The sequence below is a fragment of the Podarcis tiliguerta genome, assembly GCF_965153285.1.
Source record: "Podarcis tiliguerta genome assembly, chromosome: 17".
Taxonomy (NCBI): Eukaryota; Metazoa; Chordata; class Lepidosauria; order Squamata; family Lacertidae; genus Podarcis; species Podarcis tiliguerta.
In genome coordinates, this window is record NC_139550.1 from 2,552,694 (window position 1) to 2,624,782 (window position 72,089).

The 72,089-nt window shown below is 43.5% G+C and overlaps 1 protein-coding gene across 2 annotated transcripts; it reads right to left on the reverse strand.

Annotated features, from left to right (window-relative positions):
• Positions 1–248: 248 nt before the first annotated feature.
• On the reverse strand, positions 249–26,357 carry WARS2 (tryptophanyl tRNA synthetase 2, mitochondrial). 2 transcript variants are annotated; one of them, XM_083420516.1, is made up of 7 exons: positions 26,288–26,357; positions 11,329–11,586; positions 5,273–5,353; positions 4,991–5,076; positions 4,136–4,254; positions 2,131–3,283; positions 249–1,828 (listed from the first exon to the last, which is right to left on the reverse strand). In XM_083420516.1, the coding sequence occupies exons 1-6, from the start codon at positions 26,330–26,332 to the stop codon at positions 2,835–2,837; spliced, it is 1,038 nt and encodes a 345-aa protein (XP_083276642.1). In that variant the 5' UTR covers positions 26,333–26,357; the 3' UTR covers positions 249–1,828; positions 2,131–2,834. The 2 variants fall into 2 exon arrangements, with proteins under 2 accessions (XP_083276642.1, XP_083276643.1); XM_083420517.1 differs by lacking the exons at positions 249–1,828; positions 26,288–26,357 and adding an exon at positions 18,909–18,969 and having other exon boundaries at positions 2,580–3,283.
• Positions 26,358–72,089: the final 45,732 nt, after the last annotated feature.

Sequence of the window (72,089 nt, forward strand, 5' to 3'; positions counted from 1 at the left end):
CCCCCGCTCTTTTGGCACTGCAACGTACTCTGTGCCAATGTGGTGGGATGGCACTATGGTGGGCAAGGGGAGGCTATGGTGACAGCACACTGCAGTGTGTGTTCAGCAGCTGTCAAGTTTTGCAGGAAAGCCAGGAGAGGCGAATTGAGCAATTCAGACAAGTGGGAGTCCTGCTACCCTGGAGTTTGTGCTGTGGATTACTACACGCTATTTTTTAAAAAAATCAACAATAAATGTTTATTTCAGTCTTGCGTACAATTCATTATTTCTTTCAATAGTTTTACTCTACCCTCTTCTAAAGTTTTAAAGAGAATGCAGCATTTGCTCTTCCTGATTCTAAATAAATTCATTCTACATCAATGCGTTATTCTCCCACCAAGCTAGCTTGGCTTGTCCATCTTTCTTATTGCTTCAAAGAGAGCCAGGCAGATGCTTCCACAACCCCCACAGTGATTTTATGTGTACAGAAGAGCCTTTGGTTGCAATCTGGCATCTGGCACGAGCAGAGTAGAGCACCCTCTCAAAAGCCACCACTTTTATCCTCCTCTTGCCCAGTGGGGAAGCATCACATTGTGCGTTGCTCACGAGGCATTAGGCCTATTCCTTCCGCAACCTGCGTACAATAACCATCGTCCTTCAACACTGGCCTTGTTGTCTGGAACTCATGAGATTGATTCACCCAAATATTTAGAGGGCACCAGGTTGAGAAAAGGGGCCTTAAGGCACCTAGCGGCCCAATCTTCCTACAGGCTCCTAGCATGTAGCAGCTCATAAGGTAAAGGTAAAGGTACCCCTGACCATTAGGTCCAGTCGTGGACAACTCTGGGGTTGCGCGCTCATCTCGCTTTATTGGCAGAGGGAGCCGGCGTACAGCTTCCAGGTTATGCAGCCAGCATGACTGAGCCGCTTCTGGAGAACCAGAGCAGCGCACGGAAACGCCGTTTACCTTCCCGCTGGAGCGGTACCTATTTATCTACTTGCACTTTGACATGCTTTCGAAATGCTAGGTTGGCAGGAGCTGGGACAGAGCAACAGGAGCTCACTGCATTGAGGGGATTCGAACCGCCGACCTTCTGATCGGCAAAGCCCTAGGCTCTGTGGTTTAGACCACAGCGGTAGCAGCTCATAGGAGAAGCAAAACCACATCTCAAGGCTGCACAAAAAACAGGCTGCTGGAGACTGTGGAGCAAGGCTTGAAGGTGCCTCCATTTAGAGGGGTGAGATGCATCCTGCTCAGGCCAGAACCTGAGTGAGGAGGTGCCTCTGGTGGAGAAAGGGTGGCTGCTGCTTTGGGTTCTTCTGAGAGGCCACAGCTTCTCCTACCTGTCCCTTCCCCTACTGCTTCCATTTGTCCTACAGTCATGAGCAGGACTCTACATTTTACCCACCTACATTAGAGTAGGATGGGAGCAGACAGCTAGACGAACCAACAGAGGGAGAAGCTGTGGCAACTTCATTTCTCATTTTCTCTGGGTCTTCGAGGGCGCTCACACATCCTCCAGATTGTCACCCGGCACTGCTAAATGAGAGGATCTGAGTGCAAAGGGTAGAGAAGGTTGATGGTGCCACATGTGAACTCAGTAAACACTACACTTTTCTGGGACCGTGGTCTTTTGTCCACATGTTCTGTCCTGCTTGGGAACAACTTTGTTACGTGTGAAAACACAGCAACAAGCCAGTGACTCTGCTGCCAGGCTAGATCATCTCTCCCTTGCACTGGATAAACTGCTTTTCAACTAAAGTCGCAAACACAACCTGGAAAGATGCAGGAATTCAGTTGGTGAGCAGTTTACGGAGTGCAAAAATCCATTCTTATGTACAGTGGTACCTCGCAAGACGAATGCCTCGCAAGACGAAAAACTCGGAAGACGAAAGAGTTTTTTGTTTTTTGAGTTGCTTCGCAAGACGAATTTCCCTATGGGCTCGCTTCGCAAGACAAAAACGTCTTGCGCCTTTTTCTTAAAACTGTCAATGCATTCCTATGGGAAACCGTCAATGCATTTCCTATGGGAAACCGTCAATGCATTTCCTATGGGAAACCGTGCTTCGCAAGACGAAAAATTCACAAGACGAAAAAACTCGCAGAACGAATTAATTTCGTCTTGCGAGGCACCACTGTACTTTTGGTACTGATACAGAAGTACAAAAAATGTGCCCGCTATTTCCGTTGAGGGCACACACGTGAAACCTCAACCTTCCCTTATCAAACATGCCAAAGCCTGGAGCCGATCCTTTCCTAGTGTATTTTGGGATGGGAGGAGTGTATTTTGTGTACATAGGGATGAACGGCATTTCTTCCATTGATGCATCTTGTAATACAGAGATGGAATGCATTTTGTGCCCACCTATCTATACTTAAGTACAAAATGCAATGTGAGAAAACATCTCAAGACTGCCAGAGGGACCAGCCAGAGCCCGTGGTAGGGATGACACTTGTCCCACGGACACTCTGATCAACAGTGTTCAGGTTCACAGAGAAATTACTGAGGAGTCAATACAGGCTTTGGCTGGGCATGTACCAAGGGCTGAAATTTGCACAGGTCCCTTCCAGAAAACAAACAGGTCACAGAAAAGCTGCATTTCTCATGCAGAAAGGATTCGGGGTTTTTTCATCAGCTCAAATCTTATTTTTGGGCAGAGGCAGGGAGAAAAGCGCTCTTTAGCTCAGATGTCTGCTTATTTGGCTCTTTGCAATTTCCAAGCCTGGTCCATTTAATGTCCCTGAGGTAATTATTTGGTTACTCATGGATCCAAAAACACAGAGGACCTCTAGTAAGACAGAGGAGTCTTGCTGAACTCAGATTATGAAAGGCACGAGCTGTTTTTCCTTGAGGTTAATGCAATCCCACCAGTCTTTTAATTTCTGAGTATACGGGGGCTGCAAGCTCTTTGGCTTTCTCTGCTCCGGTCCATAAAACCTTCTCCAGGTAAGACCTGTCTTCTTTTAGCCTGACAAATTCACTCCTAATTGGTGCAAGTTTCTCAGTGACTGCCTCTGCTACCACTGCCTTGTAGTGAGCAGTATCAAGGCCAGTACTCTGACGTACCACCTCCTCCGTGCCGAGTCCTGTTATAGCAGAGTGAATAGCGACCAGGTTGGAGACGCCAGGGCGGTGAGCAGGGTCGTAGGTCACCTCAGAGGTGCAGTCTGTGACAGCCTTACGAAATTTCAGCATTATCTCCTCGGGGCTGTCTGTTATGTTCACCGTGGCTAACTTCTGAGGGTCTGATTTCGACATCTTGGATGTGGGATCTCTGAGTGACTTGATCTTCTTTGAGTCCGCTAAAATCAAGAGAAAATGCAATTACAGAAGAGAGCTCCGCGATAGAGTGACTACGAGGCTAGGCGACATATCGGGAAGTCCCGGGTTCTAATCTCAACTCTGCTATGGTTCGCTAGGTGGCCTCAGACAAGCCGCTCTCTCTAAGCCTCAGCCTTTCACCTCCAATCTGCCTTATAGGGATAATACTATGATACAAACAGCTCAGGTTTGTGGGTTCGAGCCCCACAGAAGTGAGCCTTCCCTAGAACAAAGTATCAAGCCAACCAGCCTCCTCCTTCCCTACAGAAAACCGTCTTATTAGGCATCCCTGTTTTTACATATGAAAGCCCATTTTCTTAAGAGTGTCTGGAAGATGCTACGGGCACAGTGAAATGCATAATACAGTCGTACCTTGGTGGACGGACGCCTTGTGAGTCGAATGTTTTGGCTCCCAAACGCCGCAAGCCCAGCAGTGAGTGTTCCGGTTTGTGAACATTCTTTGAAACCTAAACGTCCGACACGGCTTCCGATTGGCTGCAGGAGCTTCCTGAAGCCAATCGGAAGCCGCACCTTGGTTTCCAAACATTTTGGAAGTCGAACAGTTTCCGTTTGACTTCCGAGGTACGACTGTATTCTAGAGGACTGCTGGAAAGGATAGGAAAAAAGGTCGGGGCAACACCTAGTACTGGAACAGCAAAGATGAATCACAGGCCACACTTTTTCAAAAGCTGCATTTGACAGCCCCTGTTGCCCTTTGTGTTCCTCTACCTTGGCACCTGGCTATCCCCGCTCTTCTCTTTCTTCTGCAAAAGCTCCCCAAGCCGATTTACTCAACAGGCAGTCATTTGTGATAGGTTTTGTACAGTACTCACTTAGAATGGCTGTGGGCACTGGAAAGAATTCTCCGTATTTTTTGTTGAAGCGTCGGGCCGTATCCTGGGTCAGTTCCAAGTGCAGGATTTGATCTTCTCCAACAGGAACATGGGTTGACCTTCCGTTTTTTTTTTAATAATATTTTATTAAGATTTTCACATAAAAAGAAGAAAAATAAAAAACAAATAAACAAATAAAAACAGTTCAGTTTTCATAGTATTTCTTACATTTGCTTGTTTCCCAGACTTCCCCACACCTCCCCTCTCTGTATTCCAATTCAATTATTTAGTCAGCAAATCCCTTTCCTCTATCTTATCTTTACCTTTATCTTGGTATATTATACCTTTAATTCTTCATCTTTTTAACCTTCCATTTTTCCATACTCCTTCACCACATTATTACTAATAACCCTTTAACCTCAATCCAACATCATTCTAACATTCATTAATTTTATAATATTTCTGTAAATAGTCTTTAAATTTCTTCCAATCTTCCTCCACATGGGTTGACCTTCCAACAGAAACAGAAAAATAGAAATGTTGTGTGGGAGAGAGAGAAGGTTCACATCTGCTCACTCAAACTGAGTCAGAAAAAAACACAATACCAAAGTTGAAGTAAACCGCTATATTTAGCAGGTTATTCATGGATTGTCAATGACAGGTTAGCTACAATCACAATGTCCACCAGAGAACCTGTCAGTGAGAAAGGGCCACTGATTCACTACAGAATGAAGGGACAATCTCACCACAACTAGGTTGCTCAAAAACCAACCACTCCTGAACTATTCAGTCCCCTTGGTTATATCACAGTGGCCTTCATTTACAAGTTATGGAGCTGTGCATTCTGACGCTTACTTGTAGAGGAGAATATCTGCGGCTTGAAGAACAGGATAGGTGAACAGACCAACTGTTCCTTCATTCATTTGGCTGGCATTCTTCACCTATTTATGTGAAGAAAAAGAAGACACATAAAGGCTTAATACCTTTATTTTTTATTTGAGGACAGCTACAATGAGCACAAAAGATGGCAGAAGCCAGGCAATGACAAGGGCAGGCCTAAAGGCTTCACCTATGTAACAGCTGAAGAGGGATAGCCCACCTGCCAACTAAGCTAAGAGAGGCTCACAGAAACCTCACCTTCCATTGTGGAAAGTGCTGCAGGCGTGGCATGCTTGTGAGACATCCCAGAATCCAGGCGAGCTCTGCATGCTCAGGCACCTGAAAACAAATCAGAAAGGCAATTAATTAGCTGCAAAGGGTTTTCACAAAAGCACAGCCCCAGTAGCAGTCCCCACTTTCAAACGAAGACAGCATGTTTATGAACATATAGAGCTGTCTTTTTATGATAATGTCATGGACTGGTTGGGTGAGGAATGATGGGAGGAACCAGCAGGTGAACGAGGAAGGGAAGAAGGCTTAGACCTTGGGGAGTGGTGGTGGGGAACAATGAGTGGTCACAGGGAAAAGACTGGGAATAGGTGTCAGAAGTTGAACAGGTAATAGGGCTTAGTGAGCGGAGAGAGTCTGTGGCAGAGAGCGGTCCAGAATCAGAGGCAGAAGCTGAAGCAGTAGAATGGAATGAGGGAGGCCAAGAGGCAGAGATGAGACAGGCTGGCAAAGAGTCATGGGTGTCTCCCCCTCCAGCTGCAACAAGCTGCCCTCCCCACATCTCCCAGAACCAGAAGAGGCAAGAAATGGATGGAGGAGAGGTTGGCTTTATGCAGGCGCAGTCTCTGATTGCTTGGAAAGGTTGCACAGGATTTCACAAAAGAGTGAGGAAGAGCTGCTGAGCTGGAAGTTGAGGCATAAAGCTATGGCTGTTCAAACGCCAAAAGAAGAAGAAGAAGAAGAGGAGGAGGAGGAGTTTGGATTTGATATCCCGCTTTATCACTATCCGAAGGAGTCTCAAAGCGGCTAACATTCTCCTTTCCCTTCCTCCCCCACAACAAACACTCTGTGAGGGGAGTGGGGCTGAGAGACTTCAGAGAAGTGTGACTAGCCCAAGGTCACCCAGCAGCTGCATGTGGAAGAGCGGGGAAGCGAACCCGGTTCACCAGATTACGAGTCCACCGCTCTTAACCACTACACCACACTAGCTCTCTAAAATTAACACTCAAAATGTCCAGAACTGACTGATAGCACCTTCTGAAAATGACCATCTTAGAGAAGGCAAATACTGTGCAAGTTTATAATACAAACACAACACGCATGCTATCACCACCAAAGAAAACTAAGTGAACGAGAGAAAATCTCTACCTCTGTCAAGAACAATTTTCTGTATACAATCTCAAAATGTTCTATGTTTTTCTTCGCTCCAGAAGAAAAAGTTTTTTTAAAATTGAAATTCTTCACTGAAAGATAAAGTATTGCGGAGTTATTTTTAATGGGACCAGAAATCAACATGGTTGACAAAGACTTACTTTTAGGGAACCCTACAAACCAGACATTCCTTCCCACCTCCCTTTTCCCTTGCTAGCATAGCCAGAGTTTGCAGTTAATCATGACATGGTGAATTATATGCCCCCAAACCAGAATCAGAAACCCGTTTGAAAGCATGGTTTCCGATTCTGGTTTGGAGGGCAAGAATTAATCATCTCATTTGCTGATTTGAACACCAGAACAAAATGCAGCTAGTATAAGGCCCAGAAACAGAGGGGCTGGTTATAAAAGAGAGAAGAGGGGGGTCGTTTGCATTGTGCTATTGGCATGTGATGGTGATGGAAGCAGCAAAGGCATATCTTTCAGGGGAAACCTTTTTACTTCTACATGACAGGGCAAGTACTTAATGCACATTAACCCATGACTCTTGTAGATTAGTGGTCTAATGGGCTTTCCTGAAACTAGGACTCTATTTCCAACTTGGCAACTGTTCACTGCACGTTGCAATCAGCACTAATGATTTCCACTTTCCTCTGCCTAGAGGATCTTCCTTTCTTTAGCCCATCCTTTACCATACCGTAGAAGATATCTACAGCCAAGAATTCACTAATCCTCAACCAGCAACAGCCAGATGTTTTCATAGTGGTCAGAAGCATGGCAAAACCAACGCCCCTAAGAATTAAATGCTAAAGTATTGTCCAGGTTGCATATGGAATGAAAAGTGGTTGATTTTCTTCTGTCCGAATCACACACTTTGCCAGTTTCCACAACGACAAATCCTAGACAATGACTGCAATTCTATGCACAGAGACTAAATCCCATTATACTCAGCAGGACTTACTTCTGAGTAGACTTGCCCGGGACTGCACTGCAAAAGGTGCTGCTAGCGGAATACCAACTAAATGAAACCTTTGCTAGAAACTTAGGCCATGGCAGTGGCAGTGACGTTATATGCAGCAGCTCAGAACCTTTCGTGTCTCCTGATGGAAAAGCCTGTTTTCCGTATAGATATTATCTTTCTCAGAAATTGTTTCCTGCAGCATAGCTAAAAATACTTGGAAGAACATCAGCATTACAAATCCCTCTATTTATTGTTTCCCATAGGAAGCAAGCTATGTCCATTAGCTGATTTCCCCAAAGATGTGATCATCCAATATGTTGCATCCCTAGAGCTCTTACTGGGCAAAGTTTCAATATTTTTTGCTGGGATTCAGGTGTTCCCTTCTACTCAAGGCAGTCGCAGTTGCTCTCCTCCTCTGCAGCCCTCCATCCAGCTATTCCAGAAGTCCTCAATTTTAATCTGTCAACATATTGGGGAGGAGTCTCTTGAAAGAACTCTCTGTCTCCCTTTCCATTTACATCCAACACTATTACATGAAGCTGCCATTGTTTTATTTCTCGATGAAACAAAAGTTTACTCATTTGTGAAAAAATATTTATACAGCACACTGCTGTTCATTAAAAAAATATCAGAGCAGTTCATAACAATTACACATAGCACCATACACTAAAAACCATATTAAGAAGTTAAAATCAGAAATCAGCTAACTATTGTGGAAAGAGAATTGCCTGCAAAAGCCTGACAGAAGAGAAAAGGTGATGGTGATTTGCCATGGCATATAACCAAAGGTATATACAGTCGTACCTTGGTTTTCGAACAGCTTAGTTCTCAAACGTTTTGGCTCCCGTTCGACTTTCAAGGTACGACTGTATAACCAAAACTTCTCCCCTGACAGGGTGTCTCGTATTTTAATCAATATCTTCAAGTCAGTCTTAGATTCAGAGGTTTGAGAGTAATGCTTCCTGTCCTCTGCTGCCTCTTTCTGTTCGGTTGCTGTATTTTCTTGTTTATTGTAATCCACCCTTGTGGTTTTTTTCCTGGCCTCATTTCTAAATAAGCAAATCAATGCACTGTGCCTTGAATGATTTTAACATGTGTGTCTCGCCCTTCCTCCAAGATGCTCAGGGCAGTATACATTTTACCTCCCAACAACTCTGGCCTGAGGTCAGTCACCAAGCTTCATGTGAGTTCTCAGTCTAGACTGAAGCTCAACATTCGGCCCACAGCTCTGTGTGTCAGGGATGGGCAACACTTATCCAGCCTGAGAGACACATGCCCTTGTGCCTACTTCTCGGGGGGTGGGGTGGTCTGTGCTAGTGATGGGCGGGACAAATGCAAAAGTGGGCAGGGCCACTCCCACCATGTTATTGTTGGGATACTGCCAGGGAGACAAAGGCCATCATGACCCCACGTCGATTCCGGACGATCCATCGATCTCCCGTAGATTCAATATCAGTCAATTAGCGACACGAGCTTCAGAAATAGGTTGCCACATTCCAGGGCTCGTGCACGCTCTATCAGCAGAGTTCGTACAGCGAAAGATGCACGCAGGAGAGCATCTTTACAAATTTATTCAGCGTTGGTCAGAACAAAGAGAAAACATGACTGCCTGCTTCGATGTCTCAGGCACAGAGAGGAAAACGAAAGCAATGTACAAAACATAAACTTCCTGTGAACAGGAAATACGCAGACTCCGTGACTCACAAAGCCTGCTCCCTTTTAAGGTGGAACGGAAATATCCTAACAGTTATCTCGCATACTCTCACATGCATTCTCCCACCTAACACACACAACGGAGACCATTCATTCCCTTACTCACAAGCATCCTTACATTCCCCACACAACACACATACATGCAGATTCTCACTCCCCACGCCTGCAAGAACAATTGCTGTGTGAGGGAGATTTCTGTGGAGAATGCAGCTCGCGAGGGTTAACGCTACCACAGTAGTGGAAAGCACAGTGATGCTCACCTGACCTCCCAACAGCTGAGTCGCTGCTGCTTATTGGGAAGGAGTGTGGGAGGGGCAATTTGGCAGGGAGGTCAGCATGGTGCAAACACATCAGCAGTAGCAGCAGGTTGTTTCTGCTGCAGCTGTTGCACCACTCCCCGCTGCCTTGCCCCTTTCCTTACTGGTAAGCAGCAGTGACTCAGCTGCTGGAAGGCCACCACACTGTTTATCTGCTATAGTCCTCCCTCCCCAGATAATCTCCACAAAGATCGTCCTTGCCCCATGCAGCAATTACATTTGAAAACAGCCTTCTATTAGAACGAATTGCTATGGGGGGGGGGGGGGAGAGCTGCAGTCCCGATCGGGAGGCCCCCAGGGCCAGCAATTCCCTGCCTCTGAAAAACAATGTAGATGGGAGATGACAGTAATAGTTAAATAGAAGGTCTTATTGCAGCTGCTGAGTGATCTCATTTATCAAGCCAATTGACTGATGGTTGATGTTCGCCAACAGGAGCAAACAAGACGACTAACATTTTCCTGATGCCTGGAATCTCTCTCTAGATTTTGGAAGGTGACACCCTTTACCTAGAAAGTGTGCCAATTTTGCAATTTTAATTTGGACTCAGAAAGAGGGAAACTTTGCTGCTGAGTGCCAATGCAGTGGCTCCCAAAGGACTCTCCTTATACATTTGTAAACAGGTAAATATTATGAATACATTGTTAAGTTCAAAAATAAAATAAAAGTTTTGAAACATTATGGCAATACAGTACAGCTTGGCTGATCTGTTTATTCTCTAGTGTATAACATCTTTTGGCTGAATTAGGCTAGATGTTCTCCATTTAGTAGAGTCCTTTGTGTCCCATATAAGTTAACTTTCCTTCCCTCTCTTATAACGCAATACATTTAATATGAAATCAAATGTTGCAGGGTTTTTGTTCTGATGTATTTTAGTTGTATCCTTTATTGGTTTTATTCAGGGGTGTTGGGTCAGTTCTTTAAACCATGATTATTATTTATTGCATTTATTACATTTGTACCCTATTCTTCCTCCCAAAGGAGTCCAGGGCAGTAAACATTAAAAGGTTAGAAGAGTTAAAGTTTTAAAAACGCATATTTAAAACATTTAAAAACAGTTCAAACCCATTCAAAACATTTAGAACACCTAAAACCCTTTAAAAGCAATCACATACCATTCAGTTATTAATTTTGCAGCTCTTAGTAATTGTTTTGGTTGTTGTAAATCCATACTAAGAACTAAGAGTGTTCAAGGACTTAAATAAACAAAAACTAGCAAATGGAGAGTTATGCACATTTGCCAATGTGCTTTCTTGTGTTTAATAACCTCTCTTCATTCGTACCCTCTCCCCTCGCTCTCTCACTTTTTCATTCACATGCTACTCATGCAGACAAACTCACATACTGTTCAGACATCTGATCAACACTCAACGGTACTGCTGACTTTGTTCCACTCTTTCCATTAACATCTGTCCCTAAGCTCTGGATGCCGACTTTTCAACGAAATGAAACAAAACATTCTGAGCAGTCAGAACGCCCTTACACATCCTGTTAATTCATCAGTAACTGAGCCAATGGAGTTATCTCACAGAAGGTCTCATTTCAAAATATAGCTGGCAGACTCCTCTCACCAGTTAAGGCAGTGTGGTTTTCAAAATTCTAACCTGCATATACCCAAGATCAGAGCAGATCAGATCAGATCAGAAGAATCTTTATTTGCATCAACCACTAGCCATAGCAATAAAATAAAATAAAATATACTGAGGACAAGGTTAACTAAACAAAATACATTTTGGAGGTTTACATCAATAATCAAATAATATACCCCAGGTTTTGTACAATCTGTTGGGCACAAGATGGGTGGGTGGTGGTGGAGGAAATTCTGCAAAAGTATTAAGTTCTGTGATTTAACCTTACATCTATCTATTGACCGCAGTAGCTGTCCTCAAAAATTATCCAAGCCTGGCTTTGACTTCTAAAGCACATACCAGAGGGAGATACTGACCTGGGATTGTTGGAAAATGAAACACTTCTGCGGACTGATGCCACAGGCAAGGAGGACAGCAGTGACGTCTAAGATGCTCGTCCGTAAAACTGTTGGTTCCCTTGGTATGGTGAGGGAGTGGAGGTCCACAATGCTGTATAATACGGAGCTGCATTCTTCCTGTAGCTTCACCCAGCTTGTGATAGCACCAAGGTAGTTTCCCAGATGAGGGATCCCGGTTGGTTGAATCCCAGAGAAAATCCTTTTGAGACCTTTATTCTGGAGCCAAGCCATAATGGAATTAATCATTAGCGTAGCAATCAATCACAGGGAACCAAACAATATGAAAGTTCCCAGGTACATGACTGCAACTTTCTGTGCAAACACATAGGACAAATACAGGCAGTTTGGATATTTGAGCATACGGTAAACTCTACAATTACTCTCAGTCACAGCACTTTGGGGGCTCATGAGCTTCTGTCCATTTCAAAAGGACTCTGATCACGCAGCTTTTAAATTGGATTGTGCCCTAGGAGCTCAATCTTCCACAATTTGACAGAGTTGTGATATATTATTCTAATGCAGTCATTTTTAATTAATAATAATTATAGGTAAAGGGGTCGTGACTGACTCTGGGGTTGCAGCGTTCATCTTGCTTTACTGGCCAAGGGAGCCGGCGTACAGCTTCCGGGTCATGTGGCCAACCAGAGAAGCACGCGGAAACGCCGTTTACCTTCCCACCGGAGTGGTACCTATTTATCTACTTGCACTTTGATGTGCTTTCGAACTGCTAGGTTGGCAGGAGCAGGGACTGAGCAACGGGAGCTCACCCCGCCATGGGGATTCGAACTGCCGACCTTCTGATCTGCAAGTCCTAGGCTCTGTGGTTTAACCCACAGCGCCACCCGCATCACTAATAATAATAATAATAATAATAATAATAATAATGGACAAATAGTTGAAAATTGCTGGGGATCTTGGCAATCTACCTTTTAATGATGTGCAAGTGGTTAATAAAAATGTCAATGGTTTGTGCAAGCAAAAAATAAAAATAAGTGATTTACAAGTGATACAGATTTATAGTGTGGATGGGCCACCTCTTAATCCTGCACACTTCTTCCCCCAAATAGTCTTTTACTGGAACCCACAACCTTCATCACCAACTGAAACAAAGCCTTATTAAGTGCATCTGTACTTGCTTATTTCTGTACAGTGGTACCTCGCAAGACGGAAAACCCGCTAGACGAAAGGGTTTTCCGTTTTGGAGCTGCTACAAAAGACGAATTTGCAAGACGAAAATGTCTTGCGATTCCTGGGGGGTTTTTTTCGCTCCCCACCCCCTTTTTCTAAGGCACTAAATTGCTAATAGCCTTTTAGCAGCTAATCCGCTAATCCCTTAAACCTTTAATAGCCGCTAATAGCCGCTAATCTGCTAATAGCGCTAATCCGCTAATGGGCTTGCTTCGCAAGACGAAAAAACCGCTAGACGAAGAGACTCACGGAACGGATTCTTTTCGTCTTGCGAGGCACCACTGTATCTTGTTTACCTCCATAACCCCTCCCTCTAATTTTAGACTGTAAGTTCCTTGATCAGCATCTTTTTTTTTTTTTTTTACTTTTATTATATTGTAAAACATCATGACAGCACTGTAATAACTTCCACATTATGGTTTTTTAAAAAACCAACAACCTCCCAGTCAGCTTTACGTGGTGAAGATTTGTGTTTTTGTTAAACCAACTGCTGGACTGGTGGGAACAGAAACAAAATTGCAAGGCTTAACTATAAAGAATATAAACCACTGCTATTTCTCAGGGGAAGACTGGAAGTTTGCTACAATACCAGTTACGTACTGCTATTTGAAGACTGCAAATCTAAGCATGGTTACTTGTGTGTAAGCCTTGCTGAAGATAGTGGAAATTTCCTCTGAGTAAGAATTCACCGTATCAGGTTATACACTTCAAAAACAGCTGAAGAGATTGTTCGGCTAAAACCTTCATAGAAAATAGTTGACGCTCAAGAAAGAATGTTGTCATGTCCTCAAAAAGCTGTAATGGCAGTATCGTTATTTCCAGCTCTGGTTATTCAATTTCTTTTTGCTAGTCCTCCCTTTCTCTGTATGCCAGAATGTTTTTCGGATATTCACCATCTCCCTTATTCCCACGGGAGACAAATATTCTTGTTGACTCAAGAAGGAAACTCTAAAGTATAGCTGTCCAAACAGTTACATTATTCAGTAAGGTGGGTTTTTTATTTATATATAAAAAAAGCAAAACCAAACCCCGAGATATAACTTGGTATTCGTCTTTTTTAAGAATCTGCTTAAATCATCAATCATAAGTGAGCTCTGACAGATTGATCTCTAAAAAGGAAAGCAACTTTCTGGGTGGCCCATTTAACTTTACTTTCCGCTTTCAATTGTTAACCAAAGCTCATGTTCAAATGCAAGACTTCTTCTTCCAAGACTGTTTCTCCAAAAACAAAAGGGCTGATACACAAAACTGCACCCCAGTGTCATATTCACCTCCTCCGTAATGGATAGTAAAAAAAAATTCTCCACATTTGTCTAACATCATCACCCTGCTGTGTTGCATTCCCCATATGTGGCAGCCAATGTTGTGGAAAAGGAGTGGAAAAAAGCACAAATTATATCAGGACAGAGGGCATACCGTATTTTTTCGTCTATAAGACGCCCCCTATTTTGATGGACTCAGATTTAATAAAATCCACCCTTGGCACTATCTATGTATAAGATGCCTCCTAATTTTGGACATTATTTTTTTGGGGGGGACCTAGTCTTATACACGGAAAAAGACGTTATTTTACTTGATGCTACGAAAAGAGGGTACCCTTGCTTCTGCTCGTAATCCTACCCTTAAGAGGTGCCTCAGGACACACCATCAAATTCGTATTTACTTTGTAAATGCAAGTTCTTCTGCCATGCCACCAGCAGCTTTTGAAACCCTCCCAGTTTCAGAAGTCATCTGCCATGCGGAGTAGGGGGCAGTTGCTGGAGGTTCAGCAGCAAAGCACACACACTTTGCATTCAGAAGACGCTGGGTTCAGTCCCAGATATCTCCAGTTAAAAGGGTCACAGAATCAAAGAGAGAAGAGGCAGGCAGAGACTCTCTGACAGAGACCCTGGATAGTCAGCAACAGTCAGAAGAGACATCGCTGAACTTGATGAATCAATAGCCTGACTCAGCAAAAGGCAGCTTTGTGTGGCCCTCTTTCCTACCAGCAAAATGCTGGGTGGCTTTTTGCTTTGTTATCTTGAAGAAAACAGCAAGGTTTCCTTAACATGCAGAACACTTGCAATTTGCTAATTAAAGGTGTAGTATGATGGGGGGGGGCTAGGGACGCGGGTGGCGCTGTAGGTTAAAGCCTCAGTGCCTAGGGCTTGCCGATCGAAAGGTCAGCAGTTCGAATCCCCGCGGCGGGGTGTGCTCCCGCTGTTCGGTCCCAGCGCCTGCCAACCTAGCAGTTCGAAAGCACCCCTGGGTGCAAGTAGATAAATAGGGACCGCTTACTAGCGGGAAGGTAAACGGCGTTTCCGTGTGCGGCTCTGGCTCGCCAGAGCAGCGATGTCATGCTGGCCACGTGACCCGGAAGTGTCTTCGGACAGCGCTGGCCCTTGGCCTCTTTGAGTGAGATGGGCGCACAACCCTAGAGTCTGTCAAGACTGGCCTGTACGGGCAGGGGTACCTTTACCTTTATGATGGGGGGGGGGGACAATGAAGGAGTGAACGTGAACGCACTAAGTGCACAATCAAACACTACACCTCGAATTCCGTGACCCATTATGGATACTTCAGCAATAACAAAAATATATTGCTTAGAGAGAGTTCATAGAGAAACAACTGAAATGATTAAATGCCTGGAAACAACTAATTTTTTGTTGTTGTTGAGGGGGAAGAGAGATTGAAAGAATCACATATGCACAATTTAGTTAAAATTAGAACATTTGCTTTCTTCCATCCTAAGCTTGCCAGAGTCTGGTCCATTCCACTTCAAACACTCCAACAACAACACCCTGTAATCAACCGGAAATAATTTTTATTAAAAATATTTTCCATGTGCGGATGTTTAAAGCTGGGAAGAGGTGAAGTTACTATTAGGGAGGACGTTATAGCGAAAATAAGATTATCAGTTAGAATCTTATCCCCTATCTCGGCCCCGACTCTCTGCATCGGAGAAACAATTCACTCATTCAGTCATTAAGAGCTGTAGCAGAGAAAGCTCATAAGCCCAAGTAGGAACACGCATGATATTTACAATACATCTGTATCCAAGGTGCCTCATCTTCCCACAAACCCACTATATCCTTTATAAAAACACTGAGCTCAAATTGGATACGGATGAAGGAAATTACATATGCTCCAACACAGTACAACTGTACTGTTATCTGACTGTAGATAAAACTTTATAAGGATAAAAGAAAGCACAAGCTAAGAAATTACTTTGTTATATCCACAAAATGTTAACAAAATATTATGTCAGCAGATAATGAAAGCTTCTTAGAAAAATAAATGGCAGTGATAAAGCAGTGGGGGTTTTTTTATAAGCAGTGGGGGTTTTTTTATAGAGTAACCATTCATCAAACGGGAGCCAAGAGCTTGAATGACACACTGTCTGATTAACAGTGCAATCCTACACGTGTCTACTCAGATTTCTCTGCGTACTTTCAGGTGAGTGGGCATAAACTCAAGCCTCAGAGGTTCAAGTAGTGGAATTCAATAAACAGGTTGTGTATTTCAAAAAGAGCAATACCACATTAACTCCCAATGGTCAGAGCAGCTAGTGAAAAAATTGATGGAACTGGATTCAAAACTTAACTTTAAATTACAAATACGGGTGGCACATTTTAAATATTAAAGTGTTTGACACATGCTATAGCACGGGGGAGATAAAATGAATCATGCAGGAAAGAAATATAAACAGATTAACAAATCGCCCCATTACAATTGTGTAATGAGGGGAATATAAGTGGTAGATTATTGATAGTTTTGGCAAAACGATGCAATAATGAAGTTTTTCCTTGTGCTGATGGTTTTTAAAATGCTTATAAAGCTTCAGTTATTATCGCACAATATTTTTCTGGATTTGATACCTCATTAATAATAAAATACGAGTTGCACAAAGCGTTTCATTTCAACTTAAAATAATATTCATTAAAAATAAGAATTCTGAAATCATGGTGCTAAAAGCCACACTGCCCTGCTACAGGCTTCGCTCACTGTTTATCCACCCTGCAAGAGTCAGAAGGCAACATAGCAGGGAGTTCAGTCTGGTGTCATGAAATCATAGGGCTGGAATGTGCTTGACTGAAATGTTGAGGTCAGGACATCAGAGCCACATGCTCAAAAGATCTGGAGTTAGTAAAGGATTAAAAAGAGAGAGAAAGAGTATGTTTCTCAAGAGTTCCCAATGGGCAGAAATATAAGCCATGGGAGATGCCAACTCAGACTAAAGCCACTCAGGAATTACCATTTCTGTCCAGAGAAAAAATCCCTTAGCATCACAGAATTCTGCATAGTACGGTTTTGTGACCGGTCTTAAAAGACCTCAACCTTTGCTGGAAACAAGGGCGTAAGATCCTATATAAGAGCAACAAATTCATTATCTGGGTGCAGATCGTGATATAGGCAAAATGGCACCAGCCACCCACAAGATCAACAGGCTTGGAAAACCTCAAAGCTTTGCAGAAGTACATATATGCAGAATAAAAGAACCCTAAAAGAGAGGGGAGAGATGCAAAACAGGCTACTGTGGAGGGTTGAGAATAACCGGTAGGAATGGAAGGCTGACTGGAGGATGTGGAAAGGAAAATGGAAAGCGAATGGAAGAGAAATGTAATGGAGTATCATTAACTGGCTGGCTGGCTGGCTGGCTGGAACCCTGACCACTCTGCACAACAATACAGTGGTACCTCAGGTTACAGACGCTTCAGGTTACAGACTCCGCTAACCCAGAAAGAGTATCTCGGGTTAAGAACTTTGCTTCAGGATGAGAACAGAAATTGCGCCACAGTGGCACCGCAGCAGCAGGAAGCCCCATTAGCTAAAGTGGTGCTTCAGGTTAAGAACAGTTTCAGGTTAAGAACGGACCTCCAGAACGAATTAAGTTCTTAACCAGAGGTACCACTGTCTTTTGTTGCAGGTTCCACTTGTATATGTTATGAGCTCCACAACGTAATTCTGTAGAGTGAGGAAAAGTGGTTTCTAGAAGACACCAGTAAGCCTCACTTCCGTTGTACGACAGTCCTCAGGTGTGGTGCGTCACTTGTTTTTACTGGATGGTTTCCCAGTCCTTGTACTGGGCTTCCAACTCTGCTTTTTTAACTGGCTCAGTTTCTGAGCTATTAAGAATCTAACACAGAAATTTGGCACCTGACACTTTCCCCTCTGTGTTTTCCACACAAAGAAAGCTTTGCCTGCTTACATTTTTGAATCACAGTAGATACAGTGGTGCCTCGCAAGACAAAATTAATTCGTTCTGCGAGTTTTTTCGTTCTGCGAGTTTTTTCGTCTTGCGAAGCACCAATGTGTATTGACGGTTTCCCATAGGAATGCATTGGCGGTTTTTAAAAAAAGGCGCAAGACGTTTCGTCTTGCGAAGCAAGCCCATAGGGAAATCCGTCTTGCGAAGCAACTCAGAAAACGAAAAACTATTTTGTCTTGCGAGTTTTTCGTCTTCCGAGGCATTCGTCTTGCGAGGTACCACTGTACAAGCACAGAAACAGGGGGGTGGAACAGGTGTCAACTACTACACTATTGCCTCTGCACATTTCTTATTTATTCATCTTTATAAGCAATATTTAAAAATGGTGTGGAATTTAGTTGGGAATAATCAAAAGATCTAACATACAGATTTTGAGAACCTTAGTATTACTAGGCAGCCATAGCAATATGGCCATTAACGTGCAGATTAAACAAATTGTTCCAATCTTTCCCCCCCTTTTCTTTTTGAAATCATGTTATGAAATACAGTTATGGCGCACTTGCTGTTAAGTGCCAAGTTAAGTCAGTGTGAGCTGGCTCTGAAGCCTTTTCTTTGGATTTGTTTGCACTTTGGAGTAGAAGATTCCAGTTTGCAGATCTACCCATCTGTTTAAAGAGAGCAGGTAAGGAAACGATAAGGTCGCAAAGCTAATTTTAAATACAGGTGTGTTGGTGTGCGCACGCTCATATGTATGCAAGCGAGCAGGAGAGAGAGAGAGAAAGAACGCAGGAAGAGAGGAGCGGATCGCTGCTGACATGTGCGACAAGAAAGATTGATGGTTTCCCTCTCTAGTTTTCCCCACTGTGAAGGCACACAGGGGGTGGGGAAAGGGACGAAGAAGCCGCTGCGCCAGCGACAAAGCAAGCTGCTCCGCTTCTACCACTTGAGCCCTGATTAATGAGGCGGCAGCAACTCAGGAAATGGAGAAGGATCATGCTTAGCCTCCCCCCTTATTGTTACTTAGCTATAATTCGAGCCACAGAGTTCCACATGTTTTCAGTTGGTTTGCTAGTTATGAATTTCCAAATCAGTCAGACAAAGAGAAACTGCCGGGAGACCGAAGGAAAGAGGGGGAGAGAGAAACCTGTTTGCAAACTCTTACCTTGAACTGAAGAACGTGAAGTCTGGATGTGCTAGCAAACATAGGGGTTGTAAGCCAGTGCTACTCAGAGCAGACCCGCTGAAATTAACGAATGCAAGTTAGTTGTGTCCGTGCATTTCAATGGGCCTTCTCTGAGTAGAACTAGGTTTGGATGCAGCCTGCAGCTCAAGTAAATCACGCACACAAGCTCAGCATATATTATACCTGAGAATAAGGCTGCAATCTTAACTCCACTTACCCATCGAATTCAATAGGACTGACATAGAAGGTTAGGATTGCACGATAAGTCAATGGGACTTACTTCTGAGTAGATTTCTTTAGGACTGCGTTGTTAAATCTATTTAAACTTGTCAGTTAACTGCATCAAATACCCATTAGCACTATTAAGTCAGGGAAATAATAATAGAAATAATATTTGTAATGTTTATAAAACATTTGTATTCTTGCTTATTTTAAACCCTATTTTATACACAATCTCAACAGAAGCTCGGGGCAATTCACATATTACAGTGCAGTAGTTTAAACCCATGTAAAAAACACTTTATACGGATTGTGAAGACAGAGAGCAAAGAACAAGGAAAAGTGATACTAGAACAGCAACCTCCAATATTTCCCTGGCACCATTTCAAAATTTTACCATATGCTTAGGTAATATTCTCCCCCTCCTCTGCACATCCCTCCTTTTTCTCTCCTCTTTTCTCTTCTGCCCTTCTCTTCTAAACAAGCAAACAAATTAAAATAGTGGTGATACCACTGATAAGACCCAGCTTAAGAAGTGTGACCCATTTTGTGGGTTCCAACACACTAAAGGGGAATTCACAAAAATACATAAATCTCCTAATAGAGCCTAGAGAATCCTATCCCTGTATAAATATATAAAGCCTGTATCTGCATGTGGAGGGTGCTCCAATTTCTTAACTCCCTTCATCTAAGATTTCCAGAAGCCATCAGCTGCCTGCAGTGGATAAAATGATTTTAAAAGGCACTTCAAAGTAAGTGGCGCTGAACTAAATGGGATTTTCTTCAGAGTGAACATGCGAAGGATTACACAGTAAATGGACATTTGGTTAAATTCAGAAACGCTGTACTTACGTCTATCTGTTTCTTACACATGCCTACAAACCACTCAAAATAATTTGGAAATTACAGCAAAATCTTCTACATGCACATCTTTAACAATGGTTTAAACTTCATCTATATCTGAAACTAGAAATACTGTTTGGAAGGGTAAGCCAACTAAGTTTTAAGGAGGAAATATACTCCCTGGCACGTTATTCTGAGAAATGTCTCAGAAGCTTTATTCACTTTTTCTATGTTGTTGTTTAGTCGTTCAGTCGTGTCCGACTCTTCGTGACCCCATGGACCAGAGCACGCCAGGCACTCTTGCCTTCCACTGCCTCCCGCAGTTTGGTCAGACTCATGCTGGTAGCTTCGAGAACACTGTCCCACCATCTCGTCCTCTGTCGTCCCCTTCTCCTTGCGCCCTCCATCTTTCCCAGCATCAGGGTCTTTTCCAGGGAGTCTTCTCTTCTCATGAGATGGCCAAAGTATTGGAGCCTCAGCTTCACGATCTGTCCTTCCAGTGAGCACTCAGGGCTGATTTCCTTAAGAATGGATGCGTTTGATCTTCTTGCAGTCCATGGGACTCTCAAGAGTCTCCTCCAGCACCAGAATTCAAAAGCGTCAATTCTTCGGCGATCAGCCTTCTTTATGGTCCAGCTCTCACTTCCATACACCCATTATTAAACATTTTCAAACTGCAGAATCAGTGACTTAAAGGTAGTGCAGAATGCAGCAACCACTTTTCAACAGGGTGATTCTCTGGAAAAGGACATACTGTGTTCCTATTGCCATTCATGAACAACTCTGATGGTTTTAAACTATACTTTCTAGAACACTTTGGGACTTACCATTATAGCAAATAGGCCAACTGCTTGATGGTAGCCTCTGTACCACCAAGGTTTGATTAGCAAGGGCTTTCATTTTCAGTGACTTTGAAACTCCCTTCCCCAACATGTTTGACGAAGCCCAAATTTGAGCATTTTCCAGCAGGCATGCAAGCACAGAAACATCTGCTTGCCAGAGAAATCTAGGAAGTTATGCAAACAACGGGACACCAAACTTTATCAATATTTTATATATTTTTATTTTAGATCCTGGCTTCACCATGGAAGACAGAGGACTTCAACACCCTTTTGGCTTTACACATGGGTGTGAGAAAACACCAGAAATTTAATTTTCATTGATAGACATTTTGCTTTCAAGCCACTTGGTATGCTAAGAAAAAGGGATTTAGAGTGGGGAATATCAAACACTTTGGTACTGCGTCACTATAAACCCAGATGTTTCCTTGATATTTGTAGATGAGAAAACTAGCAATAAGTGTTTAGGACTAGGAGCGAAAGATAAGGCACACTTACATGGAATTAAGTCCTATAAAAATAAATGACTCATTTCTATGCACATTTATGTGGGATTAGGATGCAAGACGCTCACTGGAAGGACAGATCCTGAAGCTGAGGCTCCAAGACTTTGGCCACCACCTGAGAAGAGAAGACTCCCTGGAAAAGACCCTGATGTTGGGAAAGATGGAGGGCACAAGGAGAAGGGGACGACAGAGGACGAGATGGTTGGAAAGTGTTCTTGAAGCTACCAGCATGAGTCTGACCAAACTGCGGGAGGCAGTGGAAGACAGGAGTGCCTGGCCTGCTCTGGTCCAGGGGGTCACGAAGAGGCGGACACGACTAAACAACAACAATAACAGGATGCAAGACTACTAAAGGCTTATGTTTGAATCTGCCAATCTCGAACCTGAACACTACTCCTTTCCTCCACTGCTGAAACCTTGTCCTATAAGTTCTGCGAGGAACATTTTTAACATAATGGCAACCTAATAGTTACTGCTAAGATACTGCCAGGGTCTGAAGCAGAGCAACTGCCTTCCCTATTTGACACATTCAACATTTCACAGATCTATGGAGCCACTTTTGCTTTAAGTGAGTTGTCTTCTGAAAATGCAGAAACTACCACCTGATTTTTGGCTGGCCCCATTTTGCTTCCAAAATGACAAGCATAACATGACTGAAGCTCAGTATTAAGAGAGACAAGTGGATTGGTGTCCTGCAACTAAAGGTGTGTCCAATGTGTTCCAAGCCCCTTAATAGGAGTGCTCTTGTTCAGAAATTGACCGCTGCAAAAAAGGAACCTTGTAATTTAAGACTCACAGGGGTAGGAGGTTTCAGGAGTTTAGAGTGGGAGGATACTGCTATTTATTTTTCTACACCCCACCAAACAAACTCTTCCCCCAATGTGCTACGAAGTACCAGATGACTCATGTTCGTGACTGGCTGATATTTGTAAAACTTAGTACTTTATAGCACATGTAGCGGGTGTTTCTGGCAAATAAGAATACAGTGGTGCCCCGCAAGACGAATGCCTCGCAAGACGGAAAACCCACTAGACGAAAGGGTTTTCCGTTTTGGAGGTGCTTCGCGAAACGAATTTGCTATGGGCTTGCTTCGCAAGACGAAAATGTCTTGCGAGTTCTGCGGGGGTTTTTTCCCTCTCCCCCTTTTCCCCCAGCCCCTAAGCCGCTTAACAGCTGTTAGCTAAGCCGCTTAACAGCTGTTGCTAAGCCGCTTATCAGCTGATCTAAGCCGCTTATCAGCTGGTCCACTAATCCCTTAATAGCCGCTAATCCCTTAATAGCCGCTAATCCCTTAATAGCCACTAATCCCTTAATAGCTGCTAATCCCTTAATAGCCGCTAATAGCCCTTAAACCGCTAATAGCGCTAATAGCGCTAATGGGCTTGCTTCGCAAGACGGAAAAAAACCGCAAGACGAAGAGACTCACGGAACGGATTCTTTTCGTCTTGCGAGGCACCACTGTACTGCTGAATACATACTGCTAAAACTACCACAAACAGCATGCAGGGAGAGGTTTTTTAAATCCTTGGTGCACAGATCCCTCTACTTGTAATTCTCACTTCAGAATCACTATACAGTGGTACCTCGGGTTACATACACTTCAGGTTACATACGCTTCAGGTTACAGACTCCGCTAACCCAGAAATAGTGCTTCAGTTTAAGAACTTTGCTTCAGGATGAGAACAGAAATTGTGCTCCGGTGGTGCAGCGGCAGCAGGAGGCCTCATTAGCTAAAGTGGTGCTTCATGTTAAGAACAGTTTCAGGTTAAGTACGGACCTCCGGAACGAATTAAGTACTTAACTCGAGGTACCACTGTACTTACCAAAAGCTATTCTTTCTAATTCTTTCTCTCCCCCACCCAACAGGCCACAGGTCAGCTGCCCTCAACTTTCTGTAGGTCCTGGAAACTCATAAGCCCTTGTTAGGCCATTGCTAGGGTTTCTTTCTCTTTTCAAACTAATTCTGTGTACCTGGGGAGTCCCCTGACTGTGTTGAAACCACTACCTTATCTTTTAGAGGATGGTTCATTCCCAAACTGACAGGCACCCAACTACTTGCTTCGTATAACAAGGAACAAATGAAGAATCACAGCAAAATATTACAGGGTATTCTAACCACAAAGAGGAGTGTTCCTGTTCAGGACACAGCCAACGTAGAGCAGAAACCTTGTTTGGCGCTCATACCTGCAATCCCAAAGATTGCAGTTAGGGATAATTAAGCCCCATTGTTTTTGCCAATATTGGACAGAATAGTCATTTTTTTCTATATAAGTTTCAGTATGGTGTATGAGGCCCCTCAGGGTATCTGCAAAGCTTTGGAACCAATGGCACCAACACCTTGACCCTGAAATGCCCAATTTTGAAGCTTCCTGTCTGCTACCACCAGCAACAAAACAATAGGTAAAGCTTGGTAGCTGGAGTGCAGCTGGGTTTCTGAGCTCCACTCCAAAGACACTTCTCTGATAGAAAAGAGGCACTAATGAGCCATCCTAATACTCTCCAGTCATCCCTGGCATTGAGACTAATTAAAAACAGAACCATGTTGTTGTTAATTAATTAAATTTGTATACCATTTTTTTATTCAAAGGTCTCAAGGCAGTTTAGAGGATAAAAATACAAGATAAAAACACAAAATTGGCTGATGTTGTTTGTGCTGTTTTTAAAAAGCCAGGTGGCAACCTTGCAGCCTGTGTTTTGTGAGCCGATGAGAGATAGAGGACTTGGAGGGAAAAGGGAATGCTAGCAGTCTGTACTCAGGCAGCCACTAGCTGTTGAATGGACAACAAGAAGGGAAAGGATGCTTAGGCATTTAGACTTACAGGCACCAAAGTTAGTTTTGCAAATCCCTTACGATGGGCTCTTTCTTGCAATGCTCTTAATGTTCTTTCACAGAATCATAAAATTGTAGAACTGGAAAGGACCACAACGGTCATTTAGTCCAAACCCCTGCAATTTGCTTAGTAAGTACAACCCCTGCACAACTGCACCCTTATATACAGGAGACACTTTGAACAGTCAGAAGGAACTGTTGTTACTGTTTACTTCCTGCTCCCACTACCACCACCATCGCCAATCTACCAAAAACTGTCAGGAATAAATTGCTAGTATCTGTCTGTTTCAAGAGACATTGGAGTGCACCTCTGGGGATAAACTCAAACCCCTGTGTTAGCATCACAAGCCTTGGCAATGTTGTATGGAGGTACTGGGCTGCTCAGATGATAAAAGTGGCTGGGAAGCCACCCAGAGTGGCTGGGGAAACCCAGCCAGATGGGCGGGGTATAAATTATTATTATTATTATTATTATTATTATTATTATTATTATTATTATTATGACCCTGCTTACAAAATGAGGTTATCCACCTTTGAGCAGTTTTCTATTAACATAGATGTCTATGAAACTCCGCTCCAACTACACATGGCTGAGGGTGGGGAGGAAGGGGGGCCCTAAGAGGAGACCAGAAGCCCCTCACACAAAATAATAATTAAACCCTGTCAGCAGAGCATGAGGCTCTTAATGTCGGGGTCATGGGTTTGAGCCTCACCTTGGGCTAAAATATTCCTCCTGCATTGCAGGGGGTGGGACCAGATGACCTTCAAGGTCCAGTCCAATGCTACAATTCTGTGATTCTACACAGTAGATTATGGGGGCGGGGGAGAGAGAGAGAACATTTTATTTTTCTCTGTAAGAGGGAAACCACTTTACGACTTGCAAGCATGTAACCTGGGGGTCCAGGGTTTGAATCCCCACTCAGCTATGAAGTTCACTGGATGACTTTGGGCCAGTCACCATCTCTTAGCTACCTAGCCTACCTCACAGGGTTGTTGTGAGTATTAAAAGGAATAGGAGAGCCATGTACGCCACCTTGAGCTCCCTGGAAGGAAAATGTGGTATAAAAATATTATACACACAGAGATAGAGGTACACACACTCTTTTTCATTGTCCACGTGACACAACCTTGATGGCAGAAAGTGAGGAAGAATTAAAGAACCTTTTAATGAGGGTGAAAGAGGAGAGTGCAAAATATGGTCTGAAGCTCAACATCAAAAAAATGAAGATCATGGCCACTGGGCCCATCACCTCCTGGCAAATAGAAAGGGAAGAAATGGAGGCAGTGAGAGATTTTACTTTCTTGGGCTCCATGATCACTGCAGATGGTGACAGCAGCCACGAAATTAAGAGATGCCTGCTTCTTGGGAGGAAAGCAATGACAAACCTAGACAGCATCTTAAAAAGCAGAGACATCACCTTGCCAACAAAGGTATGTATAGTTAAAGCTATGGATTTCCCAGTAGTGATGTATGGAAGTGAGAGCTGGACCATAAAGAAGGCTGATCGCCGAAGAATTGATGCTTTTGAATTCTGGTGCTGGAGGAGACTCTTGAGAGTCCCATGGACTGCAAGAAGATCAAACCTATCCATTCTGAAGGAAATCAGCCCTGAGTGCTCACAGGAAGGACACGACTTTGGCCACCTCCTGAGAAGAGAAGACTCCCTGGAAAAGACCCTGATGCTGGGAAAGATGGAGGGCACAAGGAGAAGGGGACGACAGAGGATGAGATGGTGGGACAGTGTTCTCGAAGCTACCAGCATGAGTTTGACCAAACTGCGGGAGGCAGTGGAAGACAGAAGTGCCTGGCGTGCTCTAGTCCAGGGGGTCACGAAGAGGCGGACACGACTAAACAACAACTATCCCACCCTGACTCTAAGGCGACGACTCGCCCACTTTCGCCACGCAAGCAGCGCGGCCGCGTGGCGGGATTCGAATCCAGAATCCCGCCCCCAACCTCGACCGCACTTTCGCCACAGCGGCTCCCGGTGCCAGAAAACGCAGCCATGGGGGCAGGACACGCGACAGCTGCCCCTCGGATCCCGCCCTTCGCTCCCTCCAAGAAGGGACCGCGACCCGGAGCGCCGTTTCTCCCTCCCTGCACTTCCTGAGCCCCGTTACCTGCAGGAGGTGAAGCGCCCGGACGGAGGAACTGGGCGCCGCCATGTTGGAAAGGTGGGGACGGTCACGTGACGCCGCGCGTGCGCACTAGGTCATTCATGCCTCCGCCTCTGCCCCGCTCCCCCCCCCCCGGGGCTGAGGTCCTGCAACGCAGCGGGGATATTTCCGCCCTGAGATCAAAGAATCTCGTGCATCTGCCGACTAAGCTATTTCATCAGTTTTGAAGGCTGACTGCCTTGGCCTCCATTTGAAATAATAATAACAACAACAATAATAATAATATGGATTGTTTAACGCCTGTGTTGCACACATCTCCCTATTTTCTCTGGCCATCAGTTCTCCAAGTTTCTGTAGTGCTTTAAAAACCTGCTTTGCCCAGTGCTGGAATTAAAGTTGGCTTGATCATACCCATCTTCAGTCCTCTTGCCTATCTATAGAATATATATATATATATATATATATATATATATATATATATAGTAATATTTATTAGATGTTTTATAGTTACAAAAAGAAAAAGGTAAAGAAAAACAATACAAAAATTCAACAAACAATACATCAAAAATAGAAAAAGAAACAATAGAACAAAATAACAAGAAAAAAACAAAAACATTTAAAAGCACATCCAAATTTCATATCTTTATCTTTCATTTGCTTGTTTCCTCGACTTCCTCACACCTCCCTTTTTTGTATTCTAATTCAAATTGACTGGTTCAGCAAATCCTTTCACTCTTTCTCAGTTTTTTGATCTATAATTTATCTTAACACAGTCTTGCTTTCAATTTTCCACTTTTGCCCATTAACAATCAGTTTTTACATAATCCTTAATAACATTTCTGCTAAAACCATATAACTTCATTCCAGTATTCTTCTAACATTCATTAATTTTACAATACTTCTGTAAATATAGTTTAATTTTTTCCCAATCTTCCTCCATCGACTCTTCTCCCTGGTCTCGGATTCTGCCGGTCATTTCCGCCATTTCCATATAGTCCATCAGCTTCATCTGCCATTCTTCCCGGGTGGGTAGATCTTGTGTCTTCCAATACTTTGCGATGAGTATCCCTATCTATAGTATATATACACGCACATGTGTGTGTGTGTGTGTGTGTGTGTGTGTATCTACACAGAGAGCGAGAGATACACACATTTTTTCATTATATATATCGAGCTTGGATGCTCCCCCATTCCGAAAAACAAAACCCCCTGCCCATAGAAAGCTAGCATGTTAGAGTAAAAGAAGAAGAACCCCAACAGAAAGTAAAGTTTCTGTTACTTAGATCATTTTACCAAAAAAAATTTATATAGAGAAAAACACAAGATGGATTTAGATGGTATCGAAAAGTTATCAATGAAGATGGCAGATGATTGTGATCAAGGAGGGTTGCCCTGGTATCTTCCTGCCTAACTTTCAAAAAAGGGTCTGATCAGGAGATCTCAACCGATGGGAGAAAAAACGGGAAAAGAGTTCAGTCCAAACCGATCATTCAAAATATTGCCTAATGAAATCTAAGTTTCCCCCTCCCCTCTGCAGAAACTGAGAGTATAAAAAGCGACAGATCATGCAATCTGATTTGTGGACCGGGTCACCTTGTGCAATCTGGTGTAAAGGTAAAGGGATCCCTGACCATTAGGTCCAGTCGTGGCCGACTCTGGGGTTGCGGCGCTCATCTCGCTTTATTGGCCAAGGGAGCCGGCATACAGCTTCCGGGTCATGTGGCCAGCAGGACTAAGCCGCTTCTGGCGAAACAGAGCAGTGCATGGAAACGCCATTTACCTTCCCGCCGGAGCAGTACCTATTTATCTACTTGCACTTTGACGTGCTTTCGAACTGCTAGGTTGTCAGGAGCAGGGACCGAGCAACGGGAGCTCACCCCGTCGAGGGGATTCGAACTGCCGACCTTCTGATCGGCAAGTCCTAGGCTCTGTGGTTTAACCCACAGCGCCACCCGTGTCCCTGAACTCTGGTGTACCAAACAGCAATAAAACACTACTGGACTCAGACACAGTTTAGCGCAAAACTGGATGAGTGTAGACTCTGAAACAGCGGTGCCTCCTTCTTAATGTGTAGGAAAATTCCGCATGTGAATAACAAGGAATGCTCATTGAATGGAACGTTTTCCTTCACGGAAGAAAAAATATGTTTGTGTGATTGGCTTTGGATCGCTCCTACAGCAGCATTATCTGAAACCAACAACTCACAACCCCTCCTGGATCATAGCAGACTGTAACACTTACCCGGAGGTAAAAGCCTAAATAAAAATACGACTGACTGCTTAATTGCCTCCCCCCTTTTCTATGCTCTTCCCCACCCAGTCAGGAATATGTTTTTAAGGTTAGTTTGAATTACAAAGGCTTAATTTCCATTTTGAAATAAACTTATCTTGAAACAAAGGCTCTTTTGATTGCACACATATGGAGACTTCGTTGTGCAACATCTTCAAACCACATCGGGGCAGCAGACGCCAGGCTCAAATTACAAGCAACCTGAGGGGGTGTGCCCCCCGCCCTCCCCACATTTTTAGGTTCTCCTTCTATTTCTATTTATTTCTATTTAAAAGCTTTAGGAAAAACTGAAGCCCCCTTCCTTATCTTAAGCATTTATCAGGGATGCCCGCCCTACTATTAGCTCCCTCCTTACTCCTGACACACTCACCCTAAGTCTGAACACTGACCCTCTAGCAGAACATCCCCATCACTCCCCACATCCCTGCTAGAAGATGTACCTATAATGTTAACGTTCAGCCTAAGGAAGAGTCGATAGCTCAGTTGGTTAGAGCATGGTGCTGATAACACCAAGGTCGCAGGTTCAATCCCTGCATATTCCTGCATTGCAGGGGGTTGGACTAGATGATCCTCAGGGTCCCTCCCAACTCTACAGTTCTATGATTCTATAACATGAACATTGGGGTATTAAATTGGTTGGGCTTAACAGCTATAGGAGAAGGTACTGACTGCTCCATCCAGGGGTACATTCTTATAGCACAGGCATTCTCTATAGAACAGGCCTTGTCAGCCTACATAAGTCTTCAGATAGCTTCAGTTCTCTGCTGAGTTATCTTTCCACAAGGGTCAACATTGATGCCGAAATCCAGCATTGCCTGAGCTCTGCGAGTGCAGCTTTCTCCCGATTGAAGTGCAGAGTATTTGAGGAGCAGGACATTCGCAGGGAAACCAAAATGCTTGTTTACAAAGCTATTGTACTACCAACCTTACTGTATGCTTGTAAAACATGGACCACTTACAAACACCATCTCCAACTTCTTGAAAGATTCCATCAATGGTGTCTCCAAGAAATCTTACACATCACTTGGGAAGACAGGCAAACTAATATCAGTGTACCAGATGAAGCAAAGATCACCAGTGTTGAAGCAATGATTCTTCAACATCAACTTCGTTGGACTGGTCATGTTGTGCTGATGCCTGATGATCGTCTTCCAAAGCAACTATTCTATTCCCAACTTAAAAATGGAAAGTGTAATGCTGGTGGTCAACAAAAGAGGTTTAAAGACTGTCTCAAGGCAAATCTAAAAAAAAATAGTATAAACACCGACAACTGGGAAACACTGGCCTGCGAGCGCTGCAGTTGGAGAACAGCCTTTACCAAAGGTGTCATGGACTTTGAAGACACTCAGACTCAGAACGTAAGGGAGAAACGTGCTAAGAGGAAGGCACACTTGGCAAATCCACACCATGATCAACTCCTGCCTGGGAACCAATGTTCCCACTGTGGAAGGACGTGTGGGTCCAGAATTGGCCTCCACAGTCACTTACGGACTCATTGTTAAAACCGTGTTTATGGAAGACAATCTTACTCGGCTACAAGTGATCGCCAAAGAAGAAAGAAGAAGAAGACAGCTGCAGTACTGTACAGGGCAAGAATTCAAGGCAGCTGGTCCCATTGGGACCTATCCATGGTCCTGAATTCTCAGCTCTGTAATTGACCCTCCTTGACCTGATGTGTGTGACTTGACTCAACCTGAGGGCCTGCCCAGAGGAGATAAAATCAGCCTGTGTCCACTTCCCCTGTGAATCCAAAGCCCTAACGGAACAGGATACATTCTCTCTAGTCAAACACATTTTTCTGAGTTTTGAAACAGTGCAGAAAAGGAGGTTGTTAGGCAGCTGGCTGGGGTGTCAACAAAATCCCCAATCCCTCCATGTACCCACTACCAAGTATAATATTGCTAGACAAAGAGCTTGGAGAGAGAATGACAGCAGAATCTCATGTAGAATTTGGGGTGACAATACTGCTGAGACAGACATCTGTCTTCTTAGATCTCAGCAGTGCAGGCCAGAGCAACGTCCTCATTTAGGATCAAGTCCCAGAATAAATTTGCTTTTCAATGTACCACCCTAACATCAAGCAACAGCAAACAGAGATGTAATGGCTCATTGACAGAACAACCTGGATTAGCTTGGTTGGAAGAAGGGCAGGAAGAGAGGTACTTTGCATTTTCTGGCCTCTTCTCCTTAACTGCTTAGTCCAGTCCCTACTGCCACATATCCCTGTTCCCAGAGTCAGGCCCCAAGACACATGATTAAAAAAGAACTAGAGCAGGGGTCAGCAGACTTTGCATTTTCTGGCAACAACACGCTTTGGGCTGGCCCTGAAAATTGTACACATTTAGGATTTTTTCCCCCAATAGAAAGTTAATGGTAGAACCAGGAGGTTCAGTGAAATCCAAAATATTTCAGGCACGATAATTCTGTTTCATGTACAGAGCAATGAATATCTGAAATACACCACAAGTGTGTGTAGGAAGGACTGGATTTTCCAACCAGGAGCTTATAGGTGCACGTGGTCAACTCACTGGTTCTGTACACTGAATGGCTCTTATTTTTAGAAATTAAATGAGCCTCTGTTCCACATATGCATCTCAAAGACCCAATGCTTTTAAAAGATGGACTATTGGACGTGTTGATAACATACTCTGCTGTTATATTAAAAAGGTAAAGGGACCCCTGACCATTAGGTCCAGTCGTGACCGACTCTGGGGTTGCGGTGCTCATCTCGCTTTATTGGCTGAGGGAGCTGGCATACAGCTTCCAGGTCATGTGGCCAGCATGACTAAGCCGCTTCTGGCGAACCAGAGCAGCGCACGGAAACACGGTTTACCTTCCCACCGGAGCAGTACCTATTTAACTACTTGCACTTTGACATGCTTTCGAATTGCTAGGTTGGCAGGAGCAGGGACCGAGCAATGGGAGCTCACCCCATCGCAGGGATTCAAATTACTGACCTTCTGATCAGCAAGTCCTAGGCTCTGTGGTTTAACCCACAGCGCCACCTGCGTCCTGTTGATAACATACTGTGCTGTTATATTAACTGTATTTAAAAACCGGCCACAAATACACTTAAAAACAGCGCACATATATAAAGGTCTAAGGGAATAACTTTACACAGAGTCTGAGAATTGTGTACCCTAGTGAAATTGGAGACGTCCTCCTTGCTTCTGCCAGGAGAAACTGTACCTAGAGTATCAAATGAGCCTTGTTATGATTCCTATTATAAATCATGACATATTCTCACAGCATTCATATAGTGTTGGATGTATGTGCTGAGAGACCCCCCCCCCTCAAAATGACAATAAATGTTTCTAAATGCTATTCCCCCACCTTTTCAAAAAATAAAATATCTTTAATGTAGGATGCTGTGTCTTGATATATGCAGGTGAATAGACTCACAGAAGGGTTAGGCATTCTTTCTGATCAGATAGGATCTAATGTAATAATACATTAATTTAAAACAGTTGGCTGTATAATTCAATTATAGATGGGCCACCTAAATACCGATACAGGATATGTGATGTTTTTCTACAATAATATGCAGTGTTCTTCATGTTGACAAAAAAGTGCTTCACCAATGTAAAATATTTCAGTTCTAGCTGGTTTTAATTGGTTAATTAATGGTTTATTTTCACAATACAAAAATTGGATATTACTGGAACCTTGCACAAACTCTTCTTTCCCCTTGAACGTAGTAGTCACTGGCTTTTGAATATAAACAGTCCGTTGGGATTATTTTGTTGAGTTTGGCTGTCAAGAGGGGCTGGTAATCAGAGAGAGCTCTAACTGCCATTAGCTCAACTACTCCAACCAAAGGGTCACTTCTACTGATGTCTGAGCTGGTACGATCCCCAGAAACTCTCGTCTGCCATTGGCTGAACTTTTCCTGACCCAACAGACCGGGCATGCAGGGAGTCCTAAGAAAAGATGAGTGGAAGACCTAGGTGCTTGGGAAATGGAGGCTGGCAGAGGAAGGGAGTGGTTCAAAGGAATGAGGGGAAGAGAAGATCAGAAGGAGAAGCTATGCAGCCAAATTACATTTGAGGTAGGACATCCATTCAAACCTCTCCATTCTGAAGGAAATCAGCCCTGAATGCTCACTGGAAGGACAGATCCTGAAGCTGAGGCTCCAAGACTTTGGCCACCTCATGAGAAGAGAAGACTCCCTGGAAAAGACCCTGATGTTGGGAAAGATGGAGGGCACAAGGAGAAGGGGACGGCAGAGGACGAGATGGTGGGACAGTGTTCTCGAAGCTACCAGCATAAGTCTGACCAAACTGCGGGAGGCAGTGGAAGACAGGAGTGCCTGGCGTGCTCTGGTCAAGGGGGTCACTAAGAGTCGGACACAACTAAACAACAACAACAACCCATTCACACCTACCTTCTGCCTGCTCTTTAAAGCTCTGTGTCCGAGTGCCTCCACCCCACACTGTTTTCCTTAATGCTGAATTGAAATAAATGGCAATTTGGGTTTTCAGCTGTTTTGTGGTTTTAAAAACCTCTCTTATTTTGGAACGGTACATACTTGTGCATATAGCTAGGGAGTCCCTAAAGTATGTAGAAGCCACTCCCTTGCTTTTGGGTGGCTTCCAAACCTATCGGCACTTGATCACTCAGGTTTGCTAGTAGAGGCGTGATGGATGATTGACACAGCTGATCATTACTTTCATACAAACAATGATTCAGAGAGAGCTGAATGGACACATCTTGCAGCCCTCAAGATGCCAGAGAAACCGAACGCATAGGTTCATTTAAAAATATTTACAGAGATTTACACAGCGAAATGTCACAACAGTTTGCTGTTGCTAGCAAGTAAGCTGAGAAAGCTAAGCAATCAATATCAGGACAGCAAAACTATTCGGTTTTGCTGTTGCGATTTTCTCTCTACATTCTCCATCTGTAATTTTCTTCTTTTGGGGGGGGCATGGTAGTGAAGTAAGAAAGGACATCTTTCCTACATGCTGTTGTTTTATCATCCATTATGCTTTCTCTGTTCTTTCTATTCATTTCAAATCTGTGTTTCCTGTCATATGTAGATTGAAAACAGAGCTTTGCTGGGCGAAAGTTCTCTATTGCAAACATCTGTGCCTCAACAAGGATTGTGTTTCCATGTCTTGGAACATCAAGGGGTTCTTTCCTTCCCCAGATGCACACCTTCAGTCTGGGGTATCTGAGAATTCAGAAGAAGCAGTGGTAACCAACTTGAGAAGCATCTATAAGTGCATTTTTGCTCCTCATCAGCGACAGTGACAACATTGTCATATATAACAACATTGAGCTTTCCCTCCCTTTAATGTCATGTAATATAAACCAAGGGATGTAATTGCTTAGAAGTAGAGTGTTAAGCAATGCTGTTTTTCTAGAAAAAGAGGTGCTGGAACTCACCATAAATGCCTCCCTTGTTCTCTTATAATGGCAGTGGCATCCACCTGAGAGGTGCTAGAACTGAGTCCAGTGATTTACGGCTGAAAAAAAGCCCTGGTGTTAAGGACCCCATACTTTTTTCCAGAAACATAGATTAGTTTACCACCCAGATCATAAAAATGCCTTCATTATCATACATCTGGCTGAAGAATGGATGCTTTTGAATTATGGTGCTGGAGGAGACTCTTGAGAATCCCATGGACTGCAAGAAGATCCAACCTCTCCATTCTGAAGGAAACCAGCCCTGAGTGCTCACTGGAAGGACAGATTCTGAAGCTGAGGCTCCAAGACTTTGGCCACCTCATGAGAAGAGAAGACTCCCTGGAGAAGACCCTGATGCTGGGAAAGATGGAGGGCACAAGGAGAAGGGGACGACGGAGGACGAGATGGTTGGACAGTGTTCTCGAAGCTACCAGCATGAGTTTGACCAAACTGCGGGAGGCAGTGGAAGACAGGAGTACCTGGCGTGCTCTGGTCCAGGGGGTCATGAAGAGTTGGACATGACTAAACGACTAAACAACAACAAGAGTGTTAAGCAATGCTGTTTTTCTAGAAAAAGAGGTGCTGGAACTCACCATAAATGCCTCCCTTGTTCTTTTATAATGGCAGTGGCATCCACCTGAGAGGTGCTAGAACTGAGTCCGGTGATTTACGGCTGAAGAAAAGCCCTGGTGTTAAGGACCCCATACTTTTTTTCAGAAACATAGATTAGTTTACCTCCCAGATCATAAAAATGCCTTCATTATCATACATCTAATAGCAACGACTATAGGCTACTCTCACATTGTAATTATATCCTCAGGAATGGCAGTGCCAGAAAGGTCTTAAGAGATAAAGGATAGAAATGTGGATTCTGAACTGTTATGGATGGCAGGTGGGAAACCATCCTTCACTAGGGTAAATGGCTTCCTACTAGTTTAGGACAGACAGCTGCTGTTCATCACGGAGAGCTAAAAGCAGGAGATGACACCTGGGAATTTCTCTCCGGCTTTTACTTATTATTATTTATATCTATTTCATAAAATTTATATACCACTTGACTAAAAAAAATCCGCACACCTTCTAAGCGGTTTGCAAAAAGAATAAGATGATAAAATTATCAGTGAAATGGTTAAAAACAGCTATTTAAAACATACAAAAAAACAAGTAAAACAACGATAAACTAAAAGCAGATTAAAATATGTGTTGACATTCTACTTATCTGGAGAGGCTTGTCTGAACAAAAATGTTTTAAGCAGGTGCCAAAAAGAGGACTGTACAGTGAAGATGCCTGCCTTATGTCAATAGGCAGGGAATTCCAAAATATGGGTGCTGTCAATCAATCAATCAATCAATCAATATTTTATTCTGCGCTCCCCGGCCAGAGCCGGGCTCAGGTTGGCTAACATCAAAATATGTTGTTGTTGTTTAGTCGTTTAGTTGTGTCCGCCTATTCGTGACCTCCTGGACCGGAGCACACCAAGCACTCCTGTCTTCCACTGCCTCCCGCAGTTTGGTCAAACTCATGCTGATAGCTTCAAGAACTGTCCCACCATCTCATCCTCTGTCGTCCCCTTCTCCTTGTGCCCTCAGTCTTTCCCAACATCAGGGTCTTTCCCAGGGAGTCTTCTCTTCTCATGAGGTGGCCAAAATATTGGAGCCTCAGCTTCAGGATCTGTCCTTCCAGTGAGCACTCAGGGCTGATTTCCTTCAGAAAGGATAGGCTTGATCTTCTTGCAGTCCGTGGGACTCTCAAGAGTCTCCTCCAGCACCAGAATTCAAAAGCATCAATTCTTCGGCGATCAGCCTTCTTTATGGTCCAGCTTTCACGTCAAAATATATAATACATTAAATATATATAACATCAAAACATATAATACATTAAAACATAAAGTTCAGCAAATGACTGAAATACAGTTTAAAATCGGCATAGTTCTGTGTAGGCGACTCTTATCGAGGCATGCAGGAGGGGTGTCAAATATCTGGCTCGAAAGTGTGCCAATCATAGGAGCTAGGGGCTGAGGTCTCTTTGCCCCCCAATAAAAGGGGCAGGCCCCTCCAAAGTTAATGGGCATTGCCATTCGCATGGTGTGTGTGTGCCGTGTCTTGTGATAGATTATGTGGGGCGGTGCCTCCCTGGCCCCCCAACATTTTATTCAAGTGGCACCCCTGGTGCTGATTTAAAAAGTGGAACCCTGGTGAACACAGAGAAGGAGTAATCATAGTTAAGACTTTTTGCTTCAGTTCCAAAGAACCAGTCGCTTAAATGTCTCGTATCGATATTCAAGGAGACCTGAAGCTCTTGTAGGTGATATTGCATCAGGTAACGCTCAGATACCACCTTCCCAGCTGTGAGTTTTGATCATAGAGTCATAGAATCATAGAGTTGGAAGAGACCACAAGGGCCATCGAGTCCAACCCCCTGCCAAGCAGGAAACACCATCAGAGCACTCCTGTCATATGGTTGTCAAGCCTCTGCTTAAAGACCTCCAAAGAAGGAGACTCCACCACACTCCTTGGCAGCAAATTCCACTGCCAAACAGCTCTTACTGTCAGGAAGTTCTTCCTAATGTTTAGGTGGAATCTTCTTTCTTGTAGTTTGGATCCATTGCTCCGTGTCCGCTTCTCTGGAGCAGCAGAAAACAACCTTTCTCCCTCCTCTATGTGACATCCTTTTATATATTTGAACATGGCTATCATATCACCCCTTAACCTCCTCTTCTCCAGGCTAAACATGCCAGCTCCCTTAGCCGTTCCTCATAAGGCATCGTTTCTAGGCCTTTGACCATTTTGATCCTCTAGTATAGTTCCATATGTTATAAGAATTTTAAGGTCTCAAATATAGAATATTCATAAATGCACACATATCTAAATATATGAACCTTGTGTCTGAAATAGTATGGGAGAGCAATCCTGAAGCCATTTTGACTCTCCCAAGGACCTAAAATATTCCTCTGCAGTAAGAGAGGCAAATGGGGAAATCCTTCCCATGGTCTCTTTGCTCACAAATCCTGTCTTAAGGGCGTATTTGTGCATGAATAGGGTGAGCCTTTGACCTGGACTCAGGAACTAAAGTATTAACCATCACAAAAGAATGGCCAGACTGCCCAGGTAAGGCAATCAGTGACCATTATCAGGTATCCTTGCAGACAGGATTTCTGCTGTAGACCACCTCCTTCTGTGATTTATATATGATGTTTTGGGGGGTGGTCTTGGGCTACAGGGTGGGCAATTTAAAAAGTCTACATAAGGGCTTGCGCATCATTGTTCTGGGTTCCTCCTCCTGCATGTGGTTGTGAGCACCCTGTTGCAACAGTTTAATAAAGATCAGGCTTACTAGCCGCTTTGCTTCTCAATATTCTCTGGTTGGCCTCTGTTATTTTCTCCTACCGATAGGGAACCCACTTAAGGACTCTCTACGGGCTCTGGAATACCCCATAAGGGAAAGGGAGCAGTTTTTCTTATAATATGTATTTGCCAGGATTGTGATGAGGGTTGTCTTGAGAATGATGGTTCCACTGTATGTGTCATAAAGGAATGCCAAATCATATAAAAAGTGTCTAGAAGTTCTCGTCAAAATTTCAAATTATCCATGATTTTCTCCATTACAGCTGTATTCCAGAGTGTAAGTTTTTGGGCTGTCTTCCATCGGGGGGCAATTACAATCTGTGCTGCCAAGATCCTATAGAAGACTAATTCTTTTGACAATATATTTACATTGGTATCATCAACAATATTTGGTAACACTAATTTTGGACAACAGACAAGGACATCCTTGGAGAAATCCACCCTCCACACACACCCAAAGTAGCATAAAAGTTTGAATTTGTAGAAAATAGTTTTTGGGACGATCAGCGCAGCAGTTGAAAAAGAACACAGAGAGACCCTTTTCCCCAAAACTAGATGAATAACAGACATATTCTGAAACAACGCGCGTGGTCTCTGGGGCAACATTAGTGGTTCTAGAAGGGAATGACCCCGTAATAGGTGGGTAAGTGCAGTTTTTGCAGGAGGACATTCGCTCTCGGCTCCCCTCCCCTCTTGTTTGTGGGTTGTCTTAACTGAGGTTTTGAACAACATAAAGCTCATAAGATATGTAGCACACTCCAGCTCCTTCCACATCTGTAGGACATTTGGCACCCTGCATCTGGTTGTGTTTCTGCAAATATAGTTCCATACTCACTAATAATTCCTGAGGCTAAAGGCCTCTCTCCTGTAACCTTGTTAATATTCTCACAAGACCTGGTGTGAACGTCTCACAGCACTGGGGCAGAATTCAATCTGGTGAGACTTCCCCAGCCCCCATCCCCCCCCCCAATCCTTGTGTCTCTTAGTTTCTCTCTTTCTCGTACTAGGGTGGCCTCAAGTTTCCTGGCCACCCACATGAGGAGACAGTCTCCCTCCCTCTCCTTTCTCAGTTTCAAGGAATTTCCTTTTGTCAAAGGCAAACTGTGATTGACATATTTTCCTCCTCTTAAAGTGCAACCATCTTAATACTCAATTTAACCATATCCTTATGGAGTTCATACAGTGATTACCTAGGCGCAAAGAAGGCTCCCTGCTCAGACAACACCACCCCTTATAACAGAGTTGTTGTTGTTTTAAACCTGCCTACATGCTCAGCACTTTCTAGATTTTTCAAAGGCAGGGACCGAGATGGTTTAGCACTCAGAAAATGGCTCGAGATTGACATCCTTGGAGGCGAAGATTTCTAATTCTCGTATTCCTTATGAGACCCTGTACAACATAGTGACTGAGAGTGTGAGCTAGAAAGTGTAGTTTTCAAATCCCACCTTCGCTATGAACTTGCTAGGTGGCTTTTGTCAAGCTCTCCTCCCATTTGCAATATACCAATACTATTGACCTGCTTTGCACAGTTCTTGCAAGGATTCCAGAGCATAACAGAAAGTACTCTGAACAACTGAATAACATGAAAATAAATAAATTACATCCATGGCTTCCTCCTCTTTTTCGCCAACCGGTTACTGGCCCTACTGTGGCTATGGAGGGAATCTGTTATTTTCTCAAAGAAAGGGAATTCATTCCCCTTCCCCAGTCTTGATTATTATTTTTCTTCTCAGTTACTGGAATTGTCAACAGTTAACACTATTACACACTCCCCGCGGAATCTTGATGTGCTTTCGACAGGTCTTGAAAATGGGCCAGCACTGGGACTACCTGGATGGATTTTGCGAAATGCAGAACAAATAAATACTGGGCATGATGGAATTCAGGTGCTGGGCAGGTGTTCAGATTTGCTTTCTGCTTTTGCAAAATGGACACAGCCAACTGCACACGACCCTGTGGAACAGCACCCCCTTCTGCGCAAACAGAGAGCCTCTGCCCCATCCTTTGGAGACTGTGAATTTCTTTGGAGGAGGCTGCATGTTGTGGTCAGCGATTGCTGTTACAGGCAAGCCCTATGCCCCAGGTTTTAAAGGAACACGGAATGATTGTCCCATTTTCAGACCTTACTGTACTAGAAAGTAGAGCATTGTGGAATGTGTGCGTGGCAGTTTTCTATAGCTTGTTGAACTACTCTAACCAGATACCTCGAGTTGTTGAGGTCCACAAGTCCATTTCATACATAGGAAATAATGAAATAGGTCTGTTAAGCTATGTATCAGTCACAATTTCTTTTCTTTTTTTAAATAATATTTGTTATTAATTTTAGCATACAAATATTTTAAGACATACCACACAAATTATTATACATATGTCCTTGTTTGGACTTCTCTCAGCATCTCTGATAGCCTTCCATCTTGATTATTTCTCCTGCAATTCTTAACTTAATATTGCCTTTACCTTTTCTAACAAATCATTTCTTCCTTTCCATTTTTACAATCTTTCTTAAATTACTCCTCACAGAACTTCTTGTAGTCCTACAAACGTAATCTGATCATCACAAATACTTTTCAGATACTCAGTAAATTTAGTCCAGTCTTCGGTAAACCTCTGGTCCCGCCGCTCTCGGATCCTTCCTGCTAGCTTGTCTAATTCTGCGTAGTCCATCAATTTCATCCTCCATTCTTCTAATGTTGGTAGTTCTTCTTGCTTCCATTTTTGGGCCAATAATATTCTTGCTGCTGTTACTGCATATAAAAACAACTTACAATCTTTCCTGTTTATATCATTTCCAACAATACCTAAAAGAAATGCTTCCAGTTTTTTAATAAAAGTATATTTCAACATTTTTTTCAACTCATTATATATCATCTCCCAGAAGCATTTCACCTTTTTACATTCCCACCACATATGATAAAATAATCCTTCTTTTTCTTTACATTTCCAACATTTATTACTGACTTTATACATTTTTGCTAACTTAACTGGTGTGATGTACCATCTATACATCATCTTCATCGCATTTTCCTTTAATGTATTACATGCAGTAAATCTCAAACCTTCTTTCCATAGTTTGACCCAATCACTTAACTGAATTTTACATCCTAAGTCTTTTGCCCAATGAATCATAACTGATTTTACCTCCTCATCAGTCACAATTTCATTCCATTTGGAAGGAAGTGGTACCAACAACAGCAAACTATCTAGCCTATATTTTGCCCCCAGATACTAGGGAGAGAGCAGCCTGGCTTCAGTTTAATTTTCACAAATGAGATGTACATGCCTACAATGTAAGCATGAGGGGAAAGATACCCCTCCAGAATAGATAAGGAACTTTTTCCTATTTCATCTTGAAAGTGGGTGAAGCTATTATCCTATACTCTCCTACTACACAGTCCTATGCATGTTTACTCCAGAGTAATTTCCACTGTGTTCAGGGAGGCCTGCTCCCTAGTAAGTCTGTTTAGGATTGCAGCCTAACTAAGGAACTCACAAAAGTTCTTGGGACTTAACATTACTGAATATTATTTGAGTGAAACGCAAATACAATGGCAGCTCTGAAGACGGCACAACACTTTAGCATTCCCAAATCCCTGTTTATTTTCTCCAGAGACAGAGAGCAGGATTGTGGGTCAGCAGGACTCACACGTTTTTGGCTGGTATTTATTGACTCAGAACTTCATGCTGACAGACAGATGGACAGGCAGACAACAGTTCCTGTTACAGTGACTTCACTCCCTTAGCCTTCTTTACCCCCAAAGCTCTGACACCTCTGACATCCTTTCCACACACGGTTCCAGCTTCTGCAGCTCCCGCCAAGGAGAATGGCAGCTGCCTCTCACTCACGGATGCTGGGAAATCGTCTGAGGGCGTGGAATGGCACCACTAGCATCCACAGCTGCACGCAGAGAAGAAAATAATCTAGGACATCTAGTCAGGTATCGTAACACAGGGCAGTGACGATGAATGTCTCCAGTGCAGTTTGGCCAGGGGCATATAGGTGAGTTCATGAAATATACTCAGAGTCGAGAGTGGATTTCATGTTCTTTATTCAGCTCATAGTGGTGAGGAGGAATGAAAGTTTCCCCAAAGTATCTGCTTTATATACATTATTTACACAATGGGCCCCACGTGATTGGCTAATTCCGGAATTCTCCTGTAGGCCAATCAGGTTGTGGATTCACTTCCACCTGGAGCTGGATTGGGTGGCTCCTGAAGACCAATCAGACTGCTGCATTCTGAATCCTATTGTTCTAGGACCAATCAGACTGCTGCATTTTGGATCCTACTGTTCTAGGACCAATCAGACGGCTGCATTTTGGATCCTACTCAACTCAGTACATAACGGTTCATGAGAGCACTTGGACTAAAATTGTCAACCAAAAGCTTTACTTTTCTGGTTTATCACCTCAACAGTTCCTAACACTGGGCTTCAGTAGAGCAAATAATTTAATTAGACAGCGCCTATATGATATCGAGCAACAGAATAATCTGGCCACAGTAAGGAAATTCTGTCCATGCTATGATTATTTTCCACCTAGTCATTTTGACACTTGGGCACCCTATCTGCAAAATTTAACAATTCCAAAATACAGACGCGCTTTCACTTTCGCAGGATTGAATATACTGCCTTCAGCTGTACTTGAGGGTCTATTAAAAAAAACCAGCTACCATATTTTTCGCTCTGTAAGACACACTTTTTCCCTCCTAAAAAGTAAGGGGAAATGTGTGTGCGTCTTATGGAGCGAATGTGGGCTGTGCAGTTTTCGCTGAAGCAAGGAGAGCAAGAGGGGTTTATCTTTAGGGATAGCCACCTCTGTGGAGATGGCAGTATTGAGTCCATGGCTCATGCGCTTCTGGCCTGCACTCTTTATAAAGATTTGAGGAGTGAGGTTATTACCCCTCTATTATAGTCCATTCCGGGTTGCTCAGCCTTTGCTACTGTGTTCTTCCTTTGAGCAGATCAAGATGATCAGGTGACAACAAAAACCGCAAGGTTTTTAGCGGGGGCAATTAGAATAAGATCTATTATTTGATTATTGATGTAAACCCCCAAAATACATTGGTACCTCGGGTTACAGACGCTTCAGGTTACAGACTCCACTAACCCAGAAAGAGTACCTCGGATTAAGAACTTTGCTTCAGGATGAGAACAGAAATCGCATGGCGGCAGCGGGAGGCCCATTAGCTAAAGTGGTACCTCAGGTTAAGAACAGTTTCAGGTTAAGAACGGACCTCCAGAATGAAGTAAGTTCTTAACCCGAGGTACTACTGTATACATTTTATTTTATGTTGCTTGTTGGTAAAATGCATTTGGCCTTGTCACTATAAAAGTAATGCAATAAAGCCATCACAAATGATTCAAACTGTTAAACCATCATTTTAAAGAGCCGCAAAAGAGACAGGATGGCAGACATTCCTTTTATTTTATGACTTTATAATATTTATAGGCCACCTCTTTGAGGAAAACTCTCTCAAGGTGGCTTACTTGACAACAGTGTAAAAGCCAGCTTCAACAGTAAAACATCGGACCCAGCATGAAAAATTTCAAAGTTGTCTTCACCAGGCAGCAGAAGCTGAAATGAGAGGAAGGTCAAATGAGCCTCCTATGGGAGACACAATTGGGATTGCTACCACAGGAAAGGCCTGCTTAACCTTATTCGCCAACCTAGTCAGTCATAGATAGGTGGTGGTTTTAACCCTGTACTCCTACACCCTAGTTCGGTGTTTCCCAAAATTGGGTCTCCACCTGCTTTCGGACTACAATTCCCATCATCCATGACAAGTGGTCCGACTAGCTCGGGATGATGGGAGTTGTAGTCCCAAAACATCTAGAGGCCTAAGTTCGGGAAACACTGGCCTCGTCCATTTAACATCCCTCCACATTCTGGAAGAGAGGCACAGAAGGGAATAAGTTGGAATGTGGGGATAAGCTTTTTTCCATGGGGGTTGAAAGATTTTTGGGAGAGGCTTGTTAGCAGTTCTGTGTGGCACCTTTAAGACTAACCAAGTTCCAGTCCCATCTGGGAGCCATCCCCATGCTATCTATTGGGGCTTATTTCTGAGTAATGCATGGTCGTTGTGACATTGACCCACTCTAGAAATTGTGGCAGTAGGTGAGACACTTTTCGGTTTAGTTGGGCATCAAGTACTTCCACAACTACAGTTGTCAGTGTCCAAGCCAGAACCCACCCATGTGACCTCATTGGTCCTGCCTATGAGACCTCTATCGCCATAGGCCACCCCAGCAGGTCTAGGTGCTACCAGCTACCACCAGGGACCCTAATGGTATGTGGGGAAGTAACTCCTCCCTCTTGGAACCTAACCCAACCGGGACCCGCTGTCAATGCCACACTCACCCCGAACTGCAACCGGCGGCAACGGAATGCCCCTCGGTGGGTGACGATCGTCTGGGCTTCAGCAGTGGCATCATCAACAGGCAGTTGTTGATAGGCTTGGGCAATGTCCAGCTTAGTGAAGACCTTACCCTCACCCAGGGAATGCAGCAGGCGTTGGACAACAGGAACCGGATAAGCGTGCTGCTGAAGTGCCTTGTTGATCGTGCACTTGTAGTCAGCGCAGATTCTCACCGACCTGTCTGGCTTGACAGGCGTGACGATGGGGGTTTCCCACTTGGCATGGTCAACCGGCTCCAAAACTCCTTGGGCGATCAGCTTGTCCAGTTGTTCGTCCACCTTAGCCTTGAGAGCAAAGGGAACCCGGCGTGGCTTTAGCTTGATGGGGGTGACTTGTGGATCAAGGCTATTATTTTTTTTTAAAAAAAGATATTAATTAGAAGTTTAGAAGGACAATGTAGCAACAACAACCCAGGGTTTCCCGCCTAAAATAACTGACGTGGACCTGAGTGAAAACTACATACACAATACTCCTGGTGGCCAGGGCGAGAACTTCAGTACATAACAAATGCCTATCAGCTGATTGTGAATGACAGCAAGCCCCGATTCCAAGAAACAACACGGAACACACATTAAGACTCCTGGTTGTTCCTTTGCTGCTGTGCTTTGCATGTCATATGACAATAGATGTCGGTCAGATGGCCATGGCTTGGGGGAAACAGCCTTGCAATCCAAATTAGCACCCCTGCTGGGTCTAATTGAGCCCAGGAAGCCAGGAGCCAAATGTTCTCCAGGCCTGCAATAGCATGTTTAGTGGGATAGGAGAGCTGGGGGGGGGTTCACATCTGGCAACCAATGTGCCCCTTTGGTTCCAGATATGCTATGGTGCTCACTTACCAGAAGTAATGTATTCAGCAGTAACTCTGGAATACAGTGGTACCTCAGGTTAAGAACTTAATTCGTTCTGGAGGTCCGTTCTTAACCTGAAACTGTTCTTAACCTGAGGTACCACTTTAGCTAATGGGGCTTCCTGCTGCCACTGCGCTGCCGCCGCACGATTTCTGTTCAGATCCTGAAGCAAAGTTCTTAACCCGAGGTACTATTTCTGGGTTAGCGGAGTCTGTAACCTGAAGCATCTGTAACCCGAGGTACCACTGTACTTGATTCTGGCCAGACTAAGCCTCCTGATATTTATTGTGCTCTAAGAGGCTCAGTTTGCTCAGAATTGAGTATACATTTCCAGAATTAAAGCCAAATATATTACTTTTGGTAAATGAGCCATCATAGCCACTAGATGACCATGAAAATTTGTTTCCTAGGCTTTGTAGACTCGTCTACCCATGTACTATCTGAAACCAAAGGGATTATTATTATTATTATTATTATTATTATTATTATTATTATTACCCCACCCATCTGACTGGGTTTCCCCAGCCACTCTGGGCGGCTCCCAATAGAATATAAAAAACACAATAAAACATCAAACATAAAAAACTTCCCTAAACAGGGCTGCCTTCAGACGTCTTCTAAAAGTAAGATAATTGTTTATTTCCCTGATGGGAGGGTGCTCCACAGGGCAGGCGCCATTACTGAGAAGGCCCTTTGCCTGGTTACCTGTAACTTGGCTTCTCGCAGCGAGGGAACCGACAGAAGGCCCTCAGAGCTGGACCTCAGTGTCTGGGCTGAACGATGGGGGTGGAGACGCTCCTTTAGGTATACTGGGCCGAGACCATTTAGGGCTTTAAAGGTCAGCACCAACATTTTGAATTGTGCTCGGAAACGTACTGGGAGCCAATGTAGGTCTTTCAAGACCGGTGTTATATGGTCTCAGCGGCCGCTCCCAGTCACCAGTCTAGGTGTCGCATTCTAGACTAGTTGTAGTTTCCAGGTCACCTTCAAAGGTAGCCCCACGTAGAGCTCATTGCAGTAGTCCAAGCGGGCGATAACTAGAGCATGCACCTCTCTGTAGAGACAGTCCGCGGGCAGGTAGGGTCTCATCCTGCGTACCAGGTGGAGCTGGTGCATTGGCTGCCAGATGTGAAATATATTGGCATTCTTTTCAGCTCTCCTACCCCACCAGTTGCAATGGCACTGTACTCAAGAAGCATCCAATTCAGTTTCGTAAAAGCCCAAAATCTATGTCTTGCCATCCTGTGCTAATCTTTTGCTTACAGGTTGGCACACAGCTGAGGAAAAGTGATTGTGTATGTACACTGCTGCTATGATAAATCATTTCATAAAATATTTTCCTGTAGAATGGTTTGAGAGATTGAAACTGGTGAGGCTTACAGCCAACACCCTCGCATTGATGCGCAATGGAGGCTTTCTGCACATAGGAAGAGTGGGAGTCTTGAGCTCAATGTCCTTTGCAGGAGGAGGTCTCTCATCCTAAAGATGCTCTCTCACCAACCTCTAAGTCCCTATCCTGTCCCTTTCTACGCATCCCAAGGATGTTGTTGTTATTTAGTCGTTTAGTCATGTCCAACTCTTCGTGACCCCCTGGACCAGAGCACGCCAGGCACTCCTGTCTTCCACTGCCTCCCGCAGTTTGGTCAAACTCATGCTGGTAGCTTCAAGAACACTGTCCAACCATCTCGTCCTCTGCCATCCCCTTCTCCTTGTGCCCTCCATCTTTCCCAACATCAGGGTCTTTTTCAGGGAGTCTTCTCTTCTCATGAGGTGGCCAAAGTCTTGGAGCCTCAGCTTCAGGATCTGTCCTTCCAGTGAGCACTCAGGGCTGATTTCCTTCAGAATGGAGAGGTTTATTCTTCTTGCAGTCCATGGTACTCTCAAGAATCTCCTCCAGCACCATAATTCAAAAGCTAAAGGATAAAGTGTAACAAAAATCTGGGTTATGTTCCAAGCACTTCTTCATGCTGCATATGGCAAGCAGTTGGGGCACCCATCCCGCACAAACCTTTTCTTACTGAAAGGAAGATAACAGGAAAGAGAGAAGAGAATGAATAAAGAAAGACAGTCAGGAAGGAAGGAACGGAAAAGAGCAGAGTAGGAAGGGGCATGAAGTAGGGGGAAATGAGAAAGAAATGAAGCACCTTGCCAAGAATGGAGGAGTAAGAGGATGCTCTTACCCCAATTTATCCAGAAATGATATCATCTCCCTTAAGCTACAGGTGGTGGTGAAGACACACACCCTTCTTCCTGATTATAATCGTACTGACTAGAGATTTGCTTTCCATGACAAAACTGAGAGAATTTGGGAGGGGGTGCATTGTTAATCTCCACAATAAAAATCGAATACGATGTTTATATATATACCGTATTTTTCGCTCTATAAGACGCACCAGACCACAAGACGCACCTAGTTTTTGGAGGAGGAAAACAAGAAAAAAAATATTCTGAATCTCAGAAGCCAGAACAGCAAGAGGGATCGCTGTGCAGTGAAAGCAGTGATCCCTCTTGCTGTTCTGGCTTCTGGGATAGCTGCGTAGCCTACATTTGCTCCATAAGACGCACACACATTTCCCCTTACTTTTTAGGAGGGAAAAAGTGAGTCTTATAGAGCAAAAAATACGGTATGTATGTGTGTGTGTGTGTGTGTGTATATATATATATATATATATATATATATATATATATATATGGTTTTAATGCAACAATTTCATGGGAAAATGCAGAGAGCCTTGTGAGAGGAAGAGATTCCAGAATATGAATGGAAAGCAATTAGTTGGCTCCTTTCTAATCTTGAAAGAAAGACAACATAAAATATTTTACAAGTAGTACCTCACACTGAAAAGACTGGATATAATTAAAAATAAGAAAATATGAGATGGTTGCAAAAATAATTCTACCGATTTCTTCCAACTTTTGCAAGGAAGATGTCCTTAAATACAGGATTACTGTAATTCTTTATATGTCTTTAAAACAGAATGCATGATAGAGACGTCCAAAATCCATTTATAATATTGTTGTGTTGGCTGAATGAAAACCAAAGGGTTATATATTTATAAAAATATATTTTAGCCTAGTTAGGTCTCATTGCCTAAAATTGGAAATACAGTTCCTCCTTTTTTTTAAAAAAAAAAAAAAGCCCCCACATTTATTTATTTAAGATTCTAAGCGTTATACATCAGTGATGACACTGTACGGTATTTAACATTTTAAGCATGACGAAACAGTAATACCACAATAGTATCTTAATAGTCAAAGTATCAACAAAATGAAATAAGGGAGAGAAAATGAAAAAAAGAAAACAATTTTCATTAACACAAATAGAGTGACAAGAGGAAAGTTGTTTGCAAAATCTACGTAGTTCTTTTAACTTGGTGGTTTTGCTTTTTTCAAAACTTCATTAATCCCATTAAAATTAAGTAAATTCAGTTAGATGAGTAATCTCTAAGTGCTCCTGGTAGCACATATGAATTGATGTGTGTTTGTACCTTATTGCAGCAACATATAATAAAAACATATAATAAAAACGCGGGTGGCGCTGTGGGTTAAACAACAGAGCCTAGGGCTTGCCAATCAGAAGGTTGGCAGTTCAAATCCCCGCAATGGAGTGAGCTCCTGTTGCTCGGTCCCTGCTCCTGCCAACCTAGCAGTTCGAAAGCACACCAGTACAAGTGGATAAATAGGTACTGCTCTGGCGGGAAGGTAAACGGCGTTTCCGTGTGCTGCTCTGGTCTGCCAGAAGCGGCTTAGTCATGCTGGCCACATGACCCAGAAGCTGTACACCGGCTTCCTCAGCCAATAAAGTGAGATGAGCGCCGCAACCCCAGAGTCGGCCACGACTGGACCTAATGGTCAGGGGCCCCTTTATCTTTTTTATAATAAAAACCATCAATTTTCAAACAAAATGTTCATAATCCTCACTACCCTCTCTTAATTGGATCATCCTGATCAGCTGAACCATATAGGCTACACACCCCATATAGGACTTTCTTTTTCAAAAAAATAAATTAATTAATATATAATTTTTATTTATTTTCCATTGATTATACATTCACATCATCATTATCTGCTTTACTGCCCTGGCTCTTTAGACTATCGATTTCCTTCCCTCCCGCCTCATGTCTTTCAAAATTAACCTTTATATCATTGCATTTTGTACGTTTTCCAATTCTAATTACCCTCATTACCAAATGGCTCAAAATTTAAATAATGATAGAAAGATAGAAAATTTCTCATTACAAGTCTTCAGACAACCCTGCTAGTGATGTTAAATTGCTTACAATAATCTTTCAGATATCGTATAAATTTACTCCAATTCTTTCGGAATACTTTATCGTGCTGGTTTCGGATTTTTTCCTGTCAGCTTCGCCAGTTCTGCAAAGTCCACCATCTTCATCTGCCGCTCTTCTTTCGTTGGTACTTCTTGTTCTTTCCATTTCTGAGCTAAAGGAATTCTTGCCGCAGTTGTTGCATATATAAACAGTCTTTTATCTTCCCTTGGTATCTCTTCACCCACTATACCCAGCAAAAAGGCTTCTGGTTTTTTAACAAAAGTATTTTTAAACATTTTCAAGTCATATAGGACATTCATATAGGACATTTATAACATCAAGTCAGGACTTACGGTACTTACCTCAGGGCAAGTCCAAGGGAAGTAATAGTGCCACTGTATTCTGCTCTGGTCAGACCTCACCTGGAGTACTGTGTCCAGTTCTGGGCACCACAGTTCAAGAAGGACACTGACAAACTGGAACGTGTCCAGAGGAGGGCAACCAAAATGGTCAAAGGCCTGGAAACGATGCCTTATGAGGAACGGCTAAGGGAGCTGGGCATGTTTAGCCTGGAGAAGAAGAGGTTAAGGGGTGATATGATAGCCATGTTCAAATATATAAAAGGATGTCACCTAGAGGAGGGAGAAAGGTTGTTTTCTGCTGCTCCAGAGAAGCGGACACGGAGCAATGGATCCAAACTACAAGAAAGAAGATTCCATCTAAACATTAGGAAGAACTTCCTGGCAGTAAGAGCTGTTCGACAGTGGAATTTGCTGCCAAGGAGTGTGGTGGAGTCTCCTTCTTTGGAGGTCTTTAAGCAGAGGCTTGACAACCATATGTCAGGAGTGCTCTGATGGTGTTTCCTGCTTGGCAGGGGGTTGGACTCGGTGGCCGTTGTGGTCTCTTCCAACTCTATGATTCTATGATTCTATATGTAGAATATCTGCATCAACCACCTTGCATCTCCAACATGTGCACCGACATTCTCCATCCACGCCCACAGGGGCTCTTGTGCTAGTGCAGTCATAGGCAACCTCGGCCCTCCAGATGTTTTGGGACTACAACTCCCATCATCCCTAGCTAACAGGAACAGTGGTCAGGGATGATGGGCATTGTAGTCTCAAAACATCTGGAGGGCCGAGTTCGCCTACGCCTGTGCTAGTGGATAACAGAGGAAACCCTTGCGACAGTTGTGCTGGGAGAAACTCATTCCGCAACAGATTCCGCAATCTGTCGTGCCACAAAATTACCAGCAATCTGCTTATTATACATTTCCTGGGAGCAACAATGTTTCACTTGCACAATATATTTTACCAGAGGAACAAAGAGATCGCTGAGTGACTTTAACTCAGTGCTACCTTATATACAACCATATAACACTGGAGCCAATATATAACGTGCCTAGCAGCTATTGATAGCTTTATGTTCCGACAACTTGTCAAATCATCTTTTTCTTTTCTTTTTTGAAGCTGTTCCTGTAGGCAGCCATCGATGCATTTTATTGTAGAAAATAATAGAAAATATTGTAGAAAATTCCATAGTTTAACTGTGTACAGTGGTGCCTTTGTTTACAACCACAATCCGTTCTGGAGGTCCGTTTGTAAACCAAAACAGGTCATAACACAAGCTGCGCTTTTGCCAATGGGGCCTCCCAAAAAAATTTGTTCGTAATCCCCCCAAAAATGGGTTGTACTCCAAAAAAAGTCTGCATACCAGGACATGCACTTCCGGGTTTGACATGTTTGTAATCCAAAACGTATGCAAACCAGACTGTTTGCAAACCAAGGTACGACTGTATTGTGCAAAGAAGCACTTCTTCCCCTCTCCCGAATCTCCCTCAAGAATATATTCCTTGACCAATCAATAGATACCAAAAAATAAACTTAAGATATTTAATTAACATCCTGTATTTGTAACACAAACGTAAAAGGATCAAAACACGTCACAACGAATAAGTCCATGGCCATAGATATGAGAGATAAGGCTGTGGGAGCTGGACCTTAAATGAAATTAATGCAAACTGACAAACGAAAGGATGGCTGTGATTTGTGTGTTGTTCTAGCTGATGCGACAATAAATCTGCAAGTCTTTAAAATGCCAGAAGTTGTGCTTTGTTTTTAAGTTTGATTGTGGGTTTTGTGGGGGGTGGGATAGCAGTAGACTTTTTTCAAATCTCACTCACAAAGTTTGGTCAGCAAGCTGCCTTGTAAGCTATTCTCTTCTTCTGCAAATGAAATAATGATTATTTTTTTTAAAAAAAAATGGGTGTGTGTGGAACCTGTGCAACATTATAAACTTCTTAGTTTCTGCCAAGGATACGGCAAGCCTGGAAGTAGTTTGTGCATTACTGCGCCCTAGTGGCTAAAGAGCCATTAAAATACAATCTGGTATGTTTCAGAGAGATTTGTGCTTTGGAATCGAAAGGAAATGCTTTCTGTTTGCATTCATCCAGCAAACCAGTAAATAATGAGCATATTTAGCTCGTGCTTTGTGACATGCAGTGCCACAGAAGACAGAATTAGGATTCAAGATGACGTTAAGAGATTGGAGAACTGGGCCAAAACCAACAAAATTAATTTCAGCAGGGACAAATGTAAGGCTCTACGCTTAGGCAAGAAGAACCAGTTGCACAAGCATACTGGTTTGCCAGTAGTACATGTGAAAAAGGATCTAGGGTTCTTGGTATTATTTAGTAAATTATAATACTGTCCGAATATTGTTTTTGTTTGTTATTATAGTATGTATTTTTGTCTTTTTATACTGTAAACCAACTTATGAAATTTGGATGAAGGGTGGGAGAGAAATTTTATTTAGTAGTAATAATAATAATAATAATAAAAAATACACAACAAACTTAACATGAATCAACAGTGTAATGCAGCGGGGGGGGGGGGGGAGCCAATGTTACTCCAGGCTGCATCAGCAGAAGTCTACTGACCAGATCAAGGGAAGAAATTTAAGAAGGATATTGACAAACTGGAATGTGTGCAGAGAAGGGCAACCAAGATGATCAAGGGTCTGGAAACCAAGACTTATGAGGAATGGTTGAGGGAGTTGCATATGTTTAACTTGGATAAGAGGAGACTGAGAGGAGATATGATAGCCATCTTCAAATATCCAAAAGGCTGGCACATGGAAGATGGAGCAAGCTTGTTTTCTCCTTCTTTGGAGGCTAGAACTTGAACCAACGGATTCAGACGTGCCAACTTGAATAGAATATTGGGGGCCCCAGGTAAGCCCCACCCCACATAATCAATAACATGATGCAACACACACACACTGTTTGAATGGCAATGCCCATCAACTTGGGGGGCAGCCGCCTCAAGTATTTTATTCGGGGCCCTGAAGACCCCTCGGCCCCCAAGAGTTGGCTCCTATGAATGGATTCAAGTTACAAGAAAGGAGATTCCAACTAAACCATAGGAATTACTTTCTGATGGTAAGAGCTATTTGACAGTAGAATGAACTCCCTTGGAGGTCAGTGGGCTCTCCTTTCCTGAAGGTTTTTAAGCAGAAGTTGGAAAGTGAATGGTTTATGTAGATTCCTGCATTGCAGAAGGTTGGACTTGATAGCCCTCAGGGTCCATTCCAACTCTACAATTCTGTCACTGTATGGCGATCACTTATGCATCACTAAGATCAATACTGTTACTGGCATGAGATGAAGTGGCTGGGTTTGGTGATCTTGTGTTCTGTCATGCCATATTCCATGCCGGAAGCAAGCAAGGCAAGCTTATTGCCTGGAAACTGTATAGCAACAGGCCAGATGCACAAACTGTGGAAACTAAGCATACTCCTGCTTTCCAAAGGTCCCAGTGTGGCCTTGAGAAGAGGACAGCTTTGATAACACCCAGAGGCTGAAGAAGAGAGAGGTTGGTGATGGAATTGTGCAGAAAAGATATAAGAATTGGGATATGAATTTTGATTTAGCACCTGCCTGCCAGAGATGGAGAGACAGAGAAGATTTAGTGTTGCGTGTTTTTATATAATAGCTGACTTTTGATTTGGAGGGCAGCTATCACTTGGATTTACTTACAGCCACAAATTTTTATAAAGCGAACCTTTGAGAACCAACTCACTTTTGTTCAGGTGTGCTTTGAAGAGAACCTTCCTTGTTGAGTAGTATCTTTATAGGTTTTGAGAAACCTGAGGCATCTGCTTTTGGGAATAATCCTGTCTAGTTCCCACAGAAGAATGGATGCTTTTGAATTATGGTGCAGGAAGAGACTCTTGAGAGTCCCATGGACTGCAAGAAGATCAAACCTCTCCATTCTGAAGGAAATCAGCCCTGAGTGCTCACTGGAAGGACAGATCCTGAAGCTGAGGCTCCAAGACTTTGGCCACCTCACGAGAAGACAAGACTCCCTGGAAAAGACCCTGATGTTGTGAAAGATGGAGGACACAAGGAGAAGGGGACGCCAGAGGACGAGATGGTGGGACAGTGTTCTCGAAGCTACCAGCATGAGTTTGACCAAACTGCTGGAGGCAGTGGAAGACAGGAGTGCCTGGCGTGCTCTGGTCCATGGGGTCACAAAGAGTCGGACACGACTGAATGACTAAACAACAACAAAGATCCCACATAAGAAGTGTAAAAATAAATAAATCATGTTGGGCATCTATCCTCTGACAATATATTGCCAGAGGACAATGATCTGTATAAAATGCAGAAATTATTATTGTAATTTAAATTAAAATGCAATACATCTCACCAAAGTGAGGAAAGCTGACAAGGTAACCTGTAGGCTCTGTCTGCTGCCCAGGTGTTAACTGCAGATGGGCAGCTTAAAGGTTCGTGCTCTCTCTTTTCTGGTTCTTTATCCTTAAACCATACTTGAGTCAAGTAGCTGTTCAAATAGAGGACTGGAATGTAAGATACAAGGCTGCCTTGTTTTATTCCCTGTCCATCGTAGGATGGAAGATTTCCTGAAAGCCATAAAAAAAATCCTGTGCTGCACACGTACATTTGCGTTCGTATTTTTCATTGAGGTGTAAATTGAACATATTTTCTCAATCTGTACCCCAACCAGGTAGGATTGACAGCTGAGTAAATAGGTTATCTAGCCTTCCTTTTGAGGGGGGGGGGCTACGCTTTTGAGCTTTACAATTGTGCCTCGGAGCCATGGCCCTCCGTTGTGACTTCGCCAGTAGCAAGACTGCGTGCCTGACCTCTGCTAACATGCGGCGCTCTTAAGAGTCGGAGGCGAGGAGGTAATCTTATACCGAGGGTGTCAGTGGTCGGTGCTCTCAGAGCAGAAATCTTATTAGAACATTCTTCTGCCAAAAGTGTAGCAAAATAAAACGGATTTACTAACCGGGTGACGCCAAGGTGTGAAATCAGCCCGGGAGGAGATGTATGGCCCTAACCCTTGTCATTTTTTCTTTTGGCATCTTTTGCCGCCACACCCCCCCCCAAGAACTTGCCCTTATAAAATGGACACTGATTCTGTAATTTTGAAAGCATTTAATAAAGGTTTTCTTTTCTTTTCTGCCCCGCTCCCCACTGGGTAATTCCAAGAATAAATACTGAAGGCCTAGATAGCATGAAGTTTGCATTCTCTAAACCAGTGGGTCTTTGACCAAGCTCTCACTTGGATTATAATTTTGTGCTGCACAAGTTCGTTCTGCAGGGTAAAGGACTCACATGCAATAGATAAATAAAATCACCCAGCCCAGAAAATTAGCATGCAGTGAGCTTAGCGTTCTCCCTGGCATGCTTGTCTTCCATGTGCAGGGATTTAAAAAATAATAATTCTTTAAAAAATGGAAAATTATTCTGTTTATGTGAATCCCCATCTGCAGACTGAGGCAGCAGAACTGAGATGCAAGATTTCCCTTTTAATACAAAGCAGGCCCTGGACTGTTGCTATGTTGACTTTGATGTGCTTGCCCACTACATTTTTGTAGTGACAATTAATGGACAGGATTAGTTTTCTCATTGCGCCAAATGAGACTTTATATGTGTTTGATGGAGTTGTCTGAGAACTCAAAGGTCTTGATACATGGTTGTAAGCACCATTTATGAAATCCTGCACTTTTGGCAATTGCGTTTCTTCTAAACTATGAAAGACAAGCCGCACCAAAAGAACATTGTGATGTTGCCTTGTGTTTGTTAACATCTGATAGACTTGTTTATGGGAAACATTGGGGAAATGTTCAGGACTATTAACAGTATGAACTTCATTACGGTCACAGACCAGGATTAAAAAAAAAGCATATAGATAAAATAGCAGTTAGGATTTTTAAACCGATAATTGTTAGGGCAAATGAGGACAAGGAAACAGGCATAAAACATCTGACTAAAATACAAGATGAAACAAGATAATGGATGGGCTAAAAAACTGATAATTAAAACAGATAAGAACTAATAACAAACAAAGACACACAGTTAAAACAACTGTGAGAGCATAAGAACTAAAGGACTCGCAGATAAAAGAACTATAAGAGGCTGCAGAATAGAAGCCTCTTAAATAGAGGACACTCACAACATAAAAAACTGCTGTGCAAATATGGTTAAAACAAACAATTAAAACAATTTGTTGTTGTTTAGTCGTTCAGTCGTGTCCGACTCTTCGTGACCCCATGGACCAGAGCACGCCAGGCATCCATTAAAACAATATACAACACTAATTTTAGAAATTTAACAGAATCATCACAAATAACCGTTCAGGAAGCTGACTGAATTGGTTAAAGAACGGGAAACAGAGAGTAGGAATAAATGGACAGCTCTCATATTGGAGAGGTGCAAGAAATGGGATTTCCCCAAGCAACTGGTGCTTTTAAATTTCATTTCTAAATGATCTGAACTTAGAGGTGAGCAGTGTGGTGGCTGGGCTTGCTGATGACTCCAAATTATTCAGGGTAGTGGAAAATGGCAGGTCCTTCCATCCCTATTCTGGAGCAACAAGAGGAACTCCTTCATACAACAGCTCAACTATGGAATTTGGTTCCACAAGATGTGATGGGTTTAATAATAATTTATTAGTTATACCCTGCCCACCTGGCTGGGTTTCCTCAGCCACTCTGGGTGGCTCCCAATCAAGTGTTAGAAACAATACAGCATTAAATATTAAAAACTTCCCTAGACAGGGCTGCCTTCAGATACCTTCTAAAAGTCAGATAGTTGTTTATTTCCTTGACATCTTGTGGGACGGCGTTCCACAGGGCGGCCACCACTCCTGAGAAGGCCCCCCGCCTGGTTCCCTGTAACCTCACTTCTCGCAGTGAGGGAACCGCCAGAAGGTCCTCGGAGCTGGACCTCAGCTGAATGATGGGGGTGGAGATGTTCCTTCAGGTATACTGGGCCAAGGCCATTTAGGGCTTTAAAGGTCAGCACCAACACTTTGAATTCTGCTTGGAAACGTACTGGGAGCCAATGTAGGTCTTTCAGGAACGGTGTTATATGGTCTCGGTGGCCACTCCCAGTCACCAGTTAAGAACAGCACCTGACAAATTAATGGCTACCAATTACCGCTACTCATGGTTGTGTCAATATTCTGTCTCCAGCAACAGAGGCAGTCTGCTTCTCTGAAGCACAACAATAGGTGAGGAGGGATTTGTCCCCATGTCTCGCTTGTGGACATCTGATGGGACACTGTGGGAAACCAGATGGTGGACTGACTAGGCCTTTGCCCTCATCCAGCAGGATCCTTCTTTACAGAGGCGCCAGCTTCCAAAGGAGAGTAGAGGGGCTGACGTTGGGTGACATCATGAAGTTGGAGGAGCCAGAGATGGAGCCAAATGCAGTGGCAGCAGTGCAGCAGTGCAGCTTCAATGGCTTGCAGCTGCTGCTCCTCCTCTTCCTGTTGCTGCCACTGGCTGAGGGCTGCTTCCCCAGTCCTTCTCCTCCTCAGCTGGACTGTCACGGTTTGGTTCACGGGCGACTGAAATCCCAGCTGGGGATGTCGGGACCGGGGGCTAGATGGCAGGGTAGGAGCAGGAACAGGAACAGGAGCCCAGAAGCCAGGAGTCGGGAAGTCAAGAGTCCGAGGGTCAGAGAGTTGGGAGTCAAGAAGCCAAGGGTCCGAGGGTCACGAAGCAAGGAGTCACAAAGTCAGGGGTCCGAGGAGCAAGGAGTCAAGGAACCAAATGCATCAAGGCAGGGAACGTGTTGCTGTGGCAAAGAGCTGAAGGGACACGCTGACCTTATATCCCTTCCCAACTCTTGCCACCAGGTGCTGTGAGTTACCAATTGGCCTCACCTGTGCGGCCGTGCCTTGCCTCTTCAGAACAAACTTAGGAAAGCCCCAGTCCTGGTCACAGGGCCTGGCTCCTGCGCACACACCTGACAAGGACAAGGAGGAGAAGGAGCCGGTCACTGAAGCCATACTGTGCTTGGCTCCATGCTTGTCCTCCTCCGCCCCTTTTGAACATTGGGGGAAGAGTTGGCCCCCTCCGAAAAATATGTGTCAGGCTTTGGGGAATCGGCTCCCTCCCCCGTGGCAATAAATAAAAAGATCAAATGAAAGGAACGTCTTACCAGTTAGATTCTTTACTAATCACAGTGAGAGATAAAAGAACACTTCTACCTAGAAATGGCAGTGCTCCCAATTAAGGCTTACTCCCCACCCCTGTCCCTATTAATCTACGTCACTCCTCCGTCTTGTAATCTGAGCATGTACCCTCTGAACTTTCTATTTTAACACTCTCTGTGTTTTTGGAGAAGGGGGGTGAATGCTGTCCAGAGACTATGAATCTGTTAGCCCTCTCTCTTCTAGTGTTTCTTCTCCTAGCTGTTCCCTATCCAGTATTTCCCAGCTTCTGCCTTCTGAACTATGCCCCTCTGCAAACCACTGTTCCAAATCTATACTGTCCTCCTGCCCCTAGGAAGGTTTGAGATCAGGATCAGGGGAATGGGGTGGCTCCCATCATTCTTCCTCAGTGCAGCCTCCTCAGCACAGTCCCTGACACTTAGGAGATGGAGCCCCTGCTTCTTAGGTTTTCATGAAGCTGTGTTTGACTGAGTCAGATCACTGGGTCTTCTAGTTCAGTATTATCTATAATGGTTGCCAGGGTTTCACCTCCCTATCTGGGTTCTGTTTTAGTCACAGTTGATGTGCCTTTGACAGCCAGCAGCAAAATTTGTGTACTAATTCTTAAAAACAGTGGCGTAGCGTGGGGGGTGCAGGGGGGCCCGGCCGCACCGGGCGCAACATCTGGGGGTTAGGGTTAGGGGGCGCAAATTACTTGCCTTGCCCCGGGTGCTGACAACCCACGCTACGCCACTGCTTAAAAAGCTTATAGTATTACCAGAAAGGGAGAAAAACTTCCTTCTCTCCACTTGTCCTCACCATGCAAAGTATTATCCTTAAGCATTGTATGTGAATTGTTGTGTAATAACAAAGAAAAATGTTTCTGTGCTGCTCTGGGTTTTCACCATTTAATCTGAAGCAGTGCCCTTGTTATTTAGGTAGGGTATCATATTTATTTGACTCTGCCTTTTGCAGGGAAACACATAAAAATAGGTAAGCAATAATACTGTTTAAACAAGCTATAAAAAAGCAGCAGCTACAGTATCAAGCCTGTAAAATATCAATGAAAAGGTGTATGAAATAAAAAAAAAATCTGAACCAATGAAGTCGTGCCTTGATGGGATATTCACAATCAATTGCCCAAACACTGCGTAATATACCTTGAATGTCCTGGCAGCACAAATAATACAGAGACACATAATCCCTCATGTGTTTCAGTGTATATCGAAATGCCACACATGCGCTGGAATGTCATGCAGAAATACATCTATACACAGAAACAAAAAAAGGGAAAGAAAGAAGGAAAGGCACCAGGCAACATGTGGTTAACACATGTTGGTGCTACGACGTGAAAATGAAGTTGTGTTCATTTGTACATTCATTTTTTAAAAGCCAGATGCAGTTTGGGAGCTGAATTATTTTTGCTTTGTGCTTAATGCTTGTAGGTGATACACATGGTAATAGCTGGGTTTTGAGCGAAAGGAGATAAGTACAGTGGTACCTCGGGTTAAGTACTTAATTTGTTCCAGAGGTCCATTCTTAACCTGAAACTGTTCTTAACCTGAAGCACCACTTTAGCTAATGGGGCCTCCTGCGCGATTTCTGGTCTCATCATGAAGCAAAGTTCTTAACCCGAGGTAATATTTCTGGGTTAGCAGAGTCTGTAACCTGAAGCGTATGTAACCTGAAGCGTCTGTAACCCGAGGTACCACTGTAACTGTGTTTTACAACCTTTAGAAGGTATCTGAAGGCAGCCCTATATAGTTTTATTGTTTTTATATGTGTTGGAAGCTACCCAAAGTATGATGATGATGATGATGATGATGATGATGATAGAATAGGGCATCCCTCTTTTCATCAGAGAAATGTTGAAGGGTATGGAAATTTGGAGGGTATGGAGTTGAGAGACCCTGAGCTAAGGATATAAGTAACTATACAACCTTTAGAAGACATCTGAAGGCAGCCCTGCATGGGGAAGTTTTTTAATGTTTAATTATGTTTTATATGTGTTTGGAAGCCGCCCAGAGTGGCTGGGGCAACCCTGTCAGATGGACAGGATGTTGTTGTTGTTGTTGTTGTTAGAATAAGGTAAAGGTAAAGGGACCCCTGACTATTAGATCCAGTTGTGACCAACTCTGGGGTTGCGGCGCTCATCTCGCTTTACTGGCCAAGGGAGCCGGCGTACAGCTTCCGGGTCATGTGGACGCATGACTAAGCCACTTCTGGTGAACCAAAGCAGCGCATGGAAACGACGTTTACCTTCCTGCCGGAGCGGTACCTATTTATCTACTTGCACTTTGAGGTCCTTTCGAACTGCTAGGTTGGCAGGAGCAGGGACCGAACAACGGGAGCTCACCCCGTCGCGGGGATTTGAACCGCCGACCTTCTGATCGGCAAGTCCTAGGCTCTGTGGTTTAACCCACAGCGCCACCCGCATCCCAGTTGTTAGAATAGGACATCCCTATTTTCATCGGAGAAATGTTGGACGGTATGTGGCTGGTTTTTTGGGGGAAAGGGGCCATTTCAGAAGGGAGAGGAGAAACAAAGCAGGGAGTCAGAGGAAGACAATGAATCGGAAGGAGATTAGGAGAGAGGGAGGTACCAAAAAGCTGGAACAGACGTCTCAAGCAAATCAGGAGAACAAGCAGTCAGGGCACACACAGGGTCTTCAGGGGTCCTGGAAGTCTGACGGCGGGTGTAGCTGCAGCGCAGCTGCCGGGCCAAAGATGTCAGATGAAAGCAGGTCCCACACAGGCCCTTCTGGCTGCATATCTCAACTTCCTGTCAAACTGCTGCAAACAATTGCTCAGTCCAGCTCCTAAAAGCACTTACTATGGTGTAAACCCCTTTAAACACAGAGGGGCTTACTTCTAATGAATCATAGACACATACCCTCCAACATTTCTCCGATGAAAATAGGGACGTCCCGTTCCATCATGATAATTTTACTATTTATACCCCACACATCTTACTGGGTTGACCCAGCAAATCTGGGCAGCTTCCATCATATACAATCACATAATAAAACGTTAAACGTTTTTTAAAAAAAACAAAAAACACCTTCCCTATTCAGGATTGCCTTCAGACGGCTCAGGGGTCAGATAACTCCATACCCTCCAACATTTCTCCAATGAAAATAGGAACGTCCTAAGGAAAAGCGGGGTATTCGGGTATCAATTCAGAAACCAGGACAGTTTCTCTAAATCAAGGACATCCTTGGAAAACAGGGACACTTGGAGGGTCTGTAGACAAGATTGCGACATGCACACATTTAAATATTTTCTTCTTCCAAGGTGGTTTAAGCAGTGACCAGTAAAACCCTAATACAATATGACTGCAGCGTATTAAAACAATAAAATATCCAACCATATTAAGTATAATTAAGGTAACCGCTGTTAATATAATGGTAATAATCACTTTAACAATGTACATATGTGTTTAGGCTCACAACATTTTATTTTACATTTTTCAGTAATTTCAGCATAAAAAAAAAGATACAGGAGAAGTGCAGCAGCCTTTTCATCGTAACTGTAGAATTAGATATACAGTGAACATTTTTAACAGCCTTATATGGTCCCACCTCTCTCTTTTTGAGCACTGAAGCCCAACTCTCAAGCTATGCAATATGGGTCCAATAGCATCCCTTTCCTGGTGCAAAATATGGCTGCGAAGGTGTTAACTGGGACTGTGAATCATAAGCAGATGAATCAACGCAGGAAGACTTTTTGAGTAACTCCGCTGAAATGAAGAAAGGAACCACAAGGGCTGGAGTTCACACTCCAACACGCTTTACACCCCCAATAGGGCACTGGTCTGAGCAGAGACCCTCTCTGCCTACCCCAGCACGGTGTTTACTTCTTGTCTTTTGTCTTTTTAAAGGTAAAGGTACCCCTGCCTGTACGGGCCAGTTTGACAGACTCTAGGGTTGTGCGCTCATCTCACTCTATAGGCCAGGAGCCAGCGCTGTCCGAAGACACTTCCGGGTCACGTGGCCAGCGTGACATCGCTGCTCTGGCAAGCCAGAGCCGCACACGGAAACGCTGTTTACCTTCCCCGCTAGTAAGCGGTCCCTATTTATCTACTTGCACCCAGGGGTGCTTTCGAACTGGTAGGTTGGCAGGCGCTGGGACCGAACAGCGGGAGCGCACCCCGCCGCGGGGATTCGAACCGCCGATCATGCGATCGGCAAGTCCTAGGCACTGAGGTTTTAGTTGGGGGTGTAAGAAAAAATTTGCTTGGGGGTCTAGATCAGGGTGCACGACTGGAGGTTATTCACCCTCGCCTTAGATGGTACTTCTTAATTATCAGACACATTCCTGATGTTGCAAATTCCATTGCCTGGTATAAGGTGGGTGGTTGTTTTTTTGCTTCTGAAAGCTTGATTAAGTAAATAGAGAAAACCTTCTGAAAGCTGATACAGCTCCTTTCTAGCCTGACATTTTAGTCTGTATTTTCGTTTGCCTGATTTAACTCACTTTGCCTACCAGTTCTGTCCTCCCAACACCTCTTTACTGACCTTAGTTTCGAGGAAAAGCAGGGGGGGGCACATTCAAGCGAAATGCCCCCCAAAGCACAAAAGGTGTGTTGTAGGGATTTTTAACTATTTGGCCACCACAAAGTTATGTTCAAAGAGAAAGCAACCTTAATTCTGCCCCCTGCACTTGTTTGCATTTGGTAACCTCATTAGATGAACACCTCCAGAGCCTTTCTTGTATGTATTTTGGATTCCACTGAATTTGGGGGAAATAAAAGCTTGATGCCCAGATTCCTCCTTTATTCTTCTCCGTTATTGCTACTATTTTGTTGTTGTTGTTTTAAATTTCATCTCACATTTCCAGCACGGGGGAGCAAAGCAATATAGCCTGCAGGGCTCTGCTTTGAATTTCACACATGCTGTAGGTGGCAGGAAATTTAATTCAGATTTAGGATCTGAAAAATATGCAGGCAGGAGCTGCTAAGCTATATTTTTCTAGTATCATGTTTGGAAAGGGGGCTTTCACAGCACAAGGCCCTTCAGAGCACAATCTTGAGATGGCCAATACCAGCCTGGAGACGTGTGGCGGGAATAGGATGTCCCTTCAGGGAGACATCACTTTTCAATCACGTTCGCCCCTTTGAAGAGCAAAATCGTCTGCCACCTGATTACAGAACTGCAGGCAAAGAAATCACACCAACTCATTGTCTATTGTATTATAAAGGCAAGAATAAATGTTCATGTTCATTAGGGATGGAAGGGTTTCCCCACTTCAGTCCTCTCAGTTTCTCGTTTTTCCAATCTCAGATTTGGTTCCCCACATTTCTGCAACAATTTGTGGGTTTTCTTTTTTTAAAAAAACAAAACAAAACCTCACGAAAATTCTCCAGCATTTTACTGTGAAGTTCTCTCAATAAACACATTTTTAATGCAGTTTTGAGTAACCTACATATTTTTGAAGCTATTTCTCCTAAAACAATGCATTTTGTATTTTATATCCAGTAATATATCCATTTTATGCACACTTTTACCTCATATTTGCATTTTTGTAGGCATTCTTCGGCTGAAGAACAACATTGCAAAATTCAGATAAGGGTGAATTTCAAAGGATAGTTATGTTCTCAGATTGTTTGGGAGAGTGAAAAATGGATCCATTCAGCTTTAAAGGTAACATGAATCAAACTGTTTCCCCATCTCTAATGCTAACCTAAGGTTGTCCATGCAGTTAAGCCTTCAAACCCAAATAAATACCAGCATTGCTTGTGATCTCATTTTACCACACTGAAAATAAAACAGGCAGTGTCACTGTACAAAAACGGTGTTCATGCTTACAATACTGAAAGTTGTTCTGCTCCTCAAAATAAAATAATAATAATAATAATAATAATAATAATAATAATGCATCCCTCAGTTCTTTTCACCTGGAATATCTCCCCACTTGAAATGGCTCCTTTAGATAAAGGTATTAACCACACACCCTGTGAACTTATATTACCTGCTTTGAAGAAATACTTTGAAAGTCATCTTCAGAGTGATGCACACCCGCATAGGAAGTTGGAGAGCCCATGATGCTGATTTTAAACATTCTTAAAGTATCAGTTATTCTCTCCCTATTCACCTGCCAAACTCTGGTCCCTGACAAGGCTGAATCGGTTGCACTGTCACTAGTAGCTGCAATGTAGTCTTTGCACTGTGGTTTGTGCAGAGGGTGTGTGCTCAGGGCTGGTTTCAGAACATATGGGAACAGCTCACCCACATAGAAATATATTTTGCCCCTTCTGGGCCCACCTCCACTATCTTCTGTTGCAGCCACTGACCTCTGGCTGAATCCAATCTCTCTGAGACAGCAGTATTAACTTCCTCCTTCCAGTTCACAAGGGACCCAGGGGTGGCGCTGTGGGTAAAAGCCTCAGTGCCTAGGACTTGCCGATCGAAAGGTTGGCGGTTCGAATCCCCGCGGTGGGGTGCGCGGTGGGGTGCGCCAACCTAGCAGTTCAAAAGCACCGCCGGGTGCAAGTAGATAAATAGGGACCGCTTACCAGCGGGAAGGTAAACGGCGTTTCCGTGTGCTGCGCTGGCTCGTCAGATGCAGCTTGTCATGCTGGCCACGTGACCCGGAAGTGTCTGCGGACAGCGCTGGCTCCCGGCCTCTAGAGTGAGATGAGCGCACAACCCTAGAGTCTGTCAAGACTGGCCCGTACGGGCAGGGGTACCTTTACCTTTACCTCCAGTTCACAACTCAGACCACTTCCCTGTGTAGGAGCTTTCAGCCCAGCCACTGTATAAATTTCATTTATAAAATTTTATCCTGCACCTTCAGCACGTAACATTTTCAGAGCATCTTGCAATTAAAAAATAAAAATCCATGAACGGAGTATGACAGTAGATAAAACACTGTAGATAAAATAGAGTGGATAATATGTTGTTGTTGTTGTTGTTTAGTCGTTTAGTTGTGTCCGACTCTTCGTGACCCCATGGACCAGAGCACGCCAGGCCCTCCTGTCTTCCACTGCCTCCCGCAGTTTAGTCAAACTCATGCTGATAGCTTTGAGAACACTATCCAACCATCTCATCCTCTGTCGTCCCCTTCTCCTTGTGCCCTCCATCTTTCCCAGCATCAGGGTCTTTTCCAGGGAGTCTTCTCTTCTCATGAGGGGGCCAAAGTCTTGGAGCCTCAGCTTCAGGATCTGTCCTTCCAGTGAGCACTCAGGGCTGATTTCCTTCAGAATGGAGAGGTATAGTTATAGCTAATAAGCTGAACTGGGTCTTTGATTGATACAAAGGCTAATGAGAGGCAGAAGCTGAAGCAGGAGGGAAGGGAGGCCAAGAGGCAGAGATAATTCCATCTAGTGAAGAGGCACAGGTGTCTCCCCATCCTGCTGTGACAAGCTCCCCTCCCTCCTTGTCTCCCAGAACCAGGAGAGGGATGAAGAAGGCTGATAAGTCAGCTTCACGCAGGCGCAATCTCAGATTGACTGGGGGAAACGTGGAGAGGAGGGAATTTAGATAGCTGTGGGGAGGTGGGCACTTCTGGTCTTGGCAACCACTTGCTGTGGATGATGAGCTGCTGTGCTCATTAGGCCTGACAGTCTGCCCGAGGTACCACTGTGCTCATTAGGCCTGACAGTCTTAACCCGAGGTACCACTGTATATGATGCAGAAAATACCCTGTAGCACACTGTTCAAGTTTCATGCTATCTGAAATCCCTGAGCATATTTCTTGAGAATTCAGTTGTTACATCAGTCATCATGTTATATGTGAGTTTAATATTTATCATTAAGTAATTACTTTATTTGTTTTAAAATAGTTATGCCCTGTCCTATCAGCTTACCAAAAAATGAGATAATCCATATATGTTAGAAGAACATACACAACAGCATGCCAAAACAAGAAACAGACAATTTCAATGACAAAATAATCAAGAGTCACTTGACATTTTTAAAAGCCTAGGGGGGACTTCGATGGGAGAGCAGACCACTGCTGGAAAGACCCCCACTCCTCTTGTACCCAACTAACTTCAGAGTTAATATCATACTTTACTAAAATGAGTCCAGCGTTGGTACTCTGGAAGCAGGAAGCCTGCATTTTTAAATAATACCTTTACACATACACTTATCCCTAACAAACTGGATCCAATATACTTTCTATTTTCTAGAACAAACAGAACTATGCATATTGTGGCCCCAGATAATAAGGATTTGGGGACAGGATAATCACTTAATTCGGGGAGATTTATACAAGTGGCACTGGGTTGTTTTTTCTTCTCATTTGTTTACATTTCTATAAACTGCAGACAGCGATCATAGAAAAGTTGCTTGTTCCTTATTGATCAACTGGCATGAGCTCTGAATGATTTGAAAACTGCAATGGACACAGACCACAAGCCCGCTTTGTTGACATGCCAGCTGCAGTAACTTCTGGATGCAGGTTTTCCATGGGGAAGAACAAGTGTGTGTGTGTGTGTGTGTGTGTGTGTGTGTGTGTGTGTGTGTGACAACTCAACATCTGGGAATTCTCCTGTGCCAGCTCCACCGAATCAGAAATGCTTTGGAAAATGGTGGCGGGAGAGAGAGGGACGGCCTGAGCATCACATTGGGTAGGAAAATGATCAGCATCATGTCTACACCACCTTTTTTGTGTTGTGACACAAGACCTACCCATAACATCACGTCACATTTCCTTCAAAATAATATAAGGAAGGTTTATTCTAGGACAAAGGGTCTACAGTGGGAGAATGCTAAACAGTAGTAGAGGTGCCCTTTATTCAACTGAGGCTGTTTGCCAGCTACTTGTACAGTGGTACCTTGGTTCCCAAACAGCTTAGTTGACAAACAAATCGGCTCCCGAATGCAGCAAACCTGAAGTAAGTGTTCCGGTTTGCGAACGTTTTTTGGAATCCAAACATTCGTTGCGGCTGTCAGCATTGTTTCTTGGGCCAATCAGCCAATCAGAAGCTGAGCCTTGCTTTTTGAACATTTTGGAAGTCGAATGGACTTCCAGAATGGATTGAGTTTGAGTATACCATGGTACCTCGAGTTACAAATACCTCAGGTTACAAACACTTCGGGTTACAGACTCTGCCAACCCGGAAGTAGTACCTCGGGTTAAGAACTTTACCTCAGGATGAAGAACAGAAATCGAGCGCTGGCAGCGGGGTGGCAGAGGAAGACCCTATTAGCTAAAGTGGTACCTCAGGTTAAGAACAGTTTCAGGTGAAGAACGGAGCTCCGGAACGAATTAAGTTTGTAACCAGAGGTACCACTGTATATGAGCTAACCCATCACTGTGAAATACTGTCTGAGGTATCTCAGTCCCCCAGATCATTTTAAAACACCAAACTTGGCATGGATGTCCTTCTGTGTATATGTATTCATATAAATAAAGCCTTCCATTTTTAAAAATCTTGACAAATCAGTTAAATTTTAAAAACAGGCCATGATCTAGGCCAAGTTCAGTAAGGTCCCATTCACTTCAGAAACCTCACAAACTGGAAAAAGTCTCTTTATGCTGACAATAAAGGGGATGAACTATCAAGGTTTAAATGCTGGCCTCTGGTACCCAACTCAATCCATGAAGTAAACCTACCAAATTGCCCACCTAGTGTTGTAAAGACCGCAAGGTCAGCCTCCAGATCAAAACTAATCAAGTGATGGACAGTGAAGGCAAGACACCATTGCCTGGGAAACCAAATAAATAGAAGCACAAAGCCATCCATCAGTGCCATCTGGAAGAGATTGGCCTGGATGTCTTTCTGTCAGGCTCTGCTACAGTATTTATTTGTGTAGCTGTGCTTTGGCTTTAGGGATTTCAGCAAAATATTTTTGTCAGCGATGATTTAGCGAGAACATCATCCAAGTTGATTGTCAAGCTACAATTAAATAGCCTGTTCCTATATACTCACAATTACAAGTGAAGCTCACTTTCCATTTTAGACATACCTGGGGGACAACACATGTGGGATGATCTCACTTCGGACTCTGTACACACACTTTTTCCCAAAAAAAAGAGGGGTAAAAAACATGGATGATCATTAGCTGGTGACACGCACACATGTAAAGACCTTATGATGGATGATTATTATGAATGATGTATATGTGAGGTTTAGCAAAAGTTGTTGTTTCTGCTTAAGATAAATAATCATGCATGTTCTCCCAGTGCCATCGATGTGGTAGAAAAGGGGAGTTATTTCTGAGCAGAAAAGGGGAATGGGGAAAATAAGGAAAGAATTATCATATGAAAATCATCTGTGGGCACAAGCAAGAAGGCCGAAGAACAAACAAAGACGGTTAAAAAGCATGTCATAATAAATGATGCATGCGATGATGTCATGCATACGAATTACACCAAGTGAGACAATCCTCACAAGTTGAATGAGTGAGTTGTGTGAGGCACTTCATATGGGGAGGGAAAGCGGGGGATAGGAGATGTGTCAATATTCTGCGCTGCAGTGATCTGGGATGCATGTGGCAAAATCCTGTGAGCAAATGAGGAAAGGCAAGGAAGTGAATTTGCCCCATTAGATCACCAGATAAAAGGAAAAAGGAATATTATGAAATGGGCCACAATCACTAAAGCTGGGAAGAATTGGGGCAATATTTTCTTTTTTTATATAATAATTTTTATTAATTTTAACATATAAATTATAATACATACCACAAAACTTCACCACTTATACAATCTTTTTTGTGGACTTCCATCAGCACCTCTGACGATCCACCGTTTTAACCACTTCTTATGCATTTCTTAGATTCATATTTCCTTTAATTATCTTAACTAACCATCCTCCCCTTTATCCATTTTTGCTATAGTTCCAATAGTTCACCTCACAGAACTTATTGCAAACCTACAAACGTAGTCTGATCATCACAATTACTTTTCAAATAGTCTGTAAATTTACACCAGTCTTCTGTGAATTTCTGGTCCCGCAGATTTCGAATCCTTCTGATAGTTTATCTAGTTCTGCATAGTCCATTAATTTCATCCTCCATTCTTCTTTCGCCGGTAATTCTTCTTGCTTCCATTTTTGTGCAAATAATATTCTTGCTGCCGAAATGGGGCAATATTTTCACCCAGCAGACACAACATCTCTCCCCAACCTGCACCACACAGTTCCGAACCCTCTCTGTTATACAGTGGTACCTCCGGTTACGAACTTAATTGGTTCCAGAGGCCTGTTTGTAACCAGAAACTGCCGCGCCGCTGGAGCACGACTTCCGCTCGCATCCCGGAGCAAAGTTTGCAACAAGGGGCATCTACTTCCGGGTTAGCGGAGTGCGTAACCCAAAGCATTCGTAAGGGGGATTGTACGTAACACAAGGTACCACTGTACTTGTGGAAATTCGCCATTATAAGCCTCCTGAAAGGTACTCCCTAGTAGAGTACCTTTCCTAGGGGGAAAGACATGGCATCTTGGCCCTTTACTTGTCAGCCAATGACCTATTACTGACATTATTATTTTTATGATATTATATATCTATCTAGATTTTAATATAACTCTCTCAAGATGGCTTTTAGCGAGTAAATATATAATAAACTATCTATTTATAACCATAAAACACCAACCATAACATTGTTCTATTGCTGCCAGGGTGCTCTCTACTCCACCCTGATATTTTACGAGAGGGCGGTATGTAAATGCTTGTATGTATAAATAAATAAAAGCGCAAGACCCAACAATGACATTAGCCACCAATAGAATCCAAACTCTTAAGAACAGTAAGCTCTATGAAATTATTGTAAGCTCAGGAGCACCATATAAAACACCAAACCAATACAACCATACAGTGGTAAACAAACGGGTCTTCAAGCCTCATTGAAAGGCTTGATATGCTGGTGTGAATTCCACAGGCATGGGGCCACCACCCAGAAAGCCCTCTTCTGTGTCCAAGCTGCCAAGCTCATTGGCCTCACATAAGGCAACTTAGATAACCGGTTCCATAATGTACAAAAGTTAGTAATTTTAAGTAATCAATGATGTCATTATTTCCGCAACTTTCATTTCAATGTGAACATCAAAGCAAGAGTTGATAATTTATTTTTTTAATCGTTGACACCTGGCTCATCCAGACTTGCCCTTATGCTAGGCTCAGGTCCGCACTTTAAAGCTCCCTCTCTGAACCCTTTTTTTTTTTTTTTTTTTTTTTTTTTTTGCCCTGGCAAGTTCCCTGCTCTTTACCACTGGAAAACTCGAATTGCCATTTGTTCCGATTCAGCGTTAAAGAGCAGGTTTTCCTGGGGAAAGTGGCAGAGTGAAACAAAAGTGGAGGTGGGGAGCCTCTGACACAAACCAGGAAAGCCGGGAGCTGTGCCCAGAAAGCGCAGGCCAAAAGGTAGGTATGGATGAGCCCTATGCGCGGCTTTTTCAAAGAAATACATGTTGTGCGCATATGCTGATCATATTCACTTGATTTGTTTTCATTCAATACCTGGGATGAAAACGTGAACAATGGCAATTTCCATTTCCACTGCCAGTGGAAGAAGCAGCAGATCTAGCCCCATCGATCTGAGACACAAGCGTATGTAAACATTATATTTTGTGGTATTGTAAAGATTCAGAAGCTTTTATAACCAATACAAAACTTAGAATCAGGTCTTAATTTACCAAGAAAAGAGCATCATACCCTATGCTGTTCCTCTGGAGGGTCCATAGCTCAGTGCCAAATTTGTGCTTTTGTCTACAGAAGATCCAAGGTTTAATCGGCAGTATCTCTGGTTGAAATAATCAGATAGCAGCAGGTGATGTGAAAGAATCACTCCCGCCTGAGATAACGGAGAATGATGCCAGTCATATATAGCAGCCCCCTCTGGTGGAGTGCAGAGAGCCATCACATGTGATTATAGGATAGATTTGGAATATAGGTAAAGGGACCCCTGACCGTTAGGTCCAGTTGTGACCGACTCTGGGGTTGTGCGCTCATCTCGCTTTATTGGCTGAGGGAGCCGGTGTACAGGTCATGTGGCCAGCATGACTAAGCCGCTTCTGGTGAACCAGAGCAGCGCACGGAAACACCGTTTACCTTCCCGCCGAAGCAGTACCTATTTATCTACTTGCACTTTGACGTGCTTTCGAACTGCTAGGTTGGCAGGAGCAGGGACTGAGCAACGGGAGCTCACTCCGTCATGGGGATTCAAACCGCTGACCTTCTGATCAGCAAGTCCTAGGCCCACAGCGCCACCCGCTTCCCTATTTGGAATATAGATAGGGTCTACCTACACAAGGGGTTGCTAATCTTTTTGGCCTATTGACACCTTTGCAAACCAGATGAACTGTCTTGGGTACCACACACACACACACACACACACACACACACACACACGGCAACAAACACACAACACAACCTATTTGATTGGGCTACAATGAAGCACTTCTCCCAAGCCTATTTTCAGTAGGGGGAGGAGTGTTAAATATAGTAATTTAATTCACTGAAATTGTAAATGCTTGTATGCATTTTCCATGTGATTAGCTAACGTTGGTCACAAGGGAGGCATCTAATGATGGACAGACTCCATTTTATGTGAAACAAACTGACTGTGTTTCAGAATCCACTGTGAACACTGCTAAGTTGAATAGAGCGTTGCAGTGCTTCTTCTCTGCATGAAAGAAAGAGAGCAAAGCTGGAGGAGATGGTAAAAGTAGAAATCTCTCATAGAAGCTACAAGGCATGGCCTAGTTAAGATACAAAAGGCTGAGTGCTGAGCTCTGGAAAGAGATGAAAATACAGTTGCTTGGAAGTTAGAAGAAAAGACAGCAAGCCCATGCTTGGAGAAGCATGTGACTGTAAAAATTATGCTTTAATTCATCTATATGTTTCTACAAGTAAAGTTTTTGAATGTTAAAATCTGGATATTGATTTACCGTAATTTCCAACGAAGGGTGTCAGTCATACATATGATTTGAGGTTCTTAGCTGTGATTTCTCTACTATAACTTCAACAAGGAGACCCTGTGCATTTTATTTTAATCTACACTCCACTCTTCGGCCCAAATGTTTTCAGATGTGGCAAGCACAATGCAGCAATGGTTGCCTCTATCTTATCTGTGGAACTTTGGCCATTGAAAGGTATGTAGCTAAGGGTAGACTCTGGCCTGCTCCAAGAAAGTCAGAGTATTCTAAGTTGAAATGTGGGTGGGTGCAAGAAGCTTAGAAAGCTTCTTCCATCTTCTGGCTATTTTGGGGGATATACAAACAGGGGTGAAAGTATTTCACAGCAGAGGAGTCATTGCCATTCCCAGTGCAGGAGAAAATTGAACATTGCCCAATTGCATCACAACAGCGTAGGGCAGGGGTCTGCAACCTTTAAGACAAAAAGAGCCACTTGGACCCGTTTCCAAAGAAAAAAAAACTGGGAGCTGCAAAACTCGTCATTATAAAAATAACTTTTTTGTCACTTTTTTATTATTTATTTGTTTGACCCCTCAGAATTACTCCTCCTCATAGAAATAAACGTTAAATTAACAAGTTACCTTTTTGTGTGTGTGTGTGTTCTTCACTCCCTTCAAAACAATGACCAGCGTACATGCCCCCTTTCAATGCAGTGACCAGCGTACATGCCCCCTTTCAATGCAGTGACCAGCGTACATGCCCCTTACAATGTAGCGGGCGGGCGGGAAGGTGACGTCGGGACGGTGCGTGACTAACGCACGCACCGCCCCCATGCGACGTCACAGCCAGTACAGCGCCCGCCACAGTGGGGAGTGTCAGGGCGCACTATGCGCCTCCTCCCCTCGCTAGTATCCACCCCGGAGCCGTGGCAAAGGTGTAAAAGAGCCACATGCGGCTCCGGAGC

Bases quoted from the DNA above. Each gene is read 5' to 3' on its own strand.
- WARS2 (XM_083420516.1), bottom strand. From the start codon at position 26,332: ATGGCGGCGCCCAGTTCCTCCGTCCGGGCGCTTCACCTCCTGCAG. The intron at 11,587-26,287 runs GTAACGGGGCTC...GCTTGGCTCCAG, and splicing joins GGGCGCTTCACCTCCTGCAG to AATAAAGGTCTCAAAAGGAT. The intron at 4,255-4,990 runs GTAAGCGTCAGA...AAAAAACGGAAG, and splicing joins GCAGATATTCTCCTCTACAA to GTCAACCCATGTTCCTGTTG.